Below are 72,089 nucleotides of genomic sequence, written 5' to 3'. Positions count from 1 at the left end.
GCGGCAGCTCCTAAATTCTGCTAAAAGCCTATGTATACATGGACACAGGCTATTATGGAGTTGAGTTTGGGAGCTTTGGCAAAAAAACGCCCAAAGCTCTTAAACTCAAGTTTAGAAGCTGCCAGTGTACATGAAGCCTTAAAGTGATTGTAAAGCTAGATTTTTTAAATTAACATAATAAACATTGTGTACTTACCTGCTCTGTGCAATGGACCCCTCTTTTTCTCCTTTTCATTTGCTATGGGGAAACTCATGAGCTCCCAAGCCGGGCTGTGTATGTCCACAGACACACACAGCATGGCTTGGCCATGCACACCCCCTCCCCACTCTTTCCTCACTAGCGTTGACTAACAGCAGCAGGAGCCAATGGCACCCACTGCTCCCAGTAAAGCCAGTGAATGCAGGAAAAGAGGAGAGCGGGTATGCTGGCAGGGACAGTGCTGGATTGAGAGTGGTGTTGGGTAAGGTTTTAGTGGGGTTGGATGTTTTTTAACCTCTTCCTGTCCACCCCTTGTATATAGACTGCGGAAGGGAAGCTTAGCCGATGTGGGCTAATGTATCTGTATGTCAGCCCGCATCTGCGGCTCCTGCTCACAGAGCATGCACCTGGGAGCCTGGCAATCGCTATATTGCCCAGACACAGCAGATAACATTACCTTTCCCTGGAGGCACTGCTGTGTGCTCGTTCCTGAGCTACCATTCTATGCATTCATAAGACACATAGAGTCGCGGCTTAACCACGCCCCCGATCTTTCCTCATTGCCTCATTAGCTAAAGGGCTTCTTCTTCTGTCTCAGCCATTGAGGAGGGAGAGTAACCATACAGCCAAGGCTATCATGAATATCGCTGGATCAGAGGGGGCTTAGGTAAGGATTGGGGGACAGGGGGCTGGGGGCATCCAAAAGATGGCAGCATCCAGCACTTTTACTTGCCAAAGTCCTGATACTGGTATTCAGAGGCTTCTGGGAGTCGTAGGCTGGAAGCAGAACTTTCCTCACAGTAAAGCTGACCTGAAACTACAGAGCCGATCAGTAATCGCCAAGGGGTGGGAGGGTATAGAAAGGAAAAGCCTGGGAAGATACAAGGGGAGTTGGAGAGATGTTGCAGGAGGAGTGTGTTTACATCTGTACCGAAGTGTGCCTTTCCGCACCTGATCGTATTGAGCCAAGGTGTGCAATCTTTGAATTAGACTGTTAAGTCAAATACTGAGTGGTGAGGACTGCTCTTGGGAGACCCTTCAGCTGCAGAAGTGCCAGGGGCGTATTTGCCACAAGCCTTGGGCAGCATTTTTCAGGGGGTCTGCACCACCCCCAGAAGAAGGAACGAAGGTTCTCCTGGGCACCGGAACTGGATGGTAAGTCTCTCTCCTTCTCTGGATAAGGGGTTTGCAGTGGTGTACAGGGGTCGCAGGTGGGGGGGGGAACTGGTAGGCAGTGCTCAGGCTGAGTCTTGTGCCCGGGGTGTGATGCCTCTCCTCCAGTGTGATGAGGCTGCTGGCCAGTACCGGTCTGTGCCTAGTCCTGGCCGCCTTTGCCCCTCCTGGTGATGCACTGATCATTGGTATGAGACTCCTGGAGACACTGGGACTGGTGCAGGAATCCAGGGGGGACGAACAATCCAGATACATGTACACCCCGGAAATCACGGACCACCCGGGGAGGAGAGCCACTGTCCAGAGGAGTCTGCCTGATCTCCAGGGTGGGGGAAGTGTAACACCAGGAATACCGGCACTGGGAGATCCCCTCCCCCCATACATGGCCATGGACAGCCGCTGCATGCACCTCTTCAAAAGAGTGGTTGGGTAGATTTTTTTTTGTGTTGCCTAGGGCAGCACAAAATCTATATAGCCTCTACCGCCACAGCTGCATCTTCACTTTAAGGGGGCCCTTCAACTCAAGACAACTGACTTTTCTGGACTGCCACAGAGGGATTGGGTGAGAGGGTTGTTGACAATGCTTCACTGCCATAAATTATGTTAGCTCCCATTGCCAGTTAGGTCTGTCTAGGCTATGAACATGCCTTGAAATTGACTCTTATCAGAGTTAAGCATTCCATTGCCTTTTATTGTTGCAAGCTGCTGCTCTGTTTTCGTTATTGTGGCCACTGCCTGCAAGTTGCTAAACTGAGCCAACACTTTGCTCCCTGCTTGGCAATTTTTTTTCTTTAGCTGCATCTATTTCGACCCAGGCCACTAAAAAGGGTGTTTCTGCTGCCTAAGAATATCTTCATCTCTTACAAGTGAACCATGTCACCATTTTTATCTTTTAAAGTGAACTGTGCCAACATCTTCATCTCTTAAAGTGTTACTAAACCCACAACAGTAAAATCAATCTGTATATGCAGTAAAGCATGCTTGTTATACCCACTGTGGAATCTAAGGGGTTAATCCTCTGCATTGTGTAAAAATGCTGCTTGATCCTGACTTCTCTGATCCTCCCCTTCTTCCAGTGTCCTCCTCTTTTCTCCTCATAAGACATATCGTGTGTCACTCTGCACATTCTCAGTTTGGTCTGTATTGCTATAGAGGTTTTTATTTTCTTGGGAGAGTGCATGTGATCAGTACAGGGCCAATCAGCACTGTCCAGGCAGAGATCAGGGGTTCTGCATCCTCCTACAGCAGAAAGAAAACTCCTCCTACAAGCTTTAACCAGTGCTTGGCTGGACACTGATAGAAGTCACAAGACTGCTCTAACTGCTGATGAGAAAATGTATTTAGCAGTTTATATTTAATAAATTAATTATCTTCCATATTCTGTATACCGTGGGAGACCAGATATAGTGAATGCAGGGTCCTGGGTTTAGTAACACTTTAAAGTGACCTGTGCCAAAAACTTTGACTTTTAATGGCTACTGTCCCATTCATTCCACATTTTAAAGGGACAGCACCTTACATTGTATGCCAACGCAAGGGCCCCAAGTGAGCCGGCAGAAGTCTTCAGGGTCTAATATTTCAGCAGTACTGATGTGCAGAATGTCTAACAGATTTGCAGGCTTAAACCTAGACTCTGCTGATTGATATACTACACGTTAGCTAGTTCTCTTTCTTATTCCTATATGTCTCTCTTGTGGAGTGATCTCCCATTCAAAGGCTTTTGTTTATGCTCTTGGTCCTGCAGGACATAGGTGGCCACACTTTAAAGGGCACTTCACAATACTGTGTTATTACTGTGTTGACCCACTGGGGTTTATTTACTAAAGCTGGAGAGTCCAAAATCAGACTCCCTTCTGCATAGAAACCAATCAGCTTCTAACCTCAGCTTGTTCAATGAAGCTTTGGCAATGAAACCTGGAAGCTGATTGGTTTCTATGCAGAAGGGAGTCTGATTTTGGACTCTCCAGCTTTAGTAAATAAACCCCACTGTGTTTAACGACTAACATCTAAATTGTTGCATTGCCTTACTATTATATTTTTTCCAATACAACCTGTTTACTTTATCACAGCTGATGTGCATCCTTCTTGTGTGACTGCTGGTAGACCCCCCACCCCGATCAAGGTATTCTGGTGGTGTTAATAGGGGTGGGGCTTTGCTTAGAGCCAAGGAAGAACAGAAAACCCAAATCTATCAGTGGCTCCTTCAGGGATAGCGCTACATATATTTTCTGAAATTGTTTGGTATTTTTAGAAGAAGCCCATCCAAAAAACGGTTCTGTGACAACTTTGTTTGGTATAATGTATAGACTATTGGGTTAGTGCATACAACTATTGTTTGAACTGTATTACTGAATACACTTTAGCCAAACATAAATATTCTGCATTTAAACTACCTCTGGTTACACTGTTACTTTTTGAATGGCTAATGTTCATTTTGTGCAGCTAGCCTTGCCTACTGTAGTCCTTTGTTGTCTGGTGTCCTTATTCTCTAATTAGCCATATGAGAGAGCTTGCACAGCTCATTCTGGTTATTTCTCATGTACCATTCCCTCTTTAAACCTAATTATTTGCCATCACACACTAAACCATGGAAGGGAAGTAAAATAGAATGCAAATGTGACATGAGAGGAATTAATACTTTAACATAGCTGCTTACAACCCAGGGCTCTGACATGGAAAGAGGGGACACTTTAATGCAAAATCTTTTGGCAAATGACTCAGGATTGCCATGCCCTTGTTAATACAAACCATGTAAAAGGCATATTGGTGCCCCCCCCTTCCTTTTCCTTAAAATATAAAATTACACTGATTCCAAATATCAGGCCAAAGGCTGAATGCCAGCCTCAATATCCTGTGCAGCACCCAAAATGTTATGCAAGATGCTCTATGACACAATTAGTGACCAGCTTTCATGGTTACTGGCTACTCCACCCCTAGACATTGACAATTTATTAGTGGCATATTGCCATGATAGGTGGCTTCACTAACTAACTATAAGGCAGATCAGAGGTGGCAGAAGCAGTCCAGAGCCAGTGATGATGGAAGCTAATCATTGGTTAAACTACAGGCCATCTTAGATCTCAGGGGTTTCTGGGGTTTCTACCAGTCCTGGAGGTGCCTGCTTTTTGGAGTAAATGGCAGTTAATATTTCTTAGAAACCTATAATATTAAAAATACTAATGCAATCATTTAAATTTGAATGAAAACAGCAGGGCATTGTAATCTCTTTTTTGTTGATTAATAATAAATGTATTCATACAGATCTACAAATGACCAATATCTGAAGAGGAAAGAGGGATGGGCAAATTTGGTTCCAAAGATGGACATGTGTGAGCTATGCAGACACAACGGGGAAGATTTGCTAATACTGGAGCACTCAGAATCTGGTGCAGCTGTGCATTGTAGCCAATCAGCTTCTAATTTCAGCTTGTTCATTGGTTTCTATGCAGAGTTGCACCAGATTTTGCACCATTCAATTTTAGCAAATAACCCCCAATGCTCCTGGATAACAGTTCACTGTTCTTTCACTAAATACTGAGGTTTCTCAGATTTCCAAAGGCTCATTTACGCTCAGCATGTGGCATAGCTTTTTCCATTGTATGATAAACATTATTTTCCCGGGTGAGGGCATATTTAGCCAAGAGAACCATGATGTGAGTGTACAGGAGCAGAGGGGATGTGAGTATGTTTATTGAGGGGCCTGCCCTGTAAAGAGAATACAGATAGTCTATCTTCTACGTCACTAACATTTACTTTGGAAGGTATTTGAGACAGTAAGGCCTGGAAGTTAGACTCCCGGTTTGGTCTGTCTCCCTTTTCAAAGCACTGCCATATAAATAGAAAATTATATAGATCTATACAAGCAAATGTGGGTCCAGCCGTGGGGTCTAGCAGTCTAAGTTCACCAGACTCCCACAGTTCTGCCCTTTTCTCATCACATATCACATTCTTAGCTGACATGGAGACTTGTCACTGCCAAACTGACCCAGAAGAAAGTCACATCACTGAGTGACAAAAGATGAGGAGGGGAAGGAGGAACTGTTATAAAAACATCTGTAATGATTAGGTGACATTTCAATCGTGTGTCAGGTAAGGGGTTATAGTGCACTAGAGCTGTGGTAAAGCAATACACGCTTCAAATGAATCCAATGAATATAGCAGGTTTCACAAGTTTGCTGCATCTCCTCCCAGAGGCAGAATGAGAATAGTTTCTTTTTATTTAAGAAAATTAATTATGTGTGGACTCTGATAAACAAGGATGTTTGCTTTGGGGAATAAATTAATGACTCTAACACCAGCATCCCTGGTATGGAGTCACTATTTGCCCTGAGATGAAGGGAAGAGTGAGGAGATGTAAGTACAGTGATACCTCATTTCCCTGTGAAGATGAGTCCCCATATAACCCCTTTCCCAGCTGCATGCAGGGCCGCAGGAAGTGGATTGTTGACTGTAGCGTGTCAATGTAAATATACATTTATGTGTAAAACTCAGGATTTATATTCTGCAAATCTTAAACCGGAGACACTACTGGCCACTGGCGAAAATCACATTAGCAAGCTGCCACAACATCTCAGGATGTTATTTTTAGTTGTGTCGCGTTTATCCCTGAAGAAGTTGCTGATATATGGGTTCCCTGGTTCCTGGTGATAACGACTCGTCAGGCAGTGCCACACCCTCAGACACACCAAGGTTGAAGGAATGGATGTTTAATTGGGTAGGTCCAGCAGAGCAAATAACAGTAACCATAATAACAATGGCAAACAAAGGCAAGTAACAGCTGCACTGATAACACAATTTCCAAACCAGTCATTACCACTGATTACATAGGATACCTGAAACCTGGCTCAAGGTGCAAAATTCGTACCTCCTAGGCCCTGATTTATGGAGGGGGCCCTAAGTATGGGATATATACACTCAGGGCTAAGTCACAGTTCCTCTTTATTGCGCTTTCCATTGGCCAGCGGTATACCTGTTGGTGGCCAGTGTTGGGACCCAAGATTAGGTTGGAGTGCTCAGGAAAAGGGGAGAAGTCCCCAAAAATGAATCCCTGGGGGTCCCAGAAAGGAGTGGTGCTGTATCTTTAACAGAAGTAAAGATAACACAGTGTCCAGAGGCTTATCATGGTTCTGAAGTCCATTACAATGTTTTCTCCCTGTCACTGACATTTTGTACACTGGAAACACAAGCAAGCTGCTTCTTGAGGCCTCTACTGCGGCACCTGTCCCAAAAACTGTGACCCCAGGTGAAGCAGAAGATCTTCTGGGTGCAGATGTCCTCTCTCGCAGCTCCATGAGCCTTACAGTCCTTTGGCGATACAGACCTGGACAATGCTATTTCAGCCAGGTCTCAACTGGGTAGGGAAATAGAAAACAGTCTCTCACCAACCATGGTGTTCAGTTCACCTACATCTCCAGAGCCCTGCTCAGACTAGGCAGTCCCTTTAACAGCTGTGGTTCGGTCTTGATCCAGCAACACAGCATCAGACAACTCAGCTGCACATATGCAGCTTCACGCAGCACAGCTCTTGCCCTTCAGCTTCTCTCCTGAGACTAATGTGCCCCTGCATACTTTTCTCTCCACCCTGGCACAATTTTTCCTCTGGGACTTGTAATCCCACAAATTTCTTTGCTTGATCAGCTACCTCCAGATGACTACATTGTCCATCAGCCCCTGCACTCCACAGTTTATTGTCAGTCCTGCAGACAATCTTCACCCTCCTCTTTTGCTGTTCCAGGCAATGGAAGGGGTTCTCCTCTAGCAGCTACAGATGCAGAACTTTAGTGTCCTCTCCTACTCCCCTCTCTGAGCCCAGTTATTCTGTACACTCATGGCCAGGGAGAAGATATCAGCAGCTGCAGGGCTAACTGTCAGTAGCCTGGGGACTATGTAGCTGCAGTCCTGGCAGCGCCATGTGTAGGCAAGCCGTAGCCAGCTGCCTACAAAGAGAATGTACCATTTTAGTAAACTAGCTAGTCTGCCCAGGTTAGGGAAGGATTAATGCGATTTCTGCAGTTCCTGCACTTTCAGGGCTCTGCATTTCTCCATATGCTGTTATAAAAAGGGTGAGGGCTCTACTCACTTGGGTCTGCATGGGAAGAGGACAGAGATAAGTCATAAAGATGTATTCTCCAGCTGCTTTACAGAGAGGGCTCTGCTCACATAGCTCGAGCCACATAGGAATAGAAGCAAGAGGCTCACAGAAGAAGATGTAACCCTATACAGCCAGAAGTCACCCAAGAACTGCCAATTTTCCACGCTTGGCTCAACTGCTGAGAAAACGATCAAACTTGACTATCTAGAGGAATTAAAAGTCGTAACAAGGTTTCCGTAGGTGAACCTGCGGAAGGATCACTGAAGACACAGGATTCCGGAGGATCACTAGTAATGGACTTTACCTATATGGACTACCACCTCACAGAGGTATGCCTGGGCAGCCACACATATGTAGACAATGTTAGGGTAAAGAACTGTTCATATTGGACTGTAATGCTGAAGTTCTGTTAGTAAAGTTATGTTAACTGTTTTGAGCCAGGTAGTTATTCAAAGGGGTGCATGTTGGTTCTGGTATATCCAAAAGAACCAGGGTTTGTAAAGCGCAAACGGGGGTATGAAGTCACACTACACGAGGTTACACTGCATCAAGAAGGGGTTTAACTCAGCAAGTCAAAGTGTAAGGCTGTTGCTACGAGTAACCAAACACAAGTTCACGACACAAGCAACCAGTCATAGATGTGGTACCTGGTAAGGAGGCAGTTCCACTGGTAGCTATGAGGTTGCTATTTGGCTTCCTTCCAAACAGTCCACCTCCTATAGACAAGCGTTATGGAAATCCACAAGGTAAGGTCAAAATGAGTTAACAAGGAATAATGTATGGGCAGGTTGGTTGTACACAAGTCGAGCCAGCCTGTCATGCTTTTCTTGAATGATCAGTGCTGCCTGCTAAAGATATTGTATTCTAAAGGCAGGGAAGGCTTCCTGCAGTCAGAATACAATAGCACAGTGGGAAGGATTCCCCCTTTTCCCATCAAGTGTGTGGAGGAAGAAATAAAGACATTGTCTTTTGTTCAACCTGCTGGTTGAATAAAAAAAATGCATGGGCTGCTTTAGTTGGACACCTCCCTGCCTATGAGTGGCCAGTGAAGGAGCAGTAGAATACTAATGGGTCAATCCTCTGCTCTCTCCTCCTAAATGCATTTTCCTTTCCACTGTCACATGCAATGATAGTTTTTGTCATTCTGCCCAATACCAATAAAAAGTATAGCAGTTATCCATTCAACAGGCAAGAGGATTTTAGATACATGTATAGCACATTAGAGCATTCTTAGAACAGAAGGTTCTAATTTACACTTGCATTGCATGGAATCAGTGAGTTCTACAGAGTAGGACTTGAGGCCCAAAAAGAAAAGTAAATCAGGACAGGTTATGCTGAGGTGTGCCAAAATAATCCAAAAAGCCCTCCATTGAACACACAACAGTAAATCAGTCTATATATGCAGTAAAGCATGCTTGTTATACTCACTGTGGAACCTAAGGGGTTAATTCTCTGCATTGTGTGAAAATGATGTTTGATCCTGACATCTCTGATCCTCCCCTTCTTCTACTGTCTCCAATCCATCTTCTGATAGAACAGGCCCTTGGGGGCAAGCTGCACATGCTCAGTTTGGTGTGTATTGCTAGAGAGTTTTATTTTCTTGTGAAAGTGCATGTGATCAGCACAGGGCCAATCAGCGCTGTCCAGACAGAGGGTCAGGGGTCCTGTAGCCTCATAGGACAATCAAACATCCTCCTACAATCTTTAATCAGTGCTCTGCTGGACACTGATAGAAGTCACAAGACTGCTCTAACAGCTGATGAGAAAAGGTATTTATCAGTTTATATTTACTAATAATTGCACTTCCATGTTCTGTGTACTGTGGGAGACTAGATATAGTGAATGCAGGGTCCTGGGTTTAGTAACACTTTAATCATTATTTTTCCCCTAAAGCATAATATGGATTGGTCCTTGAACCCACTCCTAATGCTTAACCATACTCTAAAAATGCTTATTGGTCCTGGGTTTAGTAACACTTTAAAAATGGTTATTTGCATATTTGCCTACTTACCCGGTCCTGTTCTGGGAGCCACTGTTCCAAAGGTGATCTATCCTCCTGGGCCAAAAGCTCACACTGCAGCAGCAAGGTACTGGCACCAGAATAGCCTGATTCCCAGAAAAAGATAAAAACCATTGGAGATTCAAGTTCCATTTTTTTATGAATACAAAAATGCAAGTTTATATAGAACCTTGTCTTCTCTCACAATTACTACTACAGAAGATCTGATGTTCTTTGAGGCATGAAAAATGAACAAATTCTAGTTCCTCCTGGAGGAACAGTTAAGGCAAAGATATATAATAAGTTAGAAGAGAAAAAGGAGATGAAAACTAACCTAAACCAGAGTGGACTTCTTTCTCATTGCAAATGATTTTTGTTTTAAGAAGCCAATGCCATCAAAGACACTGTGATTGATTTGCCAAAATTGGAGAGTGCAAAGTCTGGTGCGGCTCTGCATGGTAGCCAATCAGCTTCTAACTTCAGCTTGTTCAATTATGCTTTGACAATAAAAACTGGAAGCTGATTGGTTTCTGTGCAGAGCTGCACCTGATTTTGCACTCTCCAGTTTTACTAATTAACCCCCAATGTACCTTTTGGAATACTTTATGACGTTTTAGGGAGGATGCTCTTGTTAATTTGTAATACAGTTTTAATAACCTGGGGGTGATGGAGATTTTTATAACCATGGTGAAGAATTCTAATCAGTCCTAACACAGTCTAGTACCTATTCATATTCATATCTTTTGGACAGTGAACATGAGAGCAGTTCTATCTATTTGGCCCATTCAGCTTCTAAGACAATATTCTGTTGTATATTTTCTGTCTTTTTCCAATGTCGAGGGACCCTGGCTGTGGGGATTGAATGTTTCAGCAGGAATTGTGTAAATTTCTCCACAATTCAATATGCATGACATAGTTTTTAAACTGCATATGAAAACACAGTTAACTGTATGTTTACTGCAAACCTACAACACCACCTACTGTCCATTACTAATCATTGAAACCAATAAAGGAGATCTAAAGCCCAAAGTTTTGATAGAGTAGGGAAGCGTTCGCGTGTTTTTTGCTATAAACAAAAATAGCCAGCACAACAGGAAAGGTGGATCTCAAATTTTTACTTAGATCTTAGAAAAATACAGCCCATGTGATTAAAAAAAAAATGTTTCAAAGACACAGAGGTAGCCTTTCTCAAGGTTACTGAGACATGAAGAGGAAGCCTTGCATTTTAGTGAATAAATACACCTTAACCAATCACAGGAAGCCTTGTATTTATTGATAAAAATACAAAGCTTTCTCTGAATGGCTGAGAAGCACATAGCCCAACTCAATGGAAGCAGACTGCAAGTCGCCCATGATGCTGCTAGAACACAGTGCTGCATACTATATGTAGCTGATACAGGGCTCACAGTGGCAGAATAACTCAGTTATGGAAATAGTTTATTTGGGCCAGCTTGACCCATACAAACTATTTAAAGTGAAAGGCAGTCTGGACTAATGCAGGCCATAGATGGGTCGAAACCCATGCGTTACTTTAAGTGACAATTGCGAGGTCATGCTGCACCCAAATGAAATTTGTGTCATTTGTTTCCCACGAATAGAGCTTTCTTTCGGTGGTATTTGATTATCTCTGTATTATCCAATTAATTTTTTATAAACAAATACATATAGGTCAAAATGTATTCTGCGACATGTCTTCGCTAAAAAAAATCCAACAAGTGTATATTAATTGGTTTACATGAAAGTTATAGCATGGCAGTATATATACAGGAATTTGTATTTTTTTATACTAGTAATGGCGGCGATCAGCAACTTATAGTGGGACTGTGGGTCTGTGGCGGGCATTCTGACACTGGGGGGGAACTGACTAACTGCCACTGACATCTACAGTGACACTAATACAGTAATCAGTGCTAATAAAAAGCACTGACACTGTACTACTGACACTGGGCAGGAAGAGGTTAACATCTGGGGCGATCAAACAGTTAACTGTGTGTTAGGGGGTGATTTTATTGTGCACTGTGTGCTGTTTTACTAAGCAGACCTGCTGCTCTCTATTTTTCTGTGCAGAGAGATAAAAAGCAGCATATCCATGCTGACAGAAGAGAGATCTGTGTTGTTTACACACAGATCTCTCCCCTCTCAGGTTCGCTGACAATCACCAAGTCCCGGATGGAAATCGTCGGCTGGGACCATGTCATTGACATCCTAAGGAGCCAATAGCAGCGCCGGTAGGGTGGAAAGGCAAAATCACGTATATTTATGTGATTTTGCCCAACGTAGCCGCCCTGTAGCAGTGCATCTGCTATGGGGTAGCGGGCAAGTGGTTAAAAAACAAAGGCATCTTTAAAAAATGTTTAATAATAGCAATCTACAAACATATACTTATGATAACTTTTTATAATAAGCTTTTTATTCTTTCTATAACTTATTTTATTCCTCCTTTCCAGTATTCTCATGGTGGCCATTTTTACTAAGGGCAGATGAATCTATCTCTCTTTGCTTCTAGGAACTACAACTCTGGGTACACCTCCTGAAAATTGTGACAGGAAGTTCCCAGGATGCAAATGTGAGGCCGGGGTGACATCACCAGTGCCTTAAAGAAACTAAGAAGTGAAAAAAACCCCATTGTTGTGCAAGTTCCAGTCCGACTATGCATTGTGATTTCTTTGCAATTCTCATACGACATTAGAGTCTATTGGACTCTTAAGTCGCATTAAACTAGTGCTGGAACCTTTTTTAAAAGTCCATACAAATTGAGTCGCATTTGTTTCTACAAATCTCAGCTGTGTATCATATCCTGAGTCTGAAGTTATTAGACTGTGCCAGCAGCACCTGTTTGATGGGAGATAAGGCTCTTTCACGCCAACGTTCTGATCGGGTCCGCCTGCCCGTTTTTCAGGTGGAGCCGATCAGCACCTCCATTCTCTTCTATGGAGCAGCGGGTGTAAATGGACATGTGTCCATTTACACCCACCAACATTCGATCTGCCAAAAGGGGATGGATGGGGATCCAGTTCCGCACAGGCAGTCCATTTTCATCCGACCACTCATTGAGGAGTGAGAGCAGCTCTGTGTCCGCTCTGCAGCAGCGGAGGAGACATAGCGCTGCCTTCCGCTTTCTCAGCGGGGATATCCCCCGGTGAGCAAGCGGATCTGCTAAACGGGTCTGTCCAGTGTGAAAGAGCTCATAGAATGAGAGCCAGTGAATTGATTTGCTTGATGTATGAAGCGGTTTCATCCAGAAACACAGAGCTCAGGGTAGCCTATAAAAATGAAGGATATTGAGTGGTATAGATAAATGTATTAATTCTAAAAATCTATTATAATATATTATACACTTTTTAAAAAAAAACAAGAAATTATGCAAAAAACAATCATAGTGATGACTTACATTTACACATAACTACATGAATACGTAAAGTCAGGAGATATCCACGCTGTAAGTGTAAACAGACAAGGCTTAGCTGAGTCAATAGACACAACATAAAGAGTACTGACAGACAAAGCATACTGAAAAGGAGGAGTAACTGGAAATTTCAGTGCAATAAGTACAACTTAGATTATTATATGCTGTATGTGTAGATAGGTAGATACAGAGAGATATTGGCAGCATGTTGCCTTGCCAGGGTCTAGAAAGAGGTTATGACCCATGATTCCCAACCAAGCAGGTTGAGTGGCTCCTGCAGGGGAAACTCACTTTTCTGTTTCCTTACTGTTTAGTAACGTTCGTTTTGGGACCTGGAGCCCGAAGATTTTGAAGTTATCTGGGAGAGATGAAATCTGCAATCCTGGGTCCTGGTTTTCGGAATCTCCAGCACACTAATTGGTAAGATGTGTGCTGGGCTATTAGCAGTGACCCTACCATGTGGATCTGGTCTCCACCCTACCAGAGAGTCCAAGTGGGCAGCCAGAGGAGTGCATGTCTACACTGCAATAGAAAGAGACCCAAGCCTGAGGGCCAGAGCAGCAAGGATCTGCAAACTGCAGAATGTTTTAGTCCTCATGCACACTGGATGTTTTTACAGTGGCTGTTTTTGGCATTTGACATTTTTTTCTACAGCCAGTAAACCCCCCAGCATGTTATCCTATGTGTCCATGCACACATAGACTGTAATCAAGGTTTTTTGGCAGGGACATTTTTTGGCTGGAAAAAAAACAGGACTAATGGGTTTCTAGAGGAGGTTTTTAGTTGTAAATACGCTCTAACGCTGAAAAACATGGCAAAACACGGTAAAAACCCACTAAAAATGCAAATTCAGGAAAACATGGCAAAATGCCACTAAACACTAATGCAAAAACGTACATTTTTAACATGACTTTACACAGCTAATGTTACCAGCATTATCAAAACGTCCAGTGTGCATGAGGACTTAATGAGAGAATGTAGGAGACAGACGAGGGCCTGAAGTGGAAGCCAGGAGGCTGAGTATCTATTTCTTTTGTAAAGAAGCCAGGAAGCTGGATATTGAAGTTTGTGTTAATGGCAAAACCCAATGTGAGTGAAACTCATGGATAAGGTTTTTCGGAAATTTGTTAGAACATTTCTTTAAATAAAAGTGGGCCAACAAGCCCTTAAATGACAATATCTGTTGTGGACTTGTATGCCTGCGAGCATGACACTTGAGCTAGATAACCCCGAACTTTAATACTCTATATATACACAACCAGTAGGGGTACTAGGCCTAATGTGCTGATGTGCAGCTGTGGATTTCATCTTTAAAGGATAAGTTCACCTTCAGAACATGTTACATGTTCCACCTGTTTTTAGGCTGGAACATGGAACATGTTCAAGTTCTTGCAGCCCCTCACCCCCTCTCCCTTTGACAGCCGACATGGGATCTTCTCCCTGCACCCGCTATCACAATTTGAAATGAACATGACCCTGCAGGGCTCCACCCAAACAACTGTGTCATTCATACACTGTTTCCTGTGAATGAATGCCTACAAGTACCGTCAGCCATTGCGGCTGACAGCTTGTAGTTCTCAATAAACTAGCAGGGTGCTGGTGAGCGCTCTGAGAGTCCATTGATTCTTTCTGCTCTCAGGTAACTGCCTGCCCATACAAGGTACAGGCAGACAGCTATGCTGAGATTGTACTCGCAATATGCTGATCATGGTTGCAATGCTCTGCAGGCTCCTCAGCAAAAAATTAAAAATAAATGCACTTTTTTTTTTATGTGCAAAAAATTTGCATTTATTATTTTTTGGAAAATGTGAATTTATCCTTTAAACCAGGGGTGGGCAACTGTGGCCCTCCAGCTGTTGGGGAACTACAAGTCCCATTGTGCCTCTGCCTTTGGGAGTCATGCTTGTAACTGTCAGTTTTGCAATGCCTCATGGGACTTGTAGTTCTACAACAGCTGGAGGGCCACAATTCCCCACCCCTGCTTTAAACTGATTTTGCTTATCTTCCAGCTTGGAGTGTTCATTGGTCAGGAGATCAGAAAGTGTGCATCTCAAACAAACGCTACACTATATGGTCAAAAATATGTGCAAACCTCTCCAAATGATTGAGTTTACATGTTTCCAGTGAAAAGTACCTTCCATACCACAAGACAAAGTGCAGAGACATCCTAAACAATTGTGCCACCTACTGGTAACAGCTTGAGACTGGCCCTTTTGTACACCAGCATGAAGGTTCCTCTGTGCACAAGTGATGAGTTTGATGTAAACAGGGCCGGATTAACGTAGGAGCTATTGGAGCTGCAGCTCCCGGCCTATAGGCCCAGCCAGAAATTTTTTTCAGCTGGCATGTGGTGGAACTCCGTTTCATCACCTCCGGAGCTAGTCACTTGCTTGTCGGTTACTACTGTAACTTGTAAATACAGAAGCATGGCTTCTGTATCAACAAGTGACAGTGCTCTTCTCCCAGCAGCCATTCAAAGCCACCCTACGCTGCACATCACTATATGGCAGCACAGGAGGAAGGGGGAGATCTACACATCCTCTAGTCTTATGAGTGAAGCTCCTCCTGAAGCCCATGCCCGCAGCCTGAAATCACATATTGTAAGTTGTGGCTGCTCTTCTGCAGCAGCCTCTCTCTATGAAACGATCAAGGTGGTGGGAGAGGATTTGGGGAGGGAGTGGAGCTCTGTAGCAGAAGCGGGGAGGTGGGGGGGGAGCGCTGTGGGATTAAGCTCTATACTGGAATCTAGCTGGAAGGGGGCTGAGCTCTGTACTGGAATCTGGAAAGCGGGGTTAATGGGGTGGAGAGCTGTGTACTGGATGCTAGTGGGAATGGGGTGGGCAACTGTGGCCCTCCAGCTGTTGGGGAACTACAAGTCCCATTGTGCCTCTGCCTTTGGGAGTCATGCTTGTAACTGTCAGTTTTGCAATGCCTCATGGGACTTGTAGTTCTACAACAGCTGGAGGGCCACAATTCCCCACCCCTGCTTTAAACTGATTTTGCTTATCTTCCAGCTTGGAGTGTTCATTGGTCAGGAGATCAGAAAGTGTGCATCTCAAACAAACGCTACACTATATGGTCAAAAATATGTGCAAACCTCTCCAAATGATTGAGTTTACATGTTTCCAGTGAAAAGTACCTTCCATACCACAAGACAAAGTGCAGAGACATCCTAAACAATTGTGCCACCTACTGGTAACAGCTTGAGACTGGCCCTTTTGTACACCAGCATGAAGGTTCCTCTGTGCACAAGTGATGAGTTTGATGTAAACAGGGCCGGATTAACGTAGGAGCTATTGGAGCTGCAGCTCCCGGCCTATAGGCCCAGCCAGAAATTTTTTTCAGCTGGCATGTGGTGGAACTCCGTTTCATCACCTCCGGAGCTAGTCACTTGCTTGTCGGTTACTACTGTAACTTGTAAATACAGAAGCATGGCTTCTGTATCAACAAGTGACAGTGCTCTTCTCCCAGCAGCCATTCAAAGCCACCCTACGCTGCACATCACTATATGGCAGCACAGGAGGAAGGGGGAGATCTACACATCCTCTAGTCTTATGAGTGAAGCTCCTCCTGAAGCCCATGCCCGCAGCCTGAAATCACATATTGTAAGTTGTGGCTGCTCTTCTGCAGCAGCCTCTCTCTATGAAACGATCAAGGTGGTGGGAGAGGATTTGGGGAGGGAGTGGAGCTCTGTAGCAGAAGCGGGGAGGTGGGGGGGGAGCGCTGTGGGATTAAGCTCTATACTGGAATCTAGCTGGAAGGGGGCTGAGCTCTGTACTGGAATCTGGAAAGCGGGGTTAATGGGGTGGAGAGCTGTGTACTGGATGCTAGTGGGAATGGGTTATCAAGGTGGAGAGTTCTGTAATGAACGGGTGGGACAATTTGGGAGTAAACCATTTTTATTTGTAAAGGGGCTTGTGAGCTATGCACTTCACAACTCTGCACTCTGTACATAGCATACTCCACAACCCTGCACTCTGAATGCAGCACACTCTTTGACCCTGCACTCTCTACATGGCACACTCCTCCACCCTGCACTCTGTACGTAGCACACTCCTCCACCTTGCACTTTGTACGTAGCGCACTCCTCGACCCTGCACTCTGCACGTGGCACACAAGTTTTGGCACCTATTCTCTGAGAAAAAAAGGCCTGGGCCCAGCCAATGCCTGGGCCGCATGGAAGGATTAGGACTGGACGCTGGGTGGGCTGTCCTAACCAGGGCCAGAATGAGGGGAGGGAGCTGCATATTACTAATAGCATTGTTAAGTAGCGGTAGTAAACCGCTGTAAAAAAAATAAAACTGGTTGGCCAGGGAGAAGCATAGACCAGCACCAGCCAGTAGCCTCCTCACACCGGAGAAGAGGAGATCACACCCCAGCCACTGGCCCCAACCCACCTGCGCCGCCCCCCCCCTCCCTGCAAACCACCGCAAATCCCCCCTTTCCCAGAGAGAAGGAGGGAAGTCACCATCAAGCCCCGGTGCCCAGGAGAACCAGCGTTCCTTCTTCCAGGGGGTGGCGCGGCCACCCTGAAAAATGCCCCTCAAGGCAAACACCTTGTACGACTCATGGCAAATATGCCCCTGCCACTGATTCCCACAGTCACACTCCAGGACTTAGTAGAAAGCCCTCCCAGAAGAGTAGAAGCCATAATAGCAATAAAGTGGGGTTGGCAACTCCATAATAATGCCTATGGTTTTTGAAAGAGATATCCATATAGGTGTAATAGTGGTAAGTACACAAACTTTTTTCCCCTATTATATATTTACTAGTAGAAAAAATGAATAAGGTATGTTTAGATCAAGCAACAACACATAAGTCAGTGATCCTAAAAGAGAACTTAATTATGTGATGAATGTGGTATGAACACAAGGTTGGCAAATTGGTTTAACCAATGGTTAAAAGGTTTGTCTGAGCATGTTCATATAAACTTATGTTGAACAACCCACAGGCATGACCAGTTTTTACACATACAGGCCCTGGTCAAGAAGCAAACTGGGGCACTCTTGGCTGGAAGAGTGCTGGTCCTCTGAAATGGCCCACTTCATGAGATACAGAATGCTCTACTGTGCTCCTTTGTGTCTTTTTATCTTTATGATTTAAATCACCTCCCAGTCAAACAGACTTTTGTAAGAGTTCATTGGGGGTGTATAGGAGCTGAAGACCCCTTGAAATAGCCAGGTTTACTGGCGAAATGTCAACAATAATATATGTATGTGAATTCACTGGCGATACCTGCATATTACAGTGCTGCACGATTAAATTCTTTCTTTGTTCAGACATTTATCTACTAATGGATTACCAGCTCAAGCAGAACCATTGCACCCAGGAGAGCACTTATGGAGGAGGGACATGTCTGACTGACAGGTTTGACTCTGGAGCAGACTTTGACAGTAAGAGAGGTGAATCCCATTTCTGGTACATTTCATCACAGCATTTTATAGCAGAAGCTGCTTTATAATGTGTTTTAATATTATAAAAAAAAAGTTTTTTATTATAGTGTCATTAACCCACATAATTAAAAACTGTTAGTACATGCTGTATAGCATGCTGTTCATATCCACTATGGGATTCATTTTCTGTATACTGAAAAAAAGACTGGTTGATCCTGCTGTTCACTGTTCACTGTCCCTCCCTCCTCGTCTGTGTGCCCACTACAGCCTGAGATCTACTGAGCATGCTGGATAAGACTGCCAGTTCAGACACCGGCCTCACCAAAGCTAAGGCTAAAAGAGAACTACTTCAGATCCCATGGAGTCACAAGGGGAAGCTACATGTGAGACCCCTTGTGCAAGGGCCTTAATAGACGAGTGAGAGGCCACTGGCATCCAAAACAATTTACAATGTATAAGTACTTGTCCCCTAATAATGCTGGAAAAGCTGCAGAAGAGGATTTGTGCCAGAGATAACCCTGGGGAGGAAGTTCTGAGACTTACATGCATCTCATGTCCAGTGATAGATTATATACCTCCCAGTTTAGCATCAAGAGATTCCTAGATTCTACAATGTAATCCCAAAAGAATAGCGCTAGGGAGTCAGCGTTAGGGAGTCAAAATTCACCTCACCTAGACGTATATCTTTATTGTTCAAATGATTAAAAGTATAAAAGTTGTAGAAGAATGAGTGCCGCAAACTTGCAGAACAATGATGACCCAAGACTTTGTGAGATGGAGTGTCTGCTCACCTGCATCCCCGAACCAAGAAGAGACACAATTCTTCTACAACTTTTATACTTTTAATCATTTGAACACTAAAGATATACCCCTAGGTGAGGTGAATTTTGACTCCCTACCACTGATTCCCTAGCGCTGTTCTTTTGGGCTTACATTCTACATTTCTACTAGTAATATACAGTAGCAGTGGACAAGTGGTCCCCTTATTTGAGCCCAAGCGCTTTGACCCATTGTTCCAGTTCTAGATTCTACAATGCCCTATCTCTCCAAATTTGAGTTTAAACTACCATGCTGTTAAAGGTAGCGACCATGAAGCCAGATGGCAAATTGGTCCCTGGGAACAGATGATCCTGATCTGGTAGAATCCTTGGGGAAACTCTTCAGTGCCCTACCAGGTCTGTGTGCCACATCTATCTGGGCCAGCCTGGAACAATGGAACACTGGAATACCCTGCATCACACACCTGTGAAAAACAAGGAAAGGCATAGAACAGGAGGCACTAATTCCACTGAGTCACCAGAGCATTCACTGCTACTGGCAGAGGGCCACTGCTTCTGAGATAAAACCGTGGTCTGTAGTATGACCTGAAGGCCAGGAAGTCGACTTTTGGATTTGTCTACTTGTGACACACATCCTTGAATAGCTCTGGGGGTAGGAACCTCTCCCCTATTTTTAGGCACTGCTGGCTGAGGCAGTCAGTCTACCACTATATAAACCTGGATTGCACATGGCTGACATAGCTAGAACATGATAGTTTTATCACGGATAGGATCCTCCTGACAATTGATGTACGCCACCTTTATGACATCATCAGCTTGAATCTGGACTGTATAATCTTCCATTAAGAAGGTTTAATGATTCAGGGACAGTCAAAGGGACATCCAGGCCCTTTGGGTCTGGTATAGATTTTAAGGGGAACCCCACACCAACATGCATGCAGCCCTGCAGGCCAGGAAAGGGGGATGAGCGAGCCCCCCTTTCCCAAACCATACCAGGCCACATACCCACATGTTGATGGGGACAAGGGGCCTCTACCCCACAACCCTTGAAGATGGTTTGGGGATCTGTGGGTGGAGGGCTTATTTGAATTTGGAAGCCCCAAAATCACCCCCCCCATGTGAATGAGCATGGGGTACATAGTATTTCTACTCCTTTACCAAAATAAGGTGTCAAAAGTAAAGAAAAACAGTTTTTGACAAGTCCTTTTATTAGAAATATATATATAAAAAATGTCCCCTGAAGCAGATTCAACGTCAACCACGATGAAAGCTAACCCGCATAAAAAAAACCCACTGCTCACTGAATACAACATGTTCTGTTCAGGGACACATGCCAATTGACAGGTAGACATGGACAGGGTTGCATATCATGTTCGGTGTGTGGTGTTTTTTTTGTGCTGGTCATCGTTCATTGTGATTGATGTTGGATCTACTTTGGGGGACATTTTTGGGGGGGTAATAAAGAACTTTAAACTGTCTCTGTGTTTTGTTTTGTTTTTTACTTTTGACACTTTTTTTGGTAAATGAGTAGGGGTACCCCCTTCTCCAAAGCAACCCCTTATGTTGAGGGCATGTGGCCTGGTATGGTTCTGGCATGGATATGAGGGGACCACACAGCATTCTTTCAAAAAATTTTGGTGTGGGCTTCCTCTTAAAATCCATACCAGACACTCATGCTTGGTATATATTTTGGAGGGGATTTCCACACTGTTGTTATTTTATTTTGTTAACCTGCACTTGCCTTGTTTACATTCTGCTGATAGCAGGGAATGGTTGTTAAAGACATGGTAGCCTCCCACTCCTTAACAGCCGGCTCTTCTCAATGAATCCGAATGATCTGAATGAATCTAAAAATTTTGTTATAACTTTATTTGGATTCATTCAGGTTCGTTACTATGTCCATTTGGAAATTCGGATACATCTAAATCTCCGAAAATGAAATTTTTGTCCAAAAAATTAATCAGAACAAATCGAATCGCACATGTCTAACTGGGAAAATTATGGAAGGGAGAATATGTTTTTCAGAGTAATAAAGACAATTAAAAACCAAGGGCTGAATCAGCCTGAAGTGTTTTTCCTATACTGTACCTACTGTACTGTCCTTTTGAAAGGACTAAACCTTTTCTTAAAGCCTAACTCCAGGAATACTATGACTTTAAAGCAAGCAAACATTTATTATGTTGCATCTTACCAATTCTTAGATTTGATGGCTGCATTACTTTTCTTTTTTAGCCTTTCTTTCTTCCATTTGTATCTGATGTTCCAGCCAGCAAATCTGTTGCTTTTCAAAAGTACAAGCTCTTTTCCAAAAGCCTCAGTTTACAGGGATGAGAGAAATCACTTAACACATACATGGGTGCTTACAATAATTGGTTTTCATTTATTCACATAAAACATTTATCCTAAAAGGTAAAAAAAAATCAGTTTGCTGTAACTGATTATAAACAGTGAACTGGAGTTTTGCTTCAATTGTTTAGTGTATTCAAATCTGCTAGTACATTTAACACTCCCCTCCCCCCAAACTGGCAATGCTGCTGTCCAAAGGTGCTCCCTGTGCTCCTTCATCCAGAGTGGAGAGAAAAAAGAGCCTAAAAAGAAAACTAATGTAGCCACCACATCTAATGATTCATAAACTGCAATATATATTCATAAACTGCAATAAATAGTTAATTTGGGCCAGCTTGGTCTGAGCAAACTATTTCAATATATATAGTAAGCTTGTAGAAATATAAGTATTTATAGTACCGCTAGTTTTTTTTTATCACTGGTTAAACTGAAAAATAAAAATAAAGAAATTATATATATATATATATATATATATATATATATATGCGCCTTGCTTCTGGTTATGACAAAATTGTCATTTTTTTTAGCTAATGAGGCTACTTTCACACTAATCCACGGCAAAAATACGGGTATGTTTTTGCCGCATTTTCCATTGATCTCAATGGGGAGGTGTGTTTTTGGTGCGTTTTTTTTTCTTTAACCACACCAAGCCTGCACCAAAAATGCAGCAAGAGGGATTATAAAAAATGCCCTGGACCCGCAACGGATCAGTGTAAAGAGTTCCATAGGAATACATGGTCACACATATTTCTTCTGCTTTTTTTTAAAGCAGATTACAGATTAGTGTGTAAACAGCCTAAGTGGCCCATAACCCCCTGGTCATATCAAAGCTGATTTTAAAATTATGCAACTTACAGTGAAGTCGCACGATTTCAAAATTGGGTAACCTGACAATTTAATTGTGATTTGCAAGACATCTGATTCAGATGTCTATGCAAATCGCAACAAAAATAGTGCATGTACTACTTTAGAAATCAGTGCGGCTCCCACCAAGGCGAAACCGCACCGATATGACCGCTCTAATTGCGGACAATAGAGTGCGACTTGGCATACGATTTGCAAGTCGCTTGGCTTGCAAATCGCATGCCAAATTGCACCCGATGTGACCGGGGTGTTAGGCACTTTCACACGAACAATCCAATCAGGTCCACCTGTCAGTGTCCGTTTGTAAGCCGTGTACCGAGGTGAGCTCCCCAGGATACAGTGAAGTCACGAACGAGGAAAGCAACCCCAACACCAGCTTTTGCCACAACAGAATTTTACTTAGATGTGGCAAATAAACACAACCCCAAATGCTGAAAACATACAATACACTTACATACACCCAGCCCAAAGGCTGAGACCCTTGTGCTGCACAGCACGGCGCCTTCTGATGGTTGAAGGTAGAAAGTGAAGTAATTTACCTACTGGCGGGCACAACTAAGCTGCCACACCTTACCTGTTATTACCCTAAAAGAGCAGTAATCAGTGTATGGGTGTATGGTATGGGCTAGCCTGCGGTGCAGCACAACAGCTTACAATCTTACACAAATCTACAGTATTCCCCCTCCCATAACTGGTCCTGTAGCACGTGCCTGAGTATTCCTTCTGAGCAAAACGCCAGTCTGGCTTGAGTTTGTAGGATTTTATCAGCTCTCCAATGTGAAATGTCACTTTAAGTTGTGGAGTCCTTCCAATAATCAGTAACAACACTTGTGGCTGGACACAAACAGAGACCCTAACTAACTAACTATAGGACTGGCCTCAGTCTAAAGGCGCCAACACTGAAATGAGGTGCGTGCACGATCTTACCGACCCGGGTCTGCTTTTCATCCGCTGGTGACTCTGAACAGAACAACCGTCTCTCCAACAATCTTGCGATCTTGCAGCGTATGCTGCGTTGTTCCTTGTTCCTGCGTTGTTCCTTTGCACTCATCAGCATTACTGGCAGCAATCTTCCTTTTTCTGAACAGGATTAGGGTCTTGAACACAATGAGATTCACCCAGCTTCAGTTCTAGCCACAGATTCTCAGCTCACACGGCCCTCTCATTCAGCATCGTCCACAAACATGGCTGCAGTCCCCTCTTCCTGTTTTCTCAACTCTCTGTGCGAAAAAACTCCACCTCTTATAAATATACAAATATCTATGCAGTCTGAGCCTGTGTTAGAAAAACAGTGACATCTTGTGGCTAAACTGCAGAATGTCAGTCAAAACATCAATTTACTCCACACAATAATTTACTGCACACAGTGTTCAAACAATGAGAGCTGTTTCCCCATCTCACACGTTTACACCCGCCTACCTCCAATCCAGTCTGCTAAAGAAATACAAAAGGGGATCTGTTCCCCTCCATCTAGTCGGATTGGATCAGAGGGCAGTCACGTGTAAATGGATAGCTAGTCCATTTACACACAGAGCAGGTGGGATCTGTCCATGTCCACACTGTATTACCCCCGATTCACATATATGCGGCCGTGCGGGCTGCGTGTTGTATGGGCACGAGAGCCCATTCATTTGAATGGACTCCCGTGCCCGTGAGACGCAGGGAAGAAGTCCCTGCACTCCTTTGGAAAACGCACCCCACATAGGAACCTCGGTTCCCAGTACGGCTGTGTTTTCCAGTGCGGGCGGTGTGCCATTAGAAGTAATGGCACCTGCCCGCGGGTCCGCATTTCTCTGTGCGGGTGGTGCGGCTGCACAGATTTTCGTGCAGATCTGCAGCGGCACCACCCATACAGATGTGAACTTAGAGTGAGGGTTGCCACCTCATCCCTTTAAACACGAACACATATTAATTACATATTAATTACACAGTTTCTGAGGCTAATGTAGTGGCGGTTCACACTGCACATGTGATACACATAGGAATCGCACCACATTCCTGTGCAAATCACATACAATTTCTGTGTGTTGCAATTTGAGCCATACATTTTGTAAGGCTCAAATAGCACCGCCTTTGCACTAAAATCGTGCACGGCCCCTTTTTTGTCCACACCAGAATCAGAACGCATGGTTGTGAACACACGTGATCCAATCCTGAAAATCGCAATGTGTTTTGCAAACCGATTTCGGGGTGTAGTTAACCCAACATACACACTGGCAGTGGTTCGCATGACAGGGGTGCCATTTTGCTGTACAAATTCCGCACCGCATCAGTGTGAACTGCCACTAACTTATTGTTGCCCCTCATCCCTTAAAACCGAACCCATGTTAATTACACAGGTTCTTAGGCTCATGTATTGCAGATAAGGCAACATTTCAATCAGCCACTGAACCTGTGGAATTAATATGAGGTTGGTTTTAAAGGGATGAGGTGACAACCCTACACTACATGCAGATAAGAAATTAACCACTTCCCGACTGCCCTATAGCAGAACTACTGCTACAGGGCAGCAGGGCTGTGCAAAATCACTTATATATACGTGATTTTGTAATTGTAGGGGGCGTGTGAAACGCGCCGCCATTGGCGATCGCCGAGTATCACTGATGGGGGGAGAGGTCTGCATGTAAACAATACATATCTCTCCCCTGTCAGCTCCAACATGCTGCTTTGTATGGCTCTGCATAGCAGAGCCATACAAAGCAGAATGCTTACATAGTAAAGCACAGCACACACACACAGCACTCAGTAAAACACACACACAGTTAACCCTTTGATCACCCCAAATGTTAACCCTTTCCTGCCCAGTGCCATTAGTACAGTGTCAGTGCTTTTTATTAGCACTGATCACTGTATTAGTGTCACTGGGGATGTCAGTGACAGTCAGTCCCCCCCAGTGTCAGCATGCCCTGCAGTCCCACTATAAGTCGCTGATCAAAACCATTACTAGTATAAAAAAAAATGAAAAATTCCAGTTTATATACCGCCATTTGTAGACACTATAACTTTCACGTAAACCAATTAATTTACACATATTGGGATTTTTTTAGCAGACATTAAGCAGAATACATTTTGGCCTAAATTTATGATCAAATTTGATTTTTTAAAATTTTTTTTACTGGATATGTTTTATAGCAAAAAGTCAAAAACAGTTTTTTTCTCAGAATCTTTTTTTTTTGTTTTGTTTATTGCACAAAAAAATAAAAATGCACGGGCGATCAAATACCACCGAAAGAAAGCTCCATTTGTGAGAAAAAAAGGGTGCAACGTTGAATGACCACGCAATTGTCAGTTAAAGTAACAAAGTGCCGTATCGAAAAAAATGGCCTGGTCAGGAAAGGGGGTAAATCCTCTGGAGGGAAAGTGGTTTAAAGCGGAGCTCCACCCAAAAAGGGGAAGTTCTGCTTTAAAGTCTGGTCCCCCCGCCTCCCATAAGGATTGGCACCTTTGGGGAGCGGGAGGGCGGGTCCCCGAAATTGACAGATACCCCCTCCCACTGCGATCACCTAGGCAATCTGAAGCGGAAGTTGTCCTCCTACCCTTACTTCCTGTATTCTTATGGGACACGTGACAGGTCCCAGAAGACTACGGGGCCATTCAGAAAGCGCAGCGCTACTCACGCATGCGCAGTGGGCACCCGGCTGTGAAGCCGCAAGCTGTCACAGCCGGGCGCCCTCACTGAAGATGCCGGCTGGTGAAACGGGAGGACACCGTGGGATCGTGGGACAGGTAAGTGGCTGTTTTCTAAAAGTCAGCAGCGACAGTTTTTGTCGCTGCTGACTTATTTTTTCACAGTGCGAATGGAACTCCGCTTTAAGCAACTTTAATTACCGCCTTAATCAGCCACAGAACCTCTGTAATTAATGTGTTCGGGTTTAAAGGGATGAGGTGGCAACCCTACTCTGCACAAACCGAGCGGACACGGACCTGTCATCTATCCGCTCTACTCCGATCAGCAGGGGGTCAGTGGTCAGATCCTCTGCTGATCAAATCGCATTCCGCCCCAAGCTGTGAAAGCTGAGGGGGGAATTACTTTTGCTTCCATTATGCTCTTTCACATTTTCTGCATCTCACTGCTCCAATTTCATGGGGGAATGTAACAAATTTCCCATGTTATATGTGTTGCGCCGAGCACGTTTACATGGTAATTACAGCATGAAAAGACATCAGTCTGTAGGCAGACAAGTCATGTGATGGTTGTGATATGGCTGACAAATGTTCAGTGACAGTCATCTGAGTCAGCGATCAATTATTTTTGTGCTGAAGGCTCAGTTAAGTGAGAGGTGTCCTGCAGACATCTGGCAAGAAATGGGTTAAGTGGTAGAGGAGTGGTTTGCTGAGCAGACCTTCCCTGAGCTTGTGACTCATCAGCAGTTGATCTCAGGCAGACATGGACCCCCTTTCCTTCTTGTTGCAGCCGCCTGTCTTCTATCCGGTGTGTACTGACAATGAGAGAGGGAGGGATGGTAATAAGCAGTCACATATGGCTGCAATGTACAGAGAAGTGGTCACATGGCAGCAGGGGGTATGGATGTGGGGAGGCTCATCTACTCTGGAAAAAGTTTAGTGGCATGCTGACAGAATCTTCTATTCAGCGCTAAGTATATCTTTCGTAAGGAAATGGCAGTTGTTTTTGACATGACCTAAATCAGAAATGATGCAGATGAAGCTGTCGGAGCTTTTCAGGTTGACCGTGCATTTCTATAGTTTTAGCAGAATATTTAAAGTGACATCAAACCATAGCCTTACGCTCCGCAAATGAATCTGTATGCATCCACTACTTAATGGCTCTGTAATCTACTTTGCCTGAAATAGTTTCTTACTATATTTTTCTGCCTTCTTTGACCATCTTTCTACCGCTCCTTTTCCTCTCACTTGGAACGAGCAGTGCAGGTTAGTTGCAGTCATGTGCTCTGCTTTTGCACACTACAAATCCTTTCATTCCTGGTCATCTTGGAGTGCATAAGAGAGGGTGTCCCTATATACCATGGAGAGTGGATGTAGCCACCTTCTTAAGTCACGGGTCACACCACACCTGAAATTGAACATAAATTGCAGCGATATCTGAAGATTTTACTGCTACGTGTGAAGATTTTCAACGACTTCTTGCAATTTGCAGTGCGATTTCCATTGTATTCTATGTATGTGAAATTGCAACATAACTGCAGAAAAAGTAATGCAAGGACTACTTCAGAAATCGTGCTGCAGCAAATCGCACATGTTAAGACACGGACATTCGTTAGATGCAATTTCAGGTGAGATTTCAATTCCCAAGACGCACCTGAAATCGCACCGGTATGACCGGGCACTCAAGGGGAGTCTGATTAGAGCAATAAAAAAGGAATTTAGAGGAGGCTATGAGTAATAGAAGTGCTTTTTGAGTCAAGAATACATACCCGAATAGATAATTTTTTTAAACCTCATTTAGTGTCACTTTAAAGTGTTATTAAACCCAAAATGTAATACATTGCAGCTTAGCAATGATTAGATGTGGTGGCTGCATTTGTTTTCTTTTGTTAGGCTTTTTCCTTCTGCTTTCTCCTGTTGATCTGGCCAGTAACACACCTCCTGTATTAGGGCCGGTTCATACTAGGAATCGCAGAGGAATATGCTGCACGTTCCTGTGCAATTCACATGCATGAATGAATGGGCTCAAATTGCACTGCACCACGCCAAAAGCAGTACATGCACTACTTTTGGAAATGCGCTGCAACGATATTTGCACAACTGTTTATCAAATGTATTATTATTTTCCGCAAAAAGACGCTAAAATATTATTGTGCACAAATATAATTTAATCCCCATACATAATAAAAGAAGGGGTGTCTGTTGGTAGCTCTGACTAAAGATGAGAAATGCTGTTGCTATAGGTGCAGGCCATTTACATACTTCCTGAAGCCTGACTGGAATGCCCCGGGGATGTTGCTAAGTGAGGCCTAGTCATTCCTGCTCACCTCCGCCATCACAGGAGTGAACTTTTCCTCTGATTCAGACCACCTCACATGCTTTTTCTCTCCCCTGATATAGCAGTTCTGAATTCAGCATTGTGAGAGCCCACTCCTGTGATGGTGAAGGTGAGCAGTAATGACTAGGCCTCACTTAGCAACATCCTGGAAGTGTTCCAGTCAGGCTTCATGAGGTACATAAATGGCCTACACCTATAGCAAAGACATTATTCAACTTTAGTCAGAGCTGCATAGTCTTTGGTAAAAGTGAACAATTTAGACCGGGTACATATGTGTGGGGCCAGTTTCAGTGTAATTTTTCAAGAGTCCAGTTCATTCCATGTTTTAGGTGTGAATGTTTAAAGTATGTGACACTTTAACCACTTCCTGTCCGGCCCATGTCTATAAATGGCCGGACTGCAGCAGTGCAGGAGCTGGTTGCCGTTCATAAACGGCGCCAGCATTCATAGCCTGTGCGTGCTCCCTGGGAGCGCGCGGCACCGCGATTGCTGTACGGGACTTCTGTGTGTCCGATCATATGATTGGCCAGTGATCACATGAATAGTAGTAAGCAAGATGTCACTTTCTAGAGAAATGATTGGTTTTACAGCCTTTATGGGTGTAAAGGCAATTAGTGTAAAAAAAAAAAAAAAAAATCATCACCTTCCACAAGTAGTAAAGTGTCACTATGGCGACACTGTACTGCTAAGGTGACAGTATGTAAAAAAAAAAAAAAACATAATATAAAAAAAAATTAAAATGTAAAAAAAAATTTCAAAAACTATAATTTTTGGTTAACTAATTTGGGTTATTTTTTTTACTAAAGAGATAACTGAATACATTTTGGCCAAGATTTATGAAGAAAGATTATTTGCAAAATTTTATAAGAAAAACACTTTTTCAAAATTGTCGGACTTTTTCATTTATATAGCACAAAAAAAAAAAAATCCCAGTGGTGAATAAATACCACCAAAATAAAGTTTTATCTGACTCAAAAAAGATGCTAAAAAATTCATATGGGTACAGTGTTGCATGACCGCGCAATTGTCATTCAAAGTGTGATAGCACTGAAAGCTGAAAATTGGCCTGGACAGGAAAGGGGTAAAAGTGTCCGGAATTGAAGTGCTTAGCCGCATTTACCATATGCAAGGCGAGTGATTTGCGGTATGTCTGAAATGGAAGTACCGCATGATAGTGCAGAAATTGTGCGGGGGAAAGGTTTAGGACGTACGTGGTAACTTGTGCAATTGTAGATTGAACTTTCCCCCAAAAGGGTTGCAACAATGGGCATTCCCACCAAATGTGTAGGAGTGTGCCAGTCGTTTGATGGCATCTCCAACACAAATCCGAGACATTGTTGTTGAAGCGGTGAAGCAGAGATGGAACTCTATACCATCTAGAGTACACTTTAAAGTTATTTTCTTGTGTGGAGACACATATAGACCCTTTATGTATGTGTTCATATATGTGATCCCAGTCTTCTGGCTATAGTTGGAGTTGTAGGTCTGCGCTCCAGGCCTTACAAGCTTTCCTCATCAAGAGGTCATTGGTGGTTTCGAGACAGGAATAAAGTTGGGAAATAATGTCTCTGAGGTGAGTCCGTTGCGCAAAGTTTCTCAAAGGGGGTCAAATGTCTAGTTGGGGTGAGCTGAGGACGAAATGATGTAGTTGCCTAAACAAACATCCATTGTGTTAAGATCAATGTTGGCCATTTTTTCAGAAGGAGATCTCTGGATAAGAGCCTTCCGTCTTTAAAGAATTGGTGCATTCTTAAGCTGTCAGTGGGACCAAGTCCCGCAAGAAAGGTATGTGACATACCCAGGGGGAAGTCTGGATTCAGTCTGACAGGAGTGAGTGGACCTGGGGTGGATGAGAGTGCTGTATTCTTGCATATCTGGTGGTAACTTGACAAAGTAGGGCCTATAAGAATGTGTTCCTTGAGCTCATATGGAATGTGAGATTTTTGTAGCCAGGGAGAAGTGGCGATTGGGGTCCCCGAGAAAGCAGCTTCCACTTCAACCCATGCCTTACGAGCATGGTTTGTAGACCAATCCACTATTCTTGCCATTTGACAAGCTTGGTAATAACGGGAGATGTCAGGTAGCCCTATACCTCCACCCGTATTAGGCATGGTTAGTTGTTCAAAACCAATTCTAGGGCGTTTATTGCACCATAGAAACGAGGTACATAATGTTTTGTAAGACTTAAATGAGGAGTTGGGCAATTTAATTGGAATTGTTTGTAGTAGGTATAAAAGTCTTGGAAGCACATTCATCTTGAGGATAGCAGCTCTGCCAAACCAGGAGAAGAATGGTTTATCCCATTGTTGCAGATCTTTGGTGATGTTACGCAAAATGGGTAGAAAGTCTTTGGCGTAAAGCTCTGTGAGATGGGTTGGCAATTGAATTCCTAAGTATGTGATGGCTTCTGACTGCCACGTGAAGGGAACATTGGATTTCGCTTGTCTAATTGCGTCCTGGGATAGGGAGATATTAAGTGCCTGGGACTTGCTAAAATTTATTTTAAAATTGGCCAAATATTGAAACAATTTGAAGTCCTGTAGTATATTAGGTAGTGTAGTATGTGGATGTGTCAGGAAGAGTAAGATGTCATCAGCGAAGGCTGCTATTTTATGAGTTTTGCCATTGATTGCAATGCCTTTAATATTTTCATTCTGTTTGATGCAATTCAAAAAGGGTTCCAATGTGAGAATAAATAGGAGGGGGGGATAGTGGGCAGCCCTGTCAGGTCCCATTTCTTATGGAAAAGGGATCTGAAAGGGCAAGTGCCTATTTCTAAGTACCCTCTCCTACTTTCACTTTGCTTGCCTGGGCAAACGGTGCAGAAGTTCAGGTCCCCCCAACTCACAACCCCCTGGGGCACATCACATGTCCCAGGAGACTGCAGGACCATTCAGAAAATGCAGCCCATCTTGCACATGTGCAGTGGTAAGATGGCTGTGAAACACCAGGAAGTCACAGCCAGCTTCATCGTTGTGAACATGTTACGTGTTCCACCCGTTTTAATGGTGGAAAATGTAGCATGTTTCCAATGTTGCAGCTGTCACCCGATTTTTCCCTCCAGCCCCCCCGGGACACCCGTACAGGGATAAGTTCCCCATAGAAGCTGTCACTTTTTGAAATAGATTGTGGACATGCGGGGCTCCCCCCACATGGCTGCGTCATTCATTCACAGAGTTCTGTGAATGAATGAACTTCCAGTCGCCTACATCCTATATGAGCAAGCAGATATACTGACATATTTGCAGGAGACATGCATGGCCCAGCGATCTGATCGCTGGTGCAATGGTTTACAGGCTCCTGCAACCAAAAAGAATAGATGCACATTTTTTTTTACCAGCAAAAAAATGTACATTTATTATTTTTGGTCAAAAGGTGAACTTACTGTATCCTTTAAATGCCTTTAGCTCATCATTTTAGAGTATATCAAAAATGCTGGCCCTAAAATTATTGCTGTCATTCTGGCATTTGCGGTTTACATACATTTGCGCACCCTGTGTGCGCTTTTGTGGTTGTGTGCAGGGTGACAAGATTACATATATATATATCTAAAGCCAAAACAACGTACTGCTGTGCATGTCCTCACAAGGGAGATTTGCCTTCTCTATTCGTTTTTGTGACCATGACAGAAAGTGATAGCAAATCCAAAGTTATATAGTTGCCAGAAAAGCAAGTGAAATAAAAGCTCCAATTGAGGCCATCTGGTCCAGTGAGTGCTGTCTAAGGCTAAGTTCACACCTATGCAGGTTTTTTCACTTGCTTTTTAATGTGTTTTTAATGCACTCTGCGTTTTTGGGATGTGTTAATGTTTCTAGGGAGAGGTGTCTGTTGCCATGCAGGAAACGCATGTACCTGCCTTTTTCATGCGTTTTTGATGCATTTCCATTGAAGTCTATGAAACCAAAATTTGTTTTGGGCAAAAAAAGTCCCTGACCCTTTCCAAAAAACGCATCGGTTGAAAGCATACAAATGTGAATAGGAAATCTCCCATAGGAAATCATGTTAAATTGCCTGTAGTGTGTGCAAATCTGAAAACACACTGCAAAACAAGCCTAAGGCTAAGTTCACATTTGTACATTTCAGGAATGTGCAAAAAAAATGCATCCCTTTTGCAGACACACAGCTTTACCATTTAAAGTGGTTCTTCAGTCAGTTCTGCAAAAAATTAAAAGTTAGCAGCTACAAAAACTGTCACTGATGACTTTTAATAATCAACCCCTGTGCAACCATCCAGCGTAGTCTTCACCTGGCCTTTGGATCCCCAGCAACGGCATTTTAACTGTGAGCAGCCAGCACTGACTCCTTGTGGCTTCACAGCCGGCTGCCCACTGTGCAGTGCTTTGAGAATGATCCCACAGACTTCAGGAACCTGTCCCAGAAGACTGCAGACAAGGTTTTGTTTTTTAGTTTTTATAGGTGTCTTCCCATTCACCCCTCTATTGTTTTTTGGTGAGCACTGTCCTTAAAACAGAAATGGAGATAAACTGCAGTTAGATGTCACAAGAACAAGAGGTAAAGGTAAGTCTGCTAATGGGGACACCTGATCCAGCAACAGCTGTAAAAGAATGGAATTGCTTTCACTGGGGAGAATTGCTCTAACTTCCATCTTGCATCTCTGCAACAGGAAGTGAAGGCAAATCTTCCCAACGGGACAGACTACTCAAAACAAAAACTTACTATGCATACACGTTGACTATACTTAAAAAAGAAGTAGGGCTTTTCTGGGTGCATGCAGCATCAGTCCCCCATCGGCTCTAAGAGTGAGAATTCATCAATCGCATGATCGCTGAGTTCACAGCTGCTCTGAGCAGAGAGCGGGACTGTCAGTCACCACTGTCTGTTCAGCCCCCCCAGCACTGGAGCGCTTGGCTATGGAGGGGGAGGGAGTGGCTGGCTCAGGCTCTCAACACTTTGCTGAGAGGCTGAGCCATGTGCAGCTCCAGACTCTGGGGTGGATCCTGACTTTGAAGTCGGGGTCTTTCCCCAGCCTGGACTGGCTGAGTGACATCAGCCAACAGCAGACCAGTCCGCTGTCAGCTGAAAACGGGTCACAGCAGTGCAGAATGAATTGCACTCCTGTGATCCACAAGAGAAGTACAGCCAAAAGAGCTTTGGCTGTATTTCTCCTTCAAGGCCCAATTGATACAATTTAAATAAAAAACGTTGCATTTTCCACATGTGCAAACACTGTGGCCATGTAACGGGGAGGCAAATAGAATTGCGGGGCGTATCACGAGAGGGGTTACCAGCAAGAGGAAGGAGGTTCTGATTCTCCTATAAAGAACTTTAGACCTGATTCACACTACTGCCTACTTCTGGAGACCTCACATACAAAAAGATATTAATGAGATAGAAGAACAATTCCAGAATCAGGGAACAAAAATGGTTAAAGGTCTGAGGGATAAACCATATTCAGAGAGTCAACAGGAACATAATATATACAGTCTGGAGGAAAGAATAGAGGAGACAAGATTAAAAGTTAAATTGGTGAGGGAATATTGTTCAGGAGGGCAGTGTTTTCAATATGAAGTTAAGATCAAAAACACAGGAACATGACCTCAAACTAATAGGAGGAAAATCCAAACCCATGACAGATCACTATACCAGGCCACTGCCTGAAACATGTGATTACTGTGACCAATCACAGCAGATCACATGACAATTGTAAACAATGAATGTCTTCAATTCATTGTTAAATCGTGATAAAAAAGAAAACAAATGTTAAAAATGTAAGAAAAATATTTTTTTACATACTGTCATCAGTCGGTGTCCCTGATCACACCCACACCAGTTATATGATGACACTCTACCTCACTGGTGACAGTATGTAAAAAAAAAAAATAGTAATGTGAAAAATGTTTTTCTTTGTTTTCCAAATCATTATGACAAAAACATTACAACTTTAAAAAAATTGCCATGTCTCTTACTAAATACTTTGACTGTCTACTTTCAAAAAATGGCTCATTTGGGAGTGTTTGTACTGTCCTAGCATTTTAGGTCCTCAAGAAATAAGATAGGCCATCAGTACACCAGGACTGATCAATTTTCAAAGAAAAATATACCATAGTTTGTGGACTCTATAACTTTCCTACAGACTAAAAAATATACAATATAAATAATTTGGATTATTTTCACCAAAGAAATGTAGCAGAAAACATATGGCATACATTTATGAAGAAAAAGTATTTATTTGCAAAATTTTATAACAGAAATTAAGAAAAACGTGCATTTTTTCCCCCCCAAAATGTATTTATTTTTTATTTATATAGCGCTGTCAAATTACGCAGCGCTTTACGTGTGTGTACAATCTGAGGTCCCTAACTCATATTCATACATATCCACACTAGGGCCAGTTTAGACAGGAACCGATTAATTTACCAACATGTCTTTGGAGTGTGGGAGGAAACCCACGCAGGAACAGGGAGAACATACAACTCCAGGCAGGTGGTGCCGTGGTTGGTATTCAAATCAACGACCTTAGGGCTGCTGGGCGGCAGTGCTAACCATTTAGCCACTGAGCTGCCATTTTCAGTCTTTTTTTGTTTAGCAAAAATAAAAAATCCCAGTGGTGATTAACCACTTGACCTCCAGAGGATTTACCCCCCCTTAATGACCAGGCCTCTTTTTGCTACTCGGCGCTGCACTAATTCAACTGATAATTGTGCGGTCATGCAGCGCTGCACCCAAACAAAATTTACGTCCTTTTTTCACACAAATAGAGCTTTCTTTCGGTGCTATTTGATCACCTGTGCGCTTTTTATTTTTCACGCTAGAGACAAAAAAAGCCAAAAAGTTTGAAGAAAAACAATATTTTTTACCTTCAGCTATAAAAAATATATAGTAAACTCAAAGTTGGTTATAAATTTAGGCCAAAATGTATTCTGCTACATGTTTTTGGTAAATAAAAATCACAATAAGTGTATATTGATTGCTTTGTGTGAAAGTTATAGCATCTACAAACTATGCAATACTGCAATTTACGCCATTTTTTTGCTATACAGCGCTGCGCTAGTTTAACGGACAATTGCGCGGTCATGCAATACGGTACATAAATGAAGTTTACATCCTTTTTTTTTCCCACAAATTGAGCTTTCTTTCGGTGGTATTTGATCGCCTGTGCTGTTTTTATTTTTTTGCACTATAAAAAAAAGGCTGACAATTTTGAGGAAAAAAAGCAATATTTTGGACTTTTTGCTATAAAACATGTCCAGTAAAAAAAAAATGTAAAAATCAAATTTAGTCATAAATTTCTGCCAAAATGCATTCTGCGACATGTCTTTGCTAAAAAAAAAAAACCCAATACGTGTAAATTATTTGGTGTACGTGAAAGTTATAGCGTTTACAAATGGCGGGAAAGATACTGGGATTTTTAGTTTTTTTTATACTAATAATGGCGGCGATTAGGGACTTATGGCGGTGATCAGCAACTTATGGCGGGACTGCGGCAGACATTCTGACATTGGGGGGTAGTGACTTGGGGTCACTGACATCCGCAGTGACACCAATACAGTGATCAGTGCAAAAAAAAAAAACAACACTGACACTGTACTAATGGCACTGGGGAGGAAGGGGTTAAGTTTATTTTTCAGAGAAGGGTTATCTGTGTGAGGGGAAGTATTTTACTAGGGGGTGTGTACTGCACGGGACACCGCTGATCGGGAGAGAGAAACTCTTCTGTCCCGATCAGCGTGTCCTGGAGCTGTCAGGGAACTGACAGAAAGCACAGCTATTGCAGCTGTGCTCTCTGTCAGCTATTGCCGCCGATCGCCGGGACATAGCCGGTAATGATCGGCTGTGACTAACATCCGCGGCTGTGATCTGCGGGACAGGTAGGGCGGCGGCACGCCTCGCGCGCGCCCCCTTCCTGTTTACAAAACACACATTTTAAAACATAGTTTTGCCTGCCCGTGCCGCCCTGCCGCCGTATTTATACAGTGGCTGGGCGGCATGTGGTTAAATACCACCAAAGAAAGCTCTATTTGTGTGAAACAAAATGCTAAAAATGTCATATGGGTACAGTGTTGCATGAACGCGCAATTGTCATTCAAAGTGCGACAGCGCTGAAAATTAGCCTGGGCAGAAAAGGGGTGAAAGTGCCCGGTATTGAAGTGGTTAAAAAAAAAAAGCAGACTCAACGGAATACGTGGTCTTTTTCTGCTGTTACACTTCAATGTTTCCCCTTTGTTTCTATTGCAACACACTGCAATGCGTTATAACAACACATTGCAACGCATGTCATTTTCCACAAAGTAGTGTACTGTGGTGTGATTGAGCCATCAATGTGGAAAGCTAAGCATGTGTTGCTGGGGAAGGAGAGATTAAAGGCTAAATTGATCTTTTGTAACATGTTACACCAGTATTCATGTAACAAGTTACTGTCTCAGCAGCCCCCTCACACCCCTCCCCCCACAGCAAGCTGCACCTGGCCACGTCATTCATTTACAGAATTGTGTGTTTTGCAGGCTCCTAGTAAAACAAATAAAATAAATAAATGCACATTTTTACCTGGAAAAAGCTGTGCATTTGTGTTTTATTTGTTTTTTTTTTTGTTTTGTTTTTTTTCTTAAAGGTGAATTTATCTTTTAAAGCCTAACGCCAGCCAAAACTTTGTTTTTTCTAGTTTTGGAAAAAGAGAAGTGATAGAACCTTTAGCAGGTTTGTACTGACGTCTGTGACCCCATTGGTGAGGCACAGTGGCTTAGAGGCTAGCACTTCTTCCTTGCAGCGCTAGGATCATTGGTCTTAATCCAAACCAAAACACAACCTGCATAGAGTTTGCATGTTCTCTCTGGTCTTGCATAGGTTTTTCTCTGGGCACTCTGGTTTCCTCCAACACTCTAAAGACATACTGGTAGGTTCATTGGCTCTTGTGTAAATTGGCCCTAGTATGTGTATGTATGAAAATGGACTGTTGCATATGCATTTGACAATATACCTGTATGTAAAGCGCTGTTTAAATTGTCAACACTATATAAAGACCTGTAATAAAAATACAAAAAAACAAGTATGCAGGTCTTTAACCACTTGCCTATCGAGCACTTATACCCCCTTCCTTACCAGGCCAATTTTCAGCTTTCAGCGCTGTCGCACTTTGAATGACAGTTGCGTGGTCATGTAACACTATACCCATATGAAATTATAATTTTTTTCACATAAATACAGCTTTCTTTTGGTGGTATGTACTCACCGCTGGGGGTTTTATTTGTTGTGCTATAAACAAAAAAAGAGCAAAAAATTTGAAAAAGAAAAAAGTTTTTCTTTGTTTCTATTATAACAATTTTCACTGATGTGCGTTGATGAGGCTGCACTGATGGGCGACACTGTTGAGCTGGCACTGATAGGCGGCACTGTTTAGCTGGCACTGCTGGGCACTGACTGGCGGCACTGATAGGTGTCACTGACGGATGGCACTGACTGGCAGCACTGCTGTACACTGATTGGCGGCACTGCTGGGCTGAACTGATGGGCACTGGTGGGTACAGGTGGGTGGCACTGCTAGGCACTGATGGGCACTTGTGGGTGGCACTGCTGGGCACTGATCATAAGGGCACTGATCGTCAGTGACCTAATGATCGGTGCCAATCCCTCCTCTGACAACTGCCGATTCTCGGTAGTACTTTCCTCACGCTGTGACAGCAGCCAATAACCGGCAATTGCATTTCTTGGTGATCAGTGTGTCATTGGACACAGCTGATCACGTGGTAAAAGGCCGCTGTGATTGACCATATCACGTGATCGGCTGTGTCCGTAGGACATGGCGATCACGGAGATCGTCGGGTGCGAGCCCCCAGGGGTGTGTAGGATAGGGCATTCTGGGAGGACGTCATATGGTGTCCACCCAAAACTGGCTGGCCGCAGTGCAGCCGTCATTCGGCTATCTGCGGTCGGCAAGTATATGATTTCACTGGCTGGATGCTTGTTCTAGGTTTGTTGCCCCTATCCAGAAGCTCATTTTTACCAGACTGGAGTTACTGGCGTATGTGTTCTGCCTCCTGTGATTTGATTTTATGTTGCATTATCAGTTTACATCAGCAAGACTCCGAACACAAAAATTTGCAAATACAATTTATTGAGGGCTAACTCCAGCTTTAGCAACATTTTACTCCTGTATTTAGGGTGTAAGATGTTGCTAAGCAACTCCCTCATCTCCAAAAGAACCCACCCTGCACCCCATGAGAGTGTGCAGGGATTCTTCTCCACTGCAGCAGCTGTCACTTTTGAAATTGGCATGACTTTGTTCCGCGCTTACAGCCTCATCATTCATTAATACAGAGAATAAATGGGCTACAGTTCCTGTATGCCACCGTTGCAGACAGACTTGTAGTTCTCAATGGATTAGAAGTGCGGTAATTAGTGCATTCGTAGTTCACTTATATTTCCTCCCAGGGCAGCCATCAGACATTTTTGGGCCCCTTACACAACTTTAGACCTGGGTTCCCCTGGCCTGACCATCAACATTCCCCAGGGCCTGCCCACGGGTCATCCCACCAAATGCCCCCACTGGCCACCCCACCGCGTTCTTCAGTGCACCTACCTTTATTTTAACACTCTCACAACTTATTGAAAAATGTATTCAAAGCCATCAGTGCTTTCAAGATTTAACAGTAAGGAATTATATTTTGGCCAAAAAATATAAAGCCTGCACACTCGGAGGGCCCCCCAGCTGTGAGCACTCGGGGCCCCCACCTATGCACACTCTGCTCCCCCCACATCTATAAGCACTCCGCCCCCCTCACACCTGTACACATTCAGCCCCCCCCCCCACACACACACACACCTGTAATCATTCAGCCCCCCCACACACCTGTAATCACTTAGCCCCCCCCCACACCTGTATACACTCAGCCCCCACGCACACCTGTATACACTCAGCCTCCCCCCTCACATTTGCATACACTTAGCCCCCCCCACACACACACATGCACACAAATGTATATGCTCAGCCTCCCTCACACCTGTACACACTCAATCCCCACACATACACCTGTATACACTCGGCCCCCCCACACACCTACACATACTCAGCTACCACCCCCCCACATACACCCCCAGCCCCCTCCGCCACACCTGTACACACGCCCTCCACACATGCACACACCTATACACAATCAGCCCCTCCAGTATTGGTATTGTAATATACAATATATGGTATATGAAGTTTAACGACTGTTAACTACTGGTCTTAAAAAATGAAAGAGCCTTAGATCTGCCTAATACAATAATATGACTGAAACTATAACATAACCTATACAAATAAACATAAGTTTATATATGATATGAACTCAGTTGATTACTCCTTTGGTCAATAAGCTAGAAAAAAAATGAACACTGTATTGCTTACCTGCTGGTACATCAATGTTACCAAACTTCTGTGAAATCAGAACATCTAGTGCATAGTGGAACAAGTGTCAGTTGGTTAAGTGCAAATTAAAGAAAATGAAATAAATTGAGCCACCAGAGGCACAATAGTGTAACACAAAGATGTCTTGGTCAAGACCTGGGGTATTACCAAAAGGGGGTGAGAGATGTCCAAAAATGGTCCCATGTGCATTGTAGTGGTATGCTATATCCTCATGCAATTATCTTTGTCCTTGGGATCCTGTCAGTGTGTATCATTCATTTTTGGCTCTGTAATTGCTTCATTCTTGACATTTTTAGCGTATCTTGTTTTTATTGTTCACCTGTGCAGATTATCCCCTACGCATGTACGATATTTGGGGGTCTTTTTCCTGGGCGTATGATCCTCATACAAGGAGTCGTTGACAGCAGTGCAACAAGGTATGTGAGGTTTGCCTTTGTCTTGACTTCTGTATTTCCTAATGACATCAGCTTCAATGCATAAATGGAAGACTGGATTTGAACACAGGATGAAACAAAGACATAGTAGTCATCAATTATCTTCCCATTGTCGCTGTTGTGTGTATGGGGAAAAGTGAGAAATGTATACAGGATCAAAGCCACCTTGTTGCTTGTCCACCCTTTCATGGCAGACCTTTCAACTCTAAAACTGAGCATAGGAAAAAAAGTAGCTGGATTCCCTCATCAACACTGCTTTGTCCCTCCCGCTGAGCTATTTTGTTCTCCCAGTGAGGGGGGGGGGCATTTTATGCATGAAGGTAAAAAACCTGTGTGCAGCAGCTCCCCCCTCCCCCAATACTTACCTGAGCAGCATTGCGATCCAACGATGTGCACAAGAGCCTTGGTTCTCTGGGGACTATCTCTCCTCATTGGCTGAGACATTAAGCACAACCAGTGAGCCAATGAGGAAAGAGGGGAGTGGGGTCGGACCGAGCCAAGCCGCAGCTGTGTGTGTGAATGGACATGTAGAACAGCGGCTTGGGAGCAAGTCTGTTTGGGTGCCCCCATAGCAGGCTGTTTGCTCTGGGGGCACTTGGCGGGGGACCCAAGAAGAGGATTGAGGCTGTTCTGTGCAAAACCACTGCACAGATCAGGTAAGTATGACAGTTTATTTAAAATTCAAAAAAAAAACTTGCCTTTTAATATCACTTTAAAGCAGAACTATATTCACCTTGGCTCCGGGGATGTGGCGTCCCGCTCTTCCCCACCTAGCTGCTGACATCTTTGGGCAGTCAGCTTTCGGGTCTCGATTGGCAGACGCTGTTATTGACCAAGCGGGGATGTGACAGTTCAGTCAGATTCAGCATTTTTTTTTTTACTTAAAGTTTCACTTTAAACTCACTGAACCTGTAGAAGCCTTCTTCACAATGAAGGTTTATCCCCTAGCAGTAACTAGGCTTCTTTCTGGTCTTTTGTAGATCTGCCACTATGTCTCTATGAGAGTTATTTTTCCAACCTTAACAAGCATATACAACGTGATGGGTTATTGTAATCCGGGTAACTCGGACTGTCCCCCTCACTACATGGGGAGTCTTTTTACTCCTTATTGCCATAACGCATCTCCCTGGCATACAACCCTCAGCCTCTGCTCTGAGCTGTGATTTATCCTTCCCTCCCTGTATATCAGTTGTGGATTACCGAGTTGCCTGTTTTATAGGTTGAGATGACATTTCTGCCTTTGCCTTTTCAAAAACCTGACTTTTATACTGGTTAACCTCAGTTCATTGGTTTATAACTGATACATGGAGACAACGTATCCTGAAGCCAATCTTCTTGTCTTCTTTCTGCTTTTCCCCTCACCTTCCCATGTCCTGACTTGAAGGCATGTCGTACAGTTGTTTTCATCACCTAATGGGCGGGGTCATGACTGTCATCTACAGTATGGCTACCTGCCACATCTCCCATTGGAAACTGACCCCTCTTTTGTTTTCGCACTGGGCAGTCGCTCTGTGAGTTTCCTCCTTCCTATTCCGTCTTGATGGATTTTTATTTTTACCACAATGATGGTTGTTATATATTAGGATTTTGTTGTACCTTTTTTATGAAATGATGTTTTTTTAATAGTTCTTTTAACCTGTGAGTCCCTTTTTTTTAGACATCTGTGCATTACAGACAAATTTCATTTTAAATTTAAATTTTGTATTCATGTGTATTTTTGCAGTATTATGTATAATTGTGTAATGGCATCTATTAACCATGTAGAATCTGATATTAATTCCAAAAATGAATCCATTACACATTACCATTTACTATCTGATATTTCTTCATCTTCATTTCTGTGCATGTATACTGTACATGTATGTGTATATGTATATTATCCATGATGTTTTATGATTGTTAGGCTACTTTCACACTGATCTGCTGCAAAAACGCATAGTTTTAACACGCTTTTGCCGTGCTGAGTGTTTTTTAAAGGACATGTGACTTAAAAACTGCACCAAAAACGCTTCTCAGAGATGTTTCTGAGGTGCTTTTCAGGCCTTTTCCATTGATTTCAAGGGGAAGAGGCGTTTTTGGTTTGTTTGTTTTTTTTATCTCATCAAACATGCCCCAAAAATGCTGCAAACAGGAGTTTTTACACCACACCGCAAGTGCAACGCCTCAGTGTGAAAACATACATAGATATACATTCACATACATAGGGAAGCATTTTTCTTGAGCTTTTTAGGCGCTTTTTTTTTTAACGCAAAAACGTTTCAAAAGCTCCTCATTGTGAAAGTAACCTTAGGCTCATTATTTTATCATTCACACTTATATTTACATTATGTTTTGTTGTAGCCCTGATGACGGCTGGTGCAGATTCAGTGCGGTTTTCAGTACGATTCAGATTGTCTGATTTCTTAGCAGTGGCTTCAGGTTCAGGTGCGGATTACAGGCTATTGACTTCTATGGGAACCGTTCCTAATCCGCATATGTGTGAACAGGATAAGATCCTGAGCTAATCCTGTCCTGAACCTGATGTAAAACTGACATGAACCTGTGAACAGCTACTGTATCAATTAGCTATGAAACTTGCACTTCAAGCTGCACATATATGTGAATCACACGCAGATTAGGCATTTTTTTCGCAGTGCTAGTTCAAATCTTTGTGATGCTTTATTGCATGGTATTTGATTTTTGATGAAGCAAATCACCTGTTAATAACAACTGATGGCAATGGCAGTACATAAAGTGCATGATTGTTAATAACGTGCGTATAAACACACAGATACGCACACGGAAATTTGTAAAATTAGCCTTATTTTATTAGCTATCAGTGGTGACAAGCACAGCTGCAGTCTGGAAGCATCAGTTAAAGTGGTAACACTTCACTGACTAATTCTTCACCTATAATTTTTATGATATTTTAGTACACATAATGTATGATGCTTTAAATTAGTACAATATTTTAACAAATGCTTTGCTCAGATTTATTATTATAGGCTGACAAGTGGACACAAAATATGAACTTTATTTTTAATTTAAATGTATTATTATATGCTCAAAAAAAGCAGATGTCAGTCACGACAGCTGTTTACAAACAAAATCATGTGAACACCATGTTGTAGCTGACATGATCACATGACCAGGAACTTTGCTGAGTGGTTCCCATTTGTTAATGGAAATGGGAGTTCTCAGTGACATCCCAGTTTGACAGGTAGCAAATGTAGACAGAGTGAGCTGCTATCTTTGAAAGCGGGAAAGTAGGTTAAAATGACCTCTGAACTGAGCATGGTGCTCAAAAAAAGTAATAAAAAAATAATCTTTATATAGCAGATATTGTTCTGTCCTTGCTACACCGTTCCCTGTGCATAGCTCGACATGCAGCAAAGCCCTCCTATTCTGTAATAAGCCAGACTGAATGTAATATTGAAACTTTATTACCAAAACAGGACGGGTGAAACTATTAGGAATAATCAGATGAGAAATACATACGATCAATATATGAAATATACAGAAAACACAATGAACAGTTAGGCTATAGATGGTGATACGTGATTCTTAAAAGTGATGCTGTCTTTTGGGGGATGCAAAGGGATGCAAGTCTTAGTCCAAAATGTGCTCTGACCGCTGGCTACTTCACTCCCAGTTTCTAAGGTAGTCTGAGCCCCCAAGATGCATCTCTTTCCTTTCTCTCAGAATTACTGGAATTTTTATTAACTCTTAAAGAAGATCTCTGGGATAGACAAAAAATACACCCATTAGTACACCCTCCTACACAAAACACCTAAACATATAACACATTTGTGAAATTCCTTACCATTAAAGAGAAAATTCTAACTAAATTTTCAGGAAGTGTTAATTTGTAATTCAAAAGATAGCATCTACTCTGCCAAGGAGGAAGTGTAACTGTCTGGATGACATCATATCCTCTCTCTACAGTAAAAGGAAACTACAGTTCCCATAAACTACTGGCAACTGTAGTGAATGTGGGCAGGTACACCAAGCCTGTACATGTTGAATGCGTACTCGCACACTTCAACATAAATCACACCCCAATTCTCCAGCCACACTGCTCAGCACCACACAGCAGGACAATTAGATGGCAATCTTATAAATGTTATGCATGCATGTGCAAAACATTTAGTTCATTATATGTAGTCTACTACTTATGAAAGGTGTTCCCACACAAAGATCCACAGTCTGGTGCCCTACAGAAATTCTTACTTGTGAGCTGTCAGTGGCTGTCTTCCACCAGAGCGAAGTGTCCCCATCCTCTCCCCGGGTAATGTACCTCTTCATCCCTCCTTCAGCCCCAGGAACAGCTGTGCCATGCAGGTTGAAATGTCGGGATCCAGTGGGGGAGTGTGTGTGATCCCCAGGATCAGAGGGGCTGCTGCATGCTAAGTCACACCCGACCAGTCCCCGTACACTGGAGCAGAGCCTGCCCACTGCCCTATGATTGGACAAGCCCTTACTGAACATGTCAGTACATGAATGGCAATGACTCCACCCTCTACCCAGAGCCCACCCCTCTGCATCACACATCACTGGCCGGTCCCTGCGCAGGACATCCTTCCCTTTCCGAACACAGAGCCAGGGATGGGACATGTGTAACCCAATATACTGCCTCAGTATGAAATGTATGTGTCACTTATCCAGAACTAGCAGGGCAGTGCCCAAATACCTGAACAGTCAGTTGGCATCCTGAGCTGTAATGTTTAGGATTCCTCCTCCATGGGTGGCAGAGACCGGGAGTCTGTAAGTCCTAGTTCACCCACTACAGCAACAGGGACAGAAGTACAACCCTGCTTGGTGTAGATAGAACTACAGATGGGATATGCCAAGACCGTTGGGTGGGGCATAGCAGCCACTGGTTTTACAAACAGGAAACCAAAAAAAAATTAATGGTTTGATTTGAAAATTATCAGGCTATTTCAGAGCAACTACTTGGTTAACAAGAAGATGAATTACCTATTTGCATATGCATGCTTAACATTTATAAGTGGGTTTCCTCCAGGTACTTCGGTTTCCTCCCACACTCAAAGACATGCTGGTAGGTGAATTGGATCCTGTCTAAATTGGTCCTAGTATGTGTATGTATGAATGTGAGTTAGGGACCTTAGATTGTATGTCGCTTGAGGGTTAGGGACTGATGTGAATGTACAATACTGTATATATGTAAAGCACTATGTAAAAATGACGACGCTATATATGTACCTGAAATGCATAAAATAAATAAAGGTAGGAAATCATCAAAAAGGAAATGTAAAACCGTTTTTGCCCACAGTTCTAGTTTAACTGTTATCTAAACAGTCTCTAGTTTCTGCAAAACAGTAAATTTATTGTCCATTTAGTGGTCAAATTTTATATTGCAGACAAGACAGGCATAATATATTCCCCTGCTGGAGGTAGAACAGATATAAATACAGTATATTGCTTTATATTGCAGAGGTAAAAATAAATTACATTTGTGTAATAAAATAAATATTGGTACAAATATGTATGTTTTACATAAACTTGCAGCATCATATGTTATTTTTCTTTGCAGATTTCAGATTGATTTCCAGTGTGGTTGCAGCACACGTCCACGGTCTGATATAGCTTTTCATTTCAACCCCCGCTTTTCTTCTTCAGATGCACACATAATATGCAACACTCTGCGCAAAGACCATTGGTTAGATGAGTTAAAGTTTTCAGGAGCCCCATTTAAAAAAGGAAATTCATTTGTGCTCCTCTTTCTCTTCCTTACAAATAAGGTCAAGGTAAGAAAATGTAAAAATAATTAGATGCTTATATACTGTATATTTTGCTTGGTTTAGGTCTGACATATGCTGAAAATCCATTGGTGTTTAAGTCCACACTGGCTACTTACTGTACTCGTCTTTGACCTAGTAACCTGTATAGTTACTCCAAAGTTGTCATTTGTCACTCTGAAGTTGTCATGTACACTTCTGTTTTCATGCATTAAAGAATTCTAGCCAATTCATCATCTTGTCTCTGGAACCCTCAAGGTAAATGGGCATCTAGTACTTTTCCTCTTTTAATTGAACCTAGAGTGATTCTTTATTCTGTATACCAGGTGAGCATTGGTGGGCAGCATTTTCTGGATTTCACCTATCGGCTTCCTCTGACAGATGTGGATACTCTAGGAGTTTATGGAGATGTCACCGTAAAGGAGATCTCCTTTCTCAGCAGTAATGTAAGTGATTAGAAGTCATTATAACACATTGTAGTTAATGTAAATTTGGTGCACTCAGAAACGCATAAAAGCTAAAAAGAATAACAGCAGCAAGGGTTTGTGTAGATGAGACTTTTTTCTGTATTTAAAGTCCTCTTTAATCACAATTCTGCAGATTTTATTTATTTTATTTCTGTAGCTTGGTTCACTGTTCTGAGGCTACGCTTTGCCTGCTTTGCTTTTGGACATAGTTGATCCTGCTGAAATCCAGTTCTGCTGTTTTAAATCCCTTAATTGTAAGCAAAAGTAGTTCAAACAAAGCCCCTGGATCAGCACAGGGACCAGAAGGTGAAACAAAATTCCAAGCCCACAATGCATTTGCACAAATGCCTGCATTTGAGTAGCGATGCATTCAAACCTAAAATGTAGCATTTAAGAATAAACTCATCTATCACAGATTGTTAAAGACATAGGTTGCAGTTCATTATGAAAACTCAGTGGACAATATGATCCCCCTCATAAAACTTGACCTTTTGAATCCCCAGTTAATAAAATGTAGCTTACTGTTCATTCATAATAATTGCAGTAAAGTCTATTGCAACCTGTTTAATGCTACATCCGGAAATCCCATTAGAATCTGTAAGGCTGCCATGTGTTCTTCTTCAATTTGCCCCTGGACTTGCCTATCTGTTAGAACGCCCAATGACCAACTGAAGACATGCTCATGGCAGTCTGACAACACTACTGCTAATTGCTAGGAGGTGACTTAATGTTGTCAGTCTGCAACAAGAAGTGCTGTTACTGGCAGGATCTTCAGATAAGAAACTTTGCAGCAGATACACAAAGATACAATTTGCTTAAAGAAACTGTATACAGTGAGGCATAATGCCAACCGTGCAAGAAATGGGGTTAACATACATTTTAAGACTGTAACTAAAGGCGCTTAAAGATGTATGAAGCTTTTTAAATGCTTTACAAATGTTTTTTATGAACCTGACACTGCTCAGACTAGCATTTACATAGTTAAACGATGTCTCTGGGTTTTGAACCCTGCTTCAGACTTATGGCTGTAAAATTAGGGCCAGTGTGAACTTCAAGGATCTATCTTTTTATTACCTGTGTGTGTTTGGCATGTTTGTCTACTGAAAATGGATTTCTTTAGGTATTCGTATTTCTCTATAATTATAAGTGTGAATGTAGTTTCTTTTCTTTTTCCTTTTTTCTCTTTTCTTTTCTCCTTCTTCTCATACTTAGACCCTTTTTCTAAACAATTAACTCTAATTCTGCTTTTATCCATCCTACAGCCCTTTCATGAAGAGATGACTCCATATCCTTTTTGCCCGGTAAATTACAAAACAATATTTAGTGAAACAATCAATTGCAGTTGTGCATTTTTGCACAAGGTGGAGCCAGACTACAGAAAAATGTACCTTTCTAGTGCTGTTCGTTGCACAAACATATTATGGGAAAATATTTATATGCTAATAATGCAATGTAACAACCAAACCTAGTAGAATATTACTGGTGTTGAGGCCAGTGTAAATACATTATACTGAAATGTACCCATTTGTTTATATTTCTTTACTACATTTATGCCTATCTTTACCGACACCCCTCATGGACCAAAGCTATTTTTTTACATTTTTAGCTATTATATAAATCAAGATGTCATTTTGTCTTGCAAAAGATTTCTATTTTCTATGTTGCCTAAATTATTACGATTAATAATATCTTATTATTTTTAAAACAATTAATCGGCATATTTTAACGGATAAGTTCTTTTTTTGTAATATGTTACATCCATATTCAGGGTGTAACAAGTTACGATCAGACTGGCCCCCGATCCCTGCTTTGACAGCTAGCGGGGGATCTTCTCCCCCCTCGCTAGCTGTCAACTTTAAAAAAAAAACATGGCCGTGTGGTGCTCCGCCCACATGGCTGAGTCACTCTTTCATAGTCATCTGTGAATGAGAGGCTACAAGTCCCAACAGTCTTAGCGGCTGTCAGCTTGTAGTCCTAAATGAACTACCATGGTGCTGTGAAGCGCCGTGGTAGTTCATTCATTCTTCCTGTCAGTATATCTGCAGGAGACCTGCATGGCACCAGCGATCTGCTGATCGCTGGTGCAATGGTTTACAGGCTCCTGCAGACAATAATAATAAATGCACATTTTTTATACCTGCAAAAAAATGTGTATTTTAATTTTTTTTTTCTAAAAGGTGAACATATCCTTTAAAGCAAGGAATGTGACTTTCACCAAATTATTTAAAACACATGCACCAGGAAGACTCACCTGTGGTGAATGTCAGAATGTTTTGTAAATATACCCCTTAGTATTACTGAAGTAGTTCAAATTGTATTCTGTACTTTGTGAATTTTATAAAAACACTAAAATTTATGTTTCTGGCAAAGAAATATGCAGATAAAATGGACACTTCTTTGAGCTGGCAACAAAAAAAAATAGTGTAAATATTTTGGGGTTCATTTGCTAAAACTGGAGAGTGCAAAATCTGGTTCAGCTGTGCATAGAAACCAATCAGCTTTCGTGTTTTATTGTCAAAGCTTAATTGAACAAGCTGAAGTTAAAGCTTACTGGTTACCATGCACAGCTGCATCAGATCTTGCACTCTCCAATTTTAGTAAATCAACCCCATTGTGACAACAATAATGTTATAATACTGTTTGCAGACTACATTTACACAGCACCTCTTGCTTTGTTTCTTTTCCTACATTATCAGATTTTATTGCAGTTTGGTTCCCTACTGAGAAGATTTCTCCTTTCTTCTGTCCTGGTGATGGGCTGTCCCCAGAACAGGAAGTGAAAAGAAATTTCTCCAGTGGGGGAAGTCAGCAGCAAATACATATTTTTTAGTAGAGGGTGAGTAGGTTAAAGGCAGATTCAAACTGCGGCATGACAACATGCAATCTTTTTAGGCAGCACATTCCTTATGAATAGACTGCCCATGTGCCACAATAGATGAAAAAATGAACTTTGACACTTTTTTACAGCGCAGTGCATCAGATCACACAGTATGTGGTGGTGTTTTGTGATTTAGCCTCTTCTGTACAATGCATTCACAATTAGTCGCAACACACTGTGGCTCGCTCCTTGCATTGCCTAACACACATCTGACTAGGCCCTGTAGCTTTTGCCAGATTTTTTCAAAGTCCATCTTCCTGTCGCAGTGATCCCCATTCTCCATATTTTTTTTCTTGTCCTGGGAAAAAAAAGGGGATATCTCAACAATGGGGACGTAGACAGCAAAATAACTGTTATAAGTTCTAACCCTTTTCCTGCTTGTTCAAAACTAGGGGAAAAATAGGGTTGTGTAGGATATACAGTATGTCTGTTTCAAGTCATTGACTTTCAAGCTCCCATGTAGAGGGTTATATTCTGGCCACATTTGATCTAATCAGTGATTAGAAGTAATTGAATATTGAGTGTAAATAACTCCCAATGCTATTCAGTATCTTTAGATATCAAACCGAACTAGAAAAGCTGAAATTTCTGGGGAAATTGCGTGAAGTGTTCTTGCCTCCACCAGTAGTCTACAACTGGAGTGGGCAGAGTAACTGGCTGGAGTGGCTTGTCACTCTGCTGCCTGCTCACACACCTGGGTTCCTATGGCAACTCACTCTACAGCAAGGGCAGAGAAGAGTGGTTAAAAACAAACTGCTCCAACTTGCTCACTTCACTGGCAGTTGCCATCTTCAAATGGTTGTAGTTTAAAAATTATAAACCCTACACCGAAGAGCTTATTATATTGTGAGAATCACAAGACCCAGACCTACATTTTGATGCATAGTATGTCTCTGAAATATTAAAAATGAAGACACAGTCGCAGTTTAGAAATTGCCCTTCAAATTTGAGGTGGCTAGAGTGGAGTTTCAATGAATGTCAATGGGTGGCGTGAGTTGCAAACAAATGGTCATATTGTGAAAACTATCAGGACTATGGCTTAACATTTGTAGTGGCAGCAGGGATAGCTGAACGTTTTGATATAAGATTTGTGTAGGTGGGCTTGAAAATGAGGGAGTGATGGCAGTTTAGAAATCATGTCCTGATTTTTCAGCTCACACTCTAGCTTTTGTCAGCTCCCACTCTAGTTTTGAACATTCCGCCATTCATTCCTATGGGACCAATTTCACCACAAAAACGCAGATATTTTGTGAACCATTCGGTGAAACGTTCCACAAAGTAATAGCACATCAATCGGGAACAATCCGCAAGTTTCGGTATATTACTGTCTATGTAGTGTAAAAACTGTGGGAGGAGTTAGGGTGGTAAATTTGGCTATAATAATAAGAATATATATGTGAGATAACAGTAAGTGGTCTTGCCATGCAAGAACACTTAATGAAGTCTAACACTAATTGGGTTAGCTGTAAATTACAACGATGTTTTCTTGTATGTAGCCAGATCTACTAGAACTCAAAATTAGAACTTTCCAGTGTATGCTACAGTGAGAGGGTATGAAAAATAGCGGAAATAGTGGAGGTAATGGAAACAAACTCAAAGAAAAGCAATAATGATAAACAGTCAGTTGCATACACGATAGGCTTGAGCTCTTCAAATAGCACCTATAATTGTGACATCTACTTTTACAGCAGTTAAGCTACAGCCACAGGTACCCCTAGTTCTTTATTAATTCTGTAAATATGAATTGCCAGGTTAGGTCACATTTTCCAGCTCTTAAAACCAGGCTCTGCTCCAGAAGAGAATGATAGTTGCTCCCTTTTAAAAAACATTACTGACTGACGTAGAGAAGTAAGGTTATTTGAAAGAGCTGAGAGGTGAGAACTTTGTTCTAGTGTCTATCATACCTCATCAAAGTATCGGCTCACAAAGTTAAAGAGAACATTCACTCAGTAATTACACATCCACCATTCCATTCCTCTCCCTGAAAAACATAAAAAGCAGCATTAAAAAAAAAAATGCTCCCCTGCTGCCATTCTTGCCTCAACAAGGATGATGTAACGCCTCCTGGGATACCAACATTGAATATCTCAGCAGGATTCCCCAGAGCACAGGAAGATTCAAGATTCAGCTGCAAGAACCAGGAAGAGACCGCTGAGCAGTACATTCAAAAGCTATCTATATCATATGGGCTAGTCTATGTGATTTACATATGCCCGTAGTTCTCTTTTAACCTCTTAACCTCTGGCTACTTACATATCACATATGCATTTCCATGAGCGGCTGAGATTTTTGTGCAGAGAGCCTGCTCTCCGCACAGTGAATGAGCTGTCAAAAACTGCAGCTGGTCTCTAGTAATGGTCAGAACCTGACAAAACTGACCTTGTGACAACCCATTACAATGCTCACAGGATCAAGCAGGCCTTTCCACCCCCCAGGTATAAAGGCCCTTTTGAAGGGACGCTGGAGCTTGGCAGGAAGACATTGGGGTTTGTTGGTTCTCAGCTGAAATATTAGCTTTTTACCAAGTATTCAAAAGATTGCTGATAGCTGAGACTATATAAATGAAAACCGTTTAAAAAACATTTTCTTTTTTTTTTTTTTTTTTTTTTGCAGCCTTTAAAATCCGGCAGGGCAGATCTGGTAGGTATATTTTTGCATGTGTTCATAGATATTCAGTCTGATGTGCCTAAACATTTTGAAATGGCTAGCATGTATGCATAACCTGAGGTGTCAAATCACTGCAATTTTAGAATGCCTTGTCAGATTGTTTGAGTGGTATCCATGGTAGGCATCCAATATACAAAAATCACAGTTTTTCAGAGTGTTGTGATAACTCACAAGTTAATGGGCCCTTAAGCTGACCATACACGTTGAAATTTGATTCTACAATTTCCTTTAAATCTATCAACAACAAATTAAGAAATGGCCATGTGCACTGTAGACCTTTCAGTGCATCTCTGGCAAAGTGAGGGTGAGTATGAATCATTTAAGGAATAAGTTTTACAACAGTTTTAAAGTGTTTGTTCAGCCAAATCATTTGATCATAGTTTTAGGGTGAGGAAGGGTCAGAACCTCTGTCAGATCTGCTGTCATCTAGATCTTCATTGTAGAGATTTTCTCTTACTTTTTGAGAGCAATGAAATCCAAGTTCTAGCCTTCTCCTATTCTACTATATCATTTATTTTTATTATTGTCTGTGTTGCTGTTGCAAATTTTCCATCACTTCCTGTTTGGGAAACTGTTGTCACTGTGAGGGGAAATATGTAAAACCGATACCTAGAGAGAAGTAAGGCCTCATTCACACAGGCATTCCTATGAATACACTCATGCAAAGGGCTACCTTTGCCCTTACGGGATTCACAGGTGTTCCATACTTCTGCATGCATGCAGTCCCAGTCATGTCTAATGGGATTTTGCTATGACATCCATGTGAGTGTGTGTCCCCTAATGCAGACTGTGAGTTCAGGGACCCGCATAGATGTATTAATTGGGATCAGCGGCTGTGTCTGTGCATCTAATGGGACTGCCGGGACATGGATGCTTTGAAGATGGCCCTTTGCACGGATTTTCGCATAGGTAAGCCCATGTGAATGATGAATAAAACCCAACAGAGGTTCTAATCCTCCCCTACTAATTCAAAACCTAAAAATAAAATTTAGCCTGAACATACACTTTGCAATAACACAAAAAAAAAAAATATATATATATATATATATATTTAGTTTAAATAGAACACAGTGATAGAATGCACTTAGCGCATCAGCCCTGGCCATATGGTTTGTGATGGTTGACTAAAGATGAGGAGAAAAGAAAACAGAGGGAGAACATAGAAGAGGTAAATGAGTTAAGCAGTACCCCAAATCTCTTTGGAAGACACTCCAGCCCAGTGCAAGAACATTTTCCCATGAGATTTGGATTCCTTAGGATTCCCAGGACCTCATTGGAAAGAGTGTGATGTCACCCTCATGGTGAGATGAGTGGCAGATGGGGGCAAGTATAAATAAAATCTGCACTTTTTAAAGGAGAGGGGTCCCAGCATGAATATGGAAAAAAGAAGAAAACAAAATAAAAAATTTTTTTTTTATATATATAGATATATATCTATATATATATATATATATATATATCATTTTTTATTTTTTTTAATTTTGTTAGCTTCTTTTTTCCATATTCATGCTGGGACCCCTCTCCTTTAAAAAGTGCAGATTTTATTTATACTTGCCCCCATCTGCCACTCATCTCACCATGAGGGTGACATCACACTCTTTCCAATGAGGTCCTGGGAATCCTAAGGAATCCAAATCTCATGGGAAAATGTTCTTGCACTGGGCTGGAGTGTCTTCCAAAGAGATTTGGGGTACTGCTTAACTCATTTACCTCTTCTATGTTCTCTCTCTGTTTTCTTTTCTCCTCATCTTTAGTCAACCATCACAAACCATATGGCCAGGGCTGATGCGCTAAGTGCATTCTATCACTGTGTTCTATTTAAACTAAAGTGAGAAGCTTACGGTTTCTGTTCTGTTGCTATATATATTATTATTATACAGTATTTATATAGCGCCAAAAGGTTTGCTCCGCGCTGTACATTATAGTATATATCACTTTCTACGTGAAGATGTATTTGCCATAATTCATTCAAAAACTGAAAACAATTTAAAATCAAAGTCTGTGAATTATAAACAGAGCATTGTGACCTTCATTTTTTCATTTTGCTAAGTGCAAAATTATATTTTTGCATTGCAGTAACCACCATTGTAGTTATGCATTCCTTTTGAATGACACCCCAATACACCTGCTATGTAGCACGACACAACACATTGCATTGCATGGTAGTGTGTTGCCATGTAATGCATTACCAATAAAAGGGTCTTGTCTAATGGGACTTTATGGAGTTTGGTATGAAGTTTTGCTTAACACTATGCATGATAATGCTCTGCATAAATGGCCTTAAAGCGGGAATGATCAGCTTAGCATCTACTTTGTCTATTGGCTAAAAAAAGCAAAAGTTTGTTTTTGCAAAGTTGTTTTCCACATACTGCAGAAAATACCCAGATGCAACAACTTCTCCAGAAAAACTGAGCCAGTGTAAGTTCATAAACCAAACATAAAGCATCTGATTTCTGCCATTTTTTTTATCAGACCGGATTCATATATTATACATGTGACTACAGGCAGTTTTTTATAGCTGCCCAGAGTTCAGATTGAAATCAGAGCCTTGCAGTAAACCAGGTAGACAAAGCAAAGAATTATTTTATCCAAGAAAATTTCATAAATGCGTACAAATACATAAAGTAATGTCCTAAAGGCAATGACAGTCTATATGAGCTTGGAGATATAGTGTACAATCTGTTACAGTGTCTTGCAAGATTAAGAGTTTAAAGTGTTTTTCAGTTTTTAGTAGTCCCGCATTCTAGTGCTGGTATTACTGAATCATACAATAAAGGGCATTTTCCCACCTTAACCACTTGCCCTCCAGAGGATTTGCCCTCCTTCCTGACCAGGCCATTTATTGCGATACAGTGCTGCGTTACTTTAACTACTGCCAATTGCGCAGTCATGCAACGTTGTACATAAATGTAATTTATGTCATTTTTTCCCACAAATAGAGCTTTCTTTCAGTGGTATTTTATCACCTCTGCGTTTATTTTCATTTTTGCTCTTTAAGCAGAAATAACCCGACAATTATGAATGTATTCTACATGTCTTTGCTAAAAAAAAAATCCCAATAAGTGTATATTAATTGGTTTACATGACATTTATAGCGTCTACAAATGGTATATATACAGGAATTTGTATTTATTTTTTTTATACTACTAATGGCGGCGATCAGAGACTTATAGTGGGACTGTGGCGGGAATTCTGAAACTGGGTGGAAACTGACTAATGGCCACTGACATCCCCAGTGACACTAATACAGTGATCAGTGCTAATAAAAAGCACTGACACTGTACTGATGACACTGGGCAGGAGGGGTTAACATCTGGGGCGATTAAAGGGTTAACAGTGTGCTGTGTGTGTTTTACATTGTGTGCTGTTTTACATAGGAGACATGCTGCTTTGTATCTCTGCTGTGAGAGAGATACAAAGCAGCATGTCCATGCTGATAGGAGAGAGACCTGTGTTTACACACAGGGGTCTCCCCTGCCAGCTTTACTGATGATCACCGAGTCCCGGTTTGGACCCGGTGATTGTCATCCACAGCAGCCAATAGCGGTACAGGTAGCGCGCGCGCCCTCTACCCGTAAATGCAAATCGCGTATATAAGTGATTTTGCGTTGCGTGATTTTTGGCATTTAGTTTTGCTTTTCATGCATTTTCATTTTACTTGCTGGTGCATGGTTATCTTTTGTTTCACTGTAAATAAATCTCACTTTAAAGATATATTTATATGGTCTGCACCCAGTTTTCTAGTGTAGCTACATACATCTAGTCATCCCACCTGCTGACTCCCTGATACCCCTCCTCCTTTCAGCAGCGACGGTTTAACCACAAGGGAGGACTGGTGTGCTTGGACTATCTTCCACTTCTCTCCTAGCAATAGCAATGGACCAATTGGCAGGGAGGATATGAGGATTATGGGACATGTAGTTCCTGGAGACATGCTGCCCATTGAAAATAATAGAAGAAGAAATACAGCCCCCACCAAGCTTTGCAGCAGTAAGGAGGAGAGAATCAGATATTTCCAGAAAAACGTTTTCTCTTCAGTTCAATGCTACCCAGGTAGAGCGTGTGGGAGGACTGTGCTGGGAAAGAGAGCTTATGCCAGCAAAAGCCTACTGCTGTGTGTGGGGCTACCAGAGTACAGAGCGTGACCCGAGCATGGAGGGACAAAGCCACTGCCAGGGTATAGACCTGCTGTGCTGCCTACCAGGGTCACCACAAGTAATCCAGAGTGAGCGGACACCTGATCGGAGGGATCATTGCCTTGTCGCTGGGTTTGGTGAGAGGGCCTTGTGGCCACACCTTGTTACCAGCACTAAAAACTGAGCCATTAGGAACTACCTAGCAGCCACTTACCTGCTACCCTATAGCTCTAATACTGCCTGCAGGCCTTATTGTCTGCCTTAAAGTGCACCAATGGTTACCAGGCCCTCAATGCTTAGCCAGCTGAAGAGTCACATCTAAAGACTGCGCATAACAGAGCCTGCCCTCAGGCCTTTGCTTTGTTAAAAAGATACCTTTTAAGAGACACTGTACCCCAGCCAATCCACTCTAATCCAGAACAGTATTATCCTCATTTATACTGCACTGAACATTTATAAATATTGTTTATTGCTGATTTGCTAACTCACCTTTTGATTCTAGTTAGTGGTATAAAATCTACTTTTTGCCAGTTTGGCATAGTTATTAATCTGTTTAGCAGACTGTGTCATAAACTACCTGTGCGTGGTCCTTTATATTCAAATTGCCATTTATTCCAACCCATATCAATAGATTAAGTCTATTTACCACTAAACAAGGAATATGTCTATTTACTAGTAGCAACCCATATCCAGCTAAAGGGTATTTTACACTTGTGTCTTTACTTGTGCCTGCAGTGATTTTTTTTTTTACTCAACCAGGTATGTCAGAGGGGCTTAGGTTGTTCTTGGAGTCAAGAAGCAGAACAGAAAACCCAAAGTTACCAAGCGGCTCCTTTGAGGGTGGAGCTACATTTAAAATTGACTGCAAAAGTAGCAATACACTATAAGTCTGCTTTACCACAGAGGTGGCCAAAAAAGAAAAAAACATTCAGTTTTTAGATTTTTTTCAGGACAAGGTGTCATGGCTGACTGCAAGGTTTTTTGATCAATGTTAGAGGGAGTCTGCCCCAAGCCTCTGCTCATTAACATATAGTGTAAAAAGCCCAGCCTCTATACCGTTAACCCTTCATCAGGACAGACAGTGTTCAAATCTAGTTACAATTGATAATGAAGATCTGCCTGCACAGTACAGACAGGGTTAATTATCTAAAACACAGCTGCCCAGCCCCCTTCAAACAAAGATATTTTTCCCTGCTGGAGGGTTCAAAACAGAGCATTCGAAAAGATGAGCAATTTTTTAAATATTTATTTTTCAGGCTATGTTATGTAAATGGCGACATGTAACAAATATAAAGCAGTTATCGCAATTTGGCTGCAAAAGTAGAAATACACTCTAAGTATTGTAATTTATTAGTGTATTGATATATTGTAATATGACATCAAATGCAGTCATTCTGGTGCTTTAAATGAGAGAGAATAAACAATAATAAATAACAGTAGAGCAGCTAATAGATATGCATACCTAGACAAAAGGCATGCCTATGCTGATAGAAATCTATAAGGTTCAATTGCTGACTTGCAGTTGCTATTTTCGTTGTTATGTATGACTACAGTGAGTAACGTAAAGTCAGAACTTGGTTTGCATACAGTACTTGGATACCAGCAGTTTAACAAATGTTCTTTTTAATTTGGCTAACAATTTTTTCTTTATTTTTCAGCAAAAAACACCGCTGTCAAAGACTTTTCCCATGGGTCTGTCTGAATGTCGTGCAATCACAGTCCACGGTTTAGTGACCGTAAACGCAGATGAGTCAGTGGTCTTTTTTTACTTTTCAAGGAATATTGTAGGAATGGAGTCTTGTTTTATTAGGACATCTATATAGCTGCCAATCAGATTATTTCATTATCGTGCATTTCTGTACTAAGAAAATAAGATCTTGAAATCCAGGCAATGCTAAGAGGCTTGTTTTATTAGGCCCGCTGATGACTGATCTATTACACAAATGCTAAAAAAAAATCCAATTTTGTCACTTTAGTTTTGCTGCTTTTAGTGTTGTTTCCACTTTGCACAGTTTAAAGATTAACATTTCTTGTAGCTGTTGGAATGTGGAAAATTTAAGGAATTGTCTGAGGCTCAAAGCACAATGACAACACTTCAGACTAGGAATTCCTATTTTTTAAAAAGTGTGAGTTTCATCTGGAAAATGATCATAAATAGGGTAATTACTAATGAACAGGTAACAGTACGGATACTCGTACTCACAAAAATGCTCCCGATACCTGAAAACAATACATTGCGGTGCGAATTGGGGCAATAAAAAATGTATTGACCCAAATTACAAAGAATAGCATGCATTTTGAACAGAATGCGGTGTGATTCCTTTCCAAATCACATGCAGTTTCCCCACTGCTCCTGTGCCGTTCAAAAAAGGGTAACTGTGCATCCCTACTAATGAGGAAGTTTTATACTGGTTGTGTATTCTTTCTACAGGCTTACTTTTCTATTGAAATCCAGTGACTCCATTCCTTTTAAATTGACTGCAAATTTCCAAGATCAGTCGCTGTGTTATAATTATTTCATCAGCCAGTCGTGGGGTCAGCCGCAGAATGTCCAGACTCCTTTCTTTTTGTTTTACCCGGAGAGATTTTTTCAGGTAAGTTCTGGTGTGTGTGTGTGTGTGTGTGTGGGTGGGCGGGCCACCCTAATATTACATTTGTTACTAGTGAATATCCAAACAAAATGTAAAAAAGGTACAGACAATAAGGGTACCATACGAGACAAAATTGTTGCCTCTTACAGTACCTTTAAATTCCATCCATTTTTTATATTATGTTTGGATTTTCACTTGGATAAGACACAATCTGTTGGGTTCTTATTGCCGTCTCTGTTCCCAGAGACACAGTAGGGTAACTCTGTTTTCTTGGAAAAAAAAAAAAATAACAACAACATATACAATTGGTACACAAATCATGCTGTAATTGAATGTTATTTAAATTACCTTTCCTTTTCAATATGCAGAACTGTAATTTTCTATAAAATGTAATACAATATGGCAACCTGGAGGCATTCTGTACACAGATTAGTATATGGAACACCCCTCAGAATTGGGACTGCACTAAGATACAAGCCCGATTTTGGGCATTCTCTACAACAAACTTTCATTTTTGGTGAGATACTCCCAAAGGGAAATCACATCTAAAGGGGTTCGGACTCTGCCACTTTCCTCATAAGAACACTGCAAGTGCAGCAGCTGATTGATCATTCTAAAGACACTCTTATTCATGTTCACTTTTCACAGACAAAAAAAACAGCTATTTTTTCAGAATAACAAAAGGTAAGAATCTGCAACAAAGTTTAAAATCCTTGTAATGTACCAGAGCGGATTGTTTTTTTTCCTTATCAAAAGTGTAATTACTCTTTAAAAGAAATCTCCTCAAAGTTAGAGAAAATATCACCTTTGCAAATTTGTCACTTGGGAAAGTAGTAGGGGTACATCTCCACAATGGGGACACAACAAATAGGTTGACTTCTACTTCTTCCCACTGTATTCAAAACTGTCTGGAGTTTTCACTTTAAAGAGTTAGTTAAAAATGTAACGCTAAACTAATACCCCACAGCTGGCAGGTGTGGCTGCAGGGTGTTCACCTTTTAATTTTTTCTGAAAGGATAAATTAGCGGCTTCCTCTCCGCCCTGTAGCAGAAATACTGCTACAGGATGGCAGGGGTGCACAAAATCACATGTGTATATATATGTCATTTTGCATCTCCGGGTAGGTAGCACACACGAGCCCTACCTGCACCGCCATTTGCGGCCTTGGCTGTCAATCACCGGGTCCTGTCTGGTTATTACTCGCCGGCACCCGTAATCACCGAGTATTACCGATGGGGGAGAAACCTGTGTATAACACAGATCTCTCCCCTGTCAGCTCTTGCACACTGCTTTGTATGGTTCTGCATAGCACTGATGTGCCCTGATGATCTGTGTAGCCCCAGCAGTGCCACCTGTCAGTGTCCATCAGTGCCAGCTGTCATTGCTTATCCATGCCTCCTGTCAGTGCCACCTATCAGTGCCAGTCAGTGCCGCCTATCAGTGTGCATCAGTGCCGCCTATCAGTGCCCATCAGTGCTGCCTATCAGTGCCGCCTAACAGTGCCAGTCAGTGGCACCTAACAGTGCCAGTCAGTGCCGCCTACCAGTGCCATATATGAGTGCTGCCTTTCAGTGCCCATCAGTGATGCCTATCAATGCCCATCAGGGACACCTACCAGTGCCTCATCAGTGCCACCTATCAGTGCCCATCAGAGCAGCATCATTAGCGCACATAAGTGAAGGAGAAAAATCACTTATTTACAAAAGTTTATAACAAAAACTAAGAAAAAATGTTTGGTTTTTTTTCCAAAATTTTCAGTGGTTTTTGGTTTGTTTAAGAAAAAATAAAAAACCCAGAGGTGATTAAATACCACCAAAATAAAGCTCTATCTGTCACAAAAAAATTATAAACATTTCATATGGGTACAATGTTTATGACCGCGCAATTGTCATTCAAAGTGCAATAGCACTGAAAGCTGGAAATTGGTCTGGGCAGGAAGGGGGTATAAGTGCCCTGTAGGCTAGTGGTTAATGGAATTTGTTTGGATGTTTGGGATAGTTGTCCTGCTGCAGAATAAAATTGGGGCCAGTCACATGCCTCCTTGATAGTATGGCATGATGGATAAGTATCTGCCTGTTTTTCTCAGCATTAAGGAAAATATTGATCCTGAACAAATCTCCAACTCCATTTGTAGAAATGCAGCCCAAAACCTGCAAGGAACCTCCACCATGCTTTACTGTTACCTGCAGACACTCATTGTACAGCTCTCAATCTCTTCAGCGAAAAAAACTGCCTCCTGCTACAGCCAAATATTACAAGTTTTCATTCCTCAGTCCAGAGAACTTGCTGCTATTTTTAGCACCCCTGTTGCTATGTTTTCGTGCATAGTTCCATATGCTTAGCTTGGTTTCCACATCAGAGGTATGGCTTTTTATTAGCCACAATTCTTCCATGAAGACCACTACTGGCCAGACTTTTCCAAAGAATAGATGGGTGTACCTGTGTCCCACTGGTTTCTGTTATTTCTGTGCTGGTGGCAATGCTGGACATCTTCCGATGACAAAGACAAGTAAGCGTGATGGGTCTTTCATCTGCTGCATTACGTTTTCTTGGCAGACCACTGTCTCTACGGTCTTCAACGTTTCTTTGTGCTTCTTCAAAAGAGCTTGAACCGTACAACTTGAAACTCCAATCTGCTTTGAAACCTGTGCCTGGGAGAGACCTTGCTGATGCATTATAACTACCTTGTGCCTTGTTGCTGCACTCTTGCCATGCAGTCTTGCCATGGTTATGACCCAGGACTGTAATCCTACAAAATCCATGACTTTCTGCAAGTGTACAAAGTATGCAAGTGTAAGAGTTGATGCTGGTTTGAAGCCAAAGGGTAGTCACACCAAATATTGATTTGATTTAGATTTTTCTTCTGTTTGCTGACTTTGCATTTTGTAAATTGATAAAAATGAACTTTTGAAAGCATCTCTATCTATATATATATATATATAATATATAATTTTTGCATTATAATATAATAATTAGGAAACTGCATTAATGTGGGTATTTTACACATACCCAGAGTCCAGTTTTAAAGATTAACTCCATTTTTGTTGAAAAAAATGAAATCCACTCTGGGTGATCAACGTACATTGAAAGAATGTTAACAAATTCTGTAGCAGATTCCTACCTTTTTGTTGCTGTGAAGAAATCGCTGGTTGTTTCACCAGACTGACTGCATACTCATTCTGAATATGAGGGTCTTGTTAAGTATAATTTGCTGATGCACTTTGTGTTCTAATGAGAAACGTTACAGTGTCTACATCCCTTTTAGAAGTAATTAATTCCAAGGGAGTATCTCACCAAAATCTAAATTTCTGTTGTAAAGGAGAGTTAAAGCGGAGTTCCACCCAAAAGGGGAAGTTCCGCTTTAAAGGATGGTCCCCCTCTCCCCATTAAGGATTGGCACCTTTGGGGAGCAGGGGGGGAACAGGTACCCAAATTTGACAGGTACCCGCTTCCACTTCTGCTGCAATTGCCTAGGTGATCGGAGGTGGAAGTTGTCCTCCTACTCTCCCTCCCCAAAGTCTTGTGGGACACATGACAGGTCCTAGAAGACAATGGGGCCATTCAGGAAGCGCAGTGCTACTCGAGCTTGCGCAGTGGGCACCCAGCTGTGAAGCCATCAGCTGTCACAGCCGGGTGCCCACATTGAAGATGCCGGCGCCTAGAATACAGGATGGCCGGTGAAACGGGCTGCGGTGGGGGCAACGCGGGATCGTGGGACAGGTGAGTGGCTGTTTTTTAAAAGTCAGCAGCTACAGTTTTTGTAGTTGCTGACTTTTATTTTTTTATAGAGTGAGTGGAACTCCGCTTTAAAATCTGACTTGTAGCTTAGTGAAGACTTTTGGGAAAATCAGTGAGCCAATCACACAAGCAGGAAATGATAGGGTGTACAGAACACCTCCAGGTTTCCAAATTGCATTGAAGTTTACAAAAAATGACTGTGCTGCAGATTAACCACTTGCCCTCCTGAGGATTTACCCCCATTCCTGACCAGGCCATTAATTGCGTTACGGCGCTGCATTACTTTAACTGAGAAGAGCGCGGTCATGGAACGCAAATGAAAGGTAAGCATAATGCAGCCAAGTACTGGTTAGTTCACCCACACGACCCAGAGACATTTTAACAAAACAGCATTGGGCTTGTTTCCCTTTAGTGTCCAACTTGGTAGCTGTAATCCTGTGCCCTGATTGCCCTGAAATTGTGGGACATGTAGTCTGAGGAGCTGGGTCTCTGCATGGAGCCAGTGCTGCTGAAGGTTACAAGGCCCAGCCAACTGGAAAGAAGTGGAGAATGCAGGGAAAGGATATTTAGGACCAGATCTGGGAGAAGCTCGTTGTTTTGGGATCACCACTGGTGGCTGAAAGCAGGGGCTTGGCTGCTCTGGAGAGTTAGAGCAGGCCTCACTGTTGCTACAGCATGGAGAACCGCCAGCAGAACTACATACCTGCAGGCAGATCTTCTGTTCCAGTCCCTTGCTGATGGGGTGACTGTCCAGTGTCAGTCACTTCATCACTGTGACAGGCCGAGTTGATGTTCAGTGTCGCCAGGTGCACGGATCATTCTTTTCCTTTGGGCCCGGATCCTTTAAGACCCTGTTCCAGGATTTCTTCATCCCTTGAGCCTTGGTATCTTCAGGATTGGTGAGCGGGTGGAAGCCCACACTGAGTACACTCTTTCAAGGACACTGCATGCAGACACCTTTATTTCATCTTCTATGATCACAAGGCCTCTTGCAGGAAACACTGACCTATGTTTTCCATCATTGCTGGTTGCCATTACACAGCAAGCCCCTTTGGGGCCATAATCGTGTTAACTGAGGATTCTGGGACACACTCCATTGCCAAGACTCTTCTTCCCTTTTCTTTTTTTCCTTTTGCCTTCACTTAAAGAACTCTGTGCTTTACTCTTACGTATGCCGCATTATTCTTATGTTGAGTAATTATAATTTGTGTTGATATTTGCCAGGCCTGTGGTGTCAAGGGTTTTAAAGGGAAGGATTAACACAGGGAAGTCTTCCTTATTTTCTTTCATGCCTGGGGTCAAAAGTTCTTTAAAAGGTCTAATTGTAATTGCGGTTTGATTCACCTCTACTGTACATCTGTGATTTGAGTCCCCAGGGACTAAACTGCTCATACTAAAAGTTAACCAACCTAATAATCTTTTCCTTTCTCTGTTGACTTCAAAGCTTCTAATAAACATCCAACTGCTTTACTAAAATCTGGTGTCATTGCAAGTGTGATCCTGCGTGTACCATGTCTGAACCTAGGGTGTCAGAGGTGTCGGAGGGCTTGCAAGGACAGGGCAACCTTTGGGGACAGTCATCTTCCAGCGGCCTCCACAGGGGTAGCGCTACATTAATAGCATTAAATTACATCTTGGTTTATGTAGCAATTGTATATGCTACATTATTTTGCCATATTTTTTTCCATGAAAGTTCTCTGACCTGCTGACACAAGCAAACAATATATAGATTGTTAAACACATCTATGCCCAGACAATGCACACTAAAGTATTTCAATATTCTAAATAAGCATTGTGAAGAAACAGATAACAGAGGCCCTGAGTGCTTGTTCACACTATGTGCAGTGATCTACGTTGTTTTCTGCACTGGATCTAGAGTGCATAGAAGAATATTGTTTTACATATGTCCTGTTCAGACCACAACACTGGTATGATGTGCAATGCATTGCAGTGCAGAAAAATGCAGCAGGACTGACTTTTTCTGCACAACATGTCACTGCACAGCAGCACTACACACCACACTCCTGTGCAGTGACATAAATGAAGTGTCACCATGTGCACATTTTACCTTGCAGGCTAATTTGAACCCAGCCTAAAATCTTGGCATTTTTGCTATTTACTATAGAACCAGAAATGTGGAAGCCTGCCAACTCTCTAATGTAAACCAACTGCAGATGTTTCTAAGCTGTTAGACCCTGACTTTTAAGTCCTCATGCACACAGGCAGTTTGGCATAAAACCTGAGCATTTGTGGGCACCTGAAAGGCATAGCTGCAGTCTTCAGCCCTTTACTAGCAGCCTGTCAAAAGCTATGGAAGGCTGAATTCTGCATGTATTGCATATGTCCCTGAACACATACGGCCCTAACTGCTGGTACTGCTTGCTATGGTATCCAGCCGATGCATATTTCAGCCTCTCCTAGCTTTTGACAGGTTGCTGGCAGTGGGGTCCAAGAGACTCTGTTGTGAGGTTTAAGAATGAATTCCCTCACAGTACAGGAGCTGGAGGCACCTAGCATATTGAATTGTATTGTTCATAGCGCTGTGCAAACTATTGGCACAATACAAATCCTGTATATTATTAACACACGTTGGTGCATTGCCATTTTATTTTGAATGGCAACCCAACACAAATTCACAATACACCTATATTGCAATGTGCTGCAGTGGAAGATGTCATACCATACCATGTGTTTCAGTTCACTGTGTCAGAAACAAAGGCACAGTGTGTTTTTCAATCAAGAGGTTTCCTTAACATAACGCATATTTACACAATGCACAGGTGTGAATTGGCCCTTAACCGCTTCCCGTCCGCCCTATAGCAGAAGTACTGCTACAGAGCGGCACAGGCGTGCAAAATCACGTGTATATATAACCGTGATTTTGCATTTCTGGGTAGGGGTCGCGTGCCACCATTCGCTTCTGTGGCTGTCAGTCAACAGATCCCGGCTGCTGATTACTCACCGGCACCCGGTGATTGACAAGCATCAATGACGGGGAGGGGAACTGTTTGTACAGTAAAGCACAAACACACAGCCCCACAGAAAAAAAACACACACAGCACACAGTTAACACTTTGATCACCCCACATGTTAGCCCCTTCCTGCCCGGTGTCATTATTACAGTGTGAGTGCTTTTTATTAGCACTGGTCAGTTTATTGGTGTCACTGGGCAACAAGTCAGTTCCCCTGAGTGTCAGAATGCTGGTCGCAGTCCCGCTATAAGTTTCTGATCGTTGCCATTGCTAGTAAAAAAATTTAAAAAATCCCAGTATATATACCGCCATTTGTAAACGCTATCAATTTCACGTAAACCAATTAATTTACACATATTGGGATTTTTTTAGCAAAGACATGTAGCAGAATACATTTGGGCCTAAATTTCTGACTAAATTAGATTTTTTTTTTTAATTTTTTTACTGGACATGTTTAATAGCAAAAAGTGGATGTACATTTCATTTGGGTGCAGCGTTGCATGACCGCGCAATTGTCAGTTAAAGTAACGCAGTGCCATAACACAAAAATGGCCTGGTTAGGAAGGGGAGTAAATCCTCAGGAGGGCAAGTGGTTAAGCAAACCAAAGCCAAAAGATCTATAGAGGCAGCATCTGCAGTCCTTTTCTGATTCCCACTCAGTAATTCAATGATTCAGTACTTTCTCACTCATTGACCTGGGCTCGTGGTTCAGAAAGCATTGAAACCAGGGCCAGCCTGGAGGCTAGTATTTTCTGAAGGCAATGGCTTCCTCAGTATTCATCATAGTACAGTTTCCCTTTTTTGTAATCTGTATATTTGTCTCTGGTCACTCAAAAGTACCATAATTTTTATATCCTGTTTTATAGATATTAATCCTTCCTGAAGATGGACTATTCAGGCTTGCCATTAATGGGACCCCTCTCAGTGACTTCTGCCCTCCTGTGTTTGATCTGAAATCCATTCATGAGCTGCAGATAACAGGCAGTGCTGAGCTTTTTCTTGTGCAGTGCTGACCAGTGACACTTGGTGGACCATACTTCCTGTTACAACTTACTTTGAAGATTACAGCTTTGTTACTGCAGTAATGTATTGCTGTATTTTCATCTTTTTCAGCCATCAAAATTGCGTGAAGAAAACACTCGAGAAAAAACCCTCAATATTTATTCATCTTTACATTGCTGTAGGGGCGCAACTTAAAAAAAAAAATGATCATGCATATGTGCCAAAGTGACAAATGATGAAATACATTAAAGGAGAAATGTGGGATTACAAAAAACCACCACACATGCTCACCTTCCTGCCGCAGTGTTGGTCTAATGCTACGACTGTTCCCCGCCGGTTCTAAGCCCAAGAACCGAGCGATTGCATGACTGTTGATTGTTCAGTCAGTTCTTGGTTGGCTCTGAGCAGAGAGCTATGACTGTCAGTTATCACTCTCTGTTCTGCCCTCCATCATTTGCTGGAGCACAGTACTGGGGAGGGGCCAGGAGCAGCTGGCTCATTCTCTCAACAGCACGCTGATAGGCTGAGCCAGCTGCTGATGAGGAATCTGTATGGATCCCAGCATTATTATAAAGATACTTCCAGAGTTTGGGGTTGTAGGATTTTTAGACACATATAATACTGCTTCTAGTGTCTTGAGGCGATTATGAATGAAAGAGCCATTGAAATAAAAAATGAAGTGTGATTTTATTCTATCACACAATGGTGTCAAATAAACAATGTAAAGCGTATAATGAACAGTTCCATGTAGATAAAACTATTGTAAAAATGACAAGCGAAAGTTCAAAGAAAAAGTCACCATTATCTGTCATGGCCGTTCTGTCCTTGCCATGTGCGATACTCCATGCTGTCCTTCTCAATGACTTTGTGAAGAAGGAGAAGCCGGATGTGACTAAATTGTAGCTGGAAGTGATCTCAGTATGCACCTGTTGCAGCTTCTCAGACGTGTGTATGCAAGAGTCATATAACGTGTGTGTGTGTGAGAGAGAGTGTGTGAGTGAGTGTCCCATGTCCGTCGTCTCATGGACTTTTAAGAGGCAAATGTACGTCATAGTTAGTGATCTTAATACCTTCTATGGAAAGTATTACTGCTTAGCAAAGCCATTTCATATAAGGAAAAGATGCTATACATATGATGTTTGATGGACAGGAACATATGTATGCTGATGTACCAATATTATAAGCTAATGACGTAAATGTATCAATGTTAGAAACGTATACTAAATATACACAGATACCATTAAAATACGTACTGTAATAGTTAGTCCCTTCTAATAACCTTGACATAACTACCAAATACTTTTATGCCTAAATATAGCATACTCAACCTTCAACTGGTATATACTATTTCAGCTTAACTTGTATATCTTTTGGTCTCAGCAATAATTAAAGAATAGTAAATACTACCATTTGTCAAAGACCATTCACACATATTAATATTAATTATGACTAATCATAAAAACCAAATATTTTGCAAGCTTGCCATCAATATCAATGCCGAATCATAATTTAGATTTAACAGGGGTGCTTCTATGACATCAGCTGACAGGAAGCTTTAGCCCATTGACAGCTGATTCTGGGTCACAGGAGAGCATATGTAAGTGAACTCCTGTAATCCAGAAGAGAAATATGGTCAAAAAAAGCTTTGGTCTCACTTCCCTTTTAGCCCTGGTTCACACAGAATTCGCAGCATTTTCAGTGTGAATTCCGCACCGCATCAGAATCGTACCCCGTTCATGCAAACCGCTGCGGGTGTGTATGTTAACACTCTGAAAGCGGTCCGCAAAATGCGGTGCGTTGTGCAGAATTGGATCACATACCCATGCAACCTGATTCTAGTGCAGACCCAAAAAAGGGTCCTGCATGTTTTTGGTGTGGGTGCGGTGCAATTAGAGCCATACAAAATGTATGCGATTTGCACAGGAATGCGGTGCGGTTCCTGTGCGAATCACATGCGATATACCGCACCGCATGTATGTGAACCAAGGCTTAATAGTAGGCCTAGCATGGGTCTCAAATAGAGACAATGGGGTTGATTTACTAAAACTCAAGAGTGCAAAATCTGGAGCAGCTTTGCTTAGAAACCAATCGGCTTCCAGTTTTTTGTTTTTTGTCAAAGCTTAATAGAACAGACTGAAGGTAGGAGCTGATTGGCTACCATGCAGAGCTGCACCAGATTTTGCACTTTCCAGTTTTAGCAAATCAACCACAATGCCTTTATATTTTCTTTCCAGAACAGCAGCACCATTTTTGTTCATACATCAAAGTCAGCATATCTTTCTAAACTGGAACCTTACCACTGCATGATGCATTTAAGTCAGTCCTGATGCTTATGAATTGGCCTTACAGCTATTAATTTCCACCAGTAACTCCCTGTAGACATGCAGCTTTTGGTGCCCAATGCAATACCTTTTGTTTTACTGGTTTAAACCAGGGTTTGGATATTGTGGTAGTTTGTTAGTAAGCTATGAGATGACTTAGTTTCTGGAGAGAGAGCCTTCAAAACAGCCCTGGCACCAGTGTCACCCTCAGAGCACCATCACCAGTCTCCCCTCATCATAACCTCCCCCATGCTCTACCAGACCTCTTCCATCATCCATCCTTACCAAAAGAGTAGTACCCAGGGCTCAGTAGATGGAGCAGCAGGGCAGGGCTGCTGTTAAAAATCATGGGGCCCCGTACAGTCTACCTGACAGGGCAACCCCTCCAAAAAAATCACTATTTTCACTTTAAAAAAAAAAGTACACTAAAATCATTATTAGCAGGCACAAACACATCATAATATACAAAAGCCCTGTAAAATCTAAAACTATTGAGTTAAATAAAGCAGCCATGTGGCCCTGCACAACATGAATCAGCATTTTTTTTTTTTATGAAGCTAGATTTACTGCAGGCAGCCTATGTTATGCTATGGGGATGCAGCAACTGTACGAACACAAGCGCAAGTCCTAAGTTGACGGGTATGTGGATGCAGGTGTATAGCCTGAAAAACATTGTGCATTCAGGGCTGCTCTCCTGCACACTTGTCAAATCAGGACCTGTGACTGTGTTAGTACAACTGCTGCATCCTCATAGAGTAATAGACCAACCTAGCTGCACAAATAAACCTCATTCACACTGTGTGGGACAGAGAACCCCTGTGAATGAGCCCTAATTATTTAAAAGATTATTCTTAAGGGTAGATTTATTCATGCATCTAAATCTCCCTTGCCTCTGAAGCCCACTCCATGTTCAGATCGCTTTCTGGAGGCTACTAACAGGTGGTGAGGAAGCAATGCTTTAACCTCATTTTTGCTGACAAATATGCCACAACACCCGGTTGCGGGGCAAATGCAACACTTCCCCATTGATATGAATGTGTATTGTTGCCTGGTGGGTGATTTCTACAAGTCAGGTCAACTTTGCCAAGAGTGCAAAGCATCACTGCCGCGATATGAAAACACCCATTTCCCTTGCCTATTGCAAAAACATAGCTCATCTGTTTGTCCCTCCCGTCCCCCCAACTGAAGTATAAATGAAGCTTCACATTTTTTTATAGTTATTTTTTACAAGTTTTAATTTGTTATGTTTTTATTTTTCACAATACTTTTTTTTTTTTGGGGGGGGGGCTTTGGTGAAATATGAGGGGTCTGAGCAGATCCCGATTTCTCATTTTTGGAGCTGAGAAAGGGATTAGAACATTTCTCAGTCCCTTTCTCTGCAGCCTCAGCTGTACTGGAATGAATGGGAGGCTCTATATAGAAGATCTTGATGTAAATTCCAATATCTATAACACCATTTGTAGACGCTGTAACTTTCACACAAATCAATCAATATACATTTATTGGGATTTTTTTATACCAAAGACATGTAGCAGAATACAGTTTGGCTTACATTTATGACTAACTGTGAGTTTACTATATATTTTTTTATAATGGACAGTAAAAAATATAGTCTTCAAAATTCAGGTTTTTTTTGTTTGTAGGGCAAAAATAAAAAGCGCACAGGTGATCAAATACCACTGACAGAAAGCTCTATTTGTATAAATTTAGTTTGGGTACAGCATTACATGACCACACACTTAGCAGTTGAAATAGCACAGCTCCGAATAGAAAAAAAAGGCCTGGTCAAGAAGGGGGGTAAAGTGGTTAAAGGAGCTGCAGGAATATCTGGCAAGTATTGGCTGTGTGGTACATGTGACAACAATCTCCTGTATTCTTCATATGTCTGGGCTATGGGGTCGAGTGGCAAGACAAAAGCCTTTTCTTACGACGAAAAACATCCAAGCCTAGCAAAATGTTGTAAAAACACATCTGAAGTCTCCCAAAAGTATGTGGGAAAATGTGTTATGGCCTGATGAAACCAAGGTTGAACTTTTTGGTCATTATTCCAAAAGATTAGTTAGTACATCACCAAAAAAACACCATACCCACTATGAAGCATGGTGGCGGCAGCATGCTGTTTTATTCTTCAGCTGGAACTGGGGCCTTAGTCAAGGTAGAGGAAATTATGAACAGTTCCAAATACCAGTCAATATTGGCACAAAACCTTCAGACTCCTACTAGAAAGCTGAACATAAAGAGGAACTTCATCTTTCAGCATGACAACTACCCAAAGCATACATCCAAATCAACAAAGGAATGGCTTCACCAGAAGAAGATTAAAGTTTTGAAATGGCCCAGCCAGAGCCCAGACCTGAATCTGATCAAATATCTGTGGGGTGATCTGAAGAGGGCTGTGTACAGGACAAGCCCTCGCAATCTGACAGATTTGGAGTGTTTTTGCAAGAGTGAGCGAATATTGGCAAGTCAAGATGTGCCATGCTGATAGATTCATACCCAAAAAGACTGAGTGCTGTAATACAACCAAAAGGTGCTTCAACAAAGTATTAGTTTAAGGGTGTGTACACTTATGCAACCATATTTTTATTTTTACTCTCCTCTACCTAAAAGATTTCAGTTTGTTGTTCAACTGAGTTGTACAGTTTATAGGATACGTTAAAGGTGGAAAATGTTCTGAAATGATTTATCTTTGTCTTATTTTTTTTTACAGCACAGTAACCTGACATGTTAACAGGGGTGTGTAGACTTTTTATATCCACTGTGTGTGTGTGTATATATATACAGTTGTGTTCAAAATAATAGAAGTGTGTTGAAAAAAAGTGAATAAAGCTCAAAATCCTTCAAATAGCTTTTATTTCCATACACACAAATGCATTGGGAACACTACACATTCTATTCCAAAGCAAAACATGAACAACAATATATCAAATTTGTGTTGTTCCCCAAAAAAAAATTGAAGAAAAGTGAATATTAGACTGTTAAAAAAATAGCAGTGTTTGTATTCTTTACAAACTCAAACATTCACTGTATAAACTGAAAAATGTTTGAAGATTTTGCTTTCCTTTGAATCACTTAATTAATATTTAGTTGTACAAGCACTGTTTCTGAGAACTGCTGTACATCTGTGTTGCATGGAGTCAACCAACTTCTGGCACCTGTGAACAGGTATTCCAGCCCAGGATGATTGGACTACATTCCACAGTTCTTCTCTCTTTCTTGGATTTGCCTCAGAAACTGCATTTTTGATGTCACCCCACAAGTTTTCTATTTGACTAAGATCCGGGGATTGGGCTGGCCACTCCATAACGTCAATCTTGTTGGTCTGAAACCAAGATGTTGCACGTTTACTGGTGTGTTTGGGGTCGTTGTCTTTTTGGAACATCCATTTCAAGGGCATTTCCTCATCAGCATAAGGCAGCATGACCTCTTCAAGTATTCTGATGTATTCAAACTGATCCATGATCCCTGGAATGCGATAAATAGGCCCAACACCGTAGTATGAGAAACATCCCCATATCATGATGCTTGCACAACCATGCTTCACTGTCTTCACAGTGTACTGTGGCTTGAA

The 72,089-nt window shown here is 42.0% G+C and overlaps 1 protein-coding gene across 2 annotated transcripts; it reads left to right on the top strand.

The window, feature by feature from the left end:
• The first annotated feature begins 26,578 nt into the window (after window positions 1-26,578).
• On the top strand, window positions 26,579-71,363 carry LGALS12 (galectin 12). 2 transcript variants are annotated; one of them, XM_089684783.1, is made up of 9 exons: window positions 26,579-26,682; window positions 39,902-39,990; window positions 45,542-45,755; window positions 46,073-46,192; window positions 47,476-47,514; window positions 51,705-51,731; window positions 57,553-57,644; window positions 58,326-58,488; window positions 66,062-71,363. In XM_089684783.1, the coding sequence occupies exons 1-9, from the start codon at window positions 26,638-26,640 to the stop codon at window positions 66,206-66,208; spliced, it is 936 nt and encodes a 311-aa protein (XP_089540909.1). In that variant the 5' UTR covers window positions 26,579-26,637; the 3' UTR covers window positions 66,209-71,363. The 2 variants fall into 2 exon arrangements, with proteins under 2 accessions (XP_089540909.1, XP_089540910.1); XM_089684784.1 differs by lacking the exon at window positions 26,579-26,682 and adding an exon at window positions 29,952-29,997.
• The last annotated feature ends 726 nt before the right edge of the window (window positions 71,364-72,089 follow it).

The sequence above is a fragment of the Staurois parvus genome, unplaced genomic scaffold, assembly GCF_062004578.1.
Source record: "Staurois parvus isolate SC_StPar_1 unplaced genomic scaffold, SC_StPar_1.0 ptg000356l, whole genome shotgun sequence".
Taxonomy (NCBI): domain Eukaryota; kingdom Metazoa; phylum Chordata; class Amphibia; order Anura; family Ranidae; genus Staurois; species Staurois parvus.
The sequence above is the reverse complement of the archived record's forward strand: the minus strand, read 5'-3'. Positions and strand labels throughout refer to the sequence as shown.

What these genes read in the sequence shown, in the direction of transcription:
- LGALS12 (XM_089684783.1), top strand. Translation starts at nt 26,638, where the DNA reads ATGGACCCCCTTTCCTTCTTGTTGCAGCCGCCTGTCTTCTATCCG. An exon ending in TCCTTACAAATAAGGTCAAG is followed by an intron (nt 45,756 to 46,072) that starts GTAAGAAAATGT and finishes TCTGTATACCAG; the next exon opens with GTGAGCATTGGTGGGCAGCA. An exon ending in AATCCGGCAGGGCAGATCTG is followed by an intron (nt 51,732 to 57,552) that starts GTAGGTATATTT and finishes TTTATTTTTCAG; the next exon opens with CAAAAAACACCGCTGTCAAA.